Here is a 60948-nt window from a genome sequence, read left to right as displayed (position 1 = left end):
CTGATTGTGGGCATGATTGCAGAAGATCGGTTGTTTTAAGCGTCGCTCTCATTGCGAAAACTATATTCAGAGGTATGTGCGCGGGCGTTTTTTGCACGGTAAAAATGTAGCAGCCACGCCTAGGAATCGAACCCGCGACCTCCTGCTTAGCAGTTCAATGCCACAGCCGATAGGCCCACTGCGGCGCCTCGCGCACTGCTTTCATGCCAGCCACGTCACGCGAGTGAAAACTACTTCAGGGCTTATGAGGATGAGAAATATTAGTAACCGGTTGCTGCCATCGAGGGATAATTTAACTACTACCAGCTACACAAGTGCACACCGCCTTCAAAATTATTGTAATTGTGCTACAAGGTATGTATATATATATATATATATATATATATATATATATATATATATATATATATATATATATATATTCTTCCACTGCAGAACACCAACGCGCGCCTCTAAAAACGACGGCACACCGCACGCATGTTCACATCCAAAATTTCCACGAAGCTGTTTTTTCCCAGCAGTTGTAGTAAGAGTACTGGTAGCGTGTTCTAAAGAAGGTTTTTTCCCCTCTTCTCATGACTTTCAGGGTGCTGCTTCAGTGGTCTAGCTCGGGCTCGCCGCCGCGTCAGCGTTTCGAAGTTTGTGCTTATAGCACGTGGCATACCTGCTTTCCTATGCGACAATAAAATGCTGGTGCTGGGCTGTGGGGGGTCGCATGCCGAGTTCTGATAGTGGAAACATTGCAATCGTCCACAGCCTGAAGAGAGCGCTTGGAGTTGGCGTCTGCACCGCGAGCTGGCCACATGATATGGAGAAGGAGCATGTAAACGCGGGCTAGAAAAAAATGGCTCCAAAGCGTGCGCTCAGTGTTGAGGACACCCAGCCCCGAAAGAAGCGTCGCGCGGAACAGGACCATCTTTGCTACGCAGCGAAACGTGGTGCAGACCTCTAATGTATGTACACAATGTGTACATTCAATAAAAAAAAAACTATTGAGTTACGTACAGACCCATAATTCAATTGAAGTTTGGACGCCCATGTGCCACGGTGCATGTGCCATGTGAAGCAATGATAGTGCCCAACCCTCTCTTAGATTATGAACAATGACGCACAAGAAAACGCCTCAAGCAAGCACGTCTCCCTGTGGGTTCTGCGGACTATACGCAAACGACAACGTTGCACGCAAGGTAACGTTTAACGCCAACTCACCACGCTCGTGTTGTACTAAACGCTGAAGAAATTACATATTCACCACCAACATCACCGCTAATTATCGCCGGTCAAAGCAACCAGAGTACAAAGCTTCGGTTACAACGATTCCCACACTGCGCGAGATCCACATATTTTGATGTACCATTTTTATACGTTGCGGGAAGATAACAGTTCTGTTTCAAACAATACCAGCATATTATGCTTTTGAGTAGGAGTTAAGGAATTTTTGAAATGCCAGAAGTTGAGTAACGCAGATTTCCTTCACCTGATCATTGGCCACAGTGTTCTCTCCCCTTTCGCCTTCTTGCTTACTCTTAGTTTTCTTAGTTAGTTCTAACATAAGTAGTCTAAACACATAATCTCTTCGCGAAGTATAGGGTGGTAATTGAAGGCGTCGTCGCCACATGTAATTAATTTTGTACGCCTTTTCTTGAGTACCACGCCTCTTACCGTTGCAGACGATTCGCGTTTTGCCATTGTCAAATGGTAGCTAAATATTAGAGGTAAAATATTTTTCGCTTTATCGTCCCACTCAGTAAAGAGTGATCATGTGTTCTACAGTCAGGAATAACAGTTTTATGCAGGTTCGTTCCATAGCAGGGATGTTTATATTGGTTTTTGTAACACCAAGTATTGCAGGTATGCGTTTAGCTGTTTTTAGAAAGTAGTTGCCACAGGTTTAGATTGTCTTGCATTTTTGTTTTCCGCAACATGTCCCACCTTGCTGACATCAAAACGAGGTTCTCCGTTTGCTGAACTGTTTGCGGATGACTCGCCGCCAACACCACTCCGGTATTTTGCACGTAGCAGCAGAGTGGTAATATCCTTTAGGCCATGGTTTAAGGCAGCTCATCTTAAACGATTAAGTAAAGAATCGGTTTCGGGTTCCTAATCGAAGAATTGCGGAGACATTTGCAGGAGAGTATATATTTCAAGCAAATGCCGTGGTATCATTACGTAACTCATTCTGAGTGTTAGTACTCATGCAACAGCAACCATCAGTCTGCAAACAATTTTTACAAGGTGATACCTTGAATACGTTTCTAAGAGACCAGCGTGTCACGAGCGATTAGAAAAAATGCAATCGCCAATCTGGTCATAGCCCTTGTGGTACTACCGCGATCCACGCATTAAATAAGTGCAGCAAGCAGTCGATAACTGCAGCAAATGATTGGACCACAATATAATCCACTTCACTTCTAGCCTAAGAGTTTGAAAAAAATTTACTAGCAGTACTGGCATTCCATTTAAAGAACATAGTTGCTTGTGAATGATCAGAGCATCCAAAATAACTCACCCAGATACTTTTTTTTTTTGGAATCAGTCGTGTTTTCAAAATGTAGATACTTCATGACGTCATTAAACAATGGATCCATCCTTTCTTGCAGGCGCTGCCAGAACAAACGCGTGCTCACTTCTTATTTTGGAGAACAATGTCTTACCTAGCCTTACAGCTGAACAACGTCAGCGATGTTTTTTTAACCAAGTATTGTAGGGTCAAGATAATGTCACAGACGCCGGGTCCGCTACTTGGGGTGCAGCTTTAATATTAAACTGAAATATCTGATGCTTGTTTCCCAACGGATATTTTTGGTAGCTCTGATACCTTTACGTGGGAGGACCGTGTTAGATTATTTATATAGTTTTCTTTATAAGCGAGGTTGTACATTTCGAGTGTCAAAGCACAAAAGATTTTGCGCTGCGCACCTGGAAGAATGCGTCTTTTACTGGTGATTTCTGTTGCAATGTTATGGGGTAAGTGCTCTAACAGTTGTATTTATGTTCATGATCAAGAATTTCCTGGAGCTTGGAAAGTTAAACTTTATAAATATTGCAAGTTCCTGTACGCATAGATGTACTACCATCATAAGCGATGTGGGCTGTTGTGTTTGTGGTTGTTGTCCGCGGTTTGCGAAATTTAAGTTGAGGTAATATTTGTAGTTGCCTTTGTAGATGTGATGCAAGGTGCGAACATATATACGATCGTCAACGTACAAAGGCATATAGAAATAGCCAGAAGAAAAACATGCACACACACGCACACAAAAACGAAAAAAAAAGAAACAGAAAATAAATACGTATCGCGACCGCGGCATAATGTGGATTAAGCGATGCACAAGCAATGCTCGCTGTTTTCTGATGACAAAGATGCTTATTAGAATGAAATAAAAAGAAATTGGACATAGTATTGTGAAAATTGCTGTTATTTGTAATATATGCGGAGTCTTTGGAGAGTAAATACATCGGTACTATATAGAGTTAGCAAGAACGGTATTTATTATGTTGAGATTCATTTGAGACTACTGACTCTAGGCTTAAATCATGAAAAAGGACGGTTATTTACAGTCATTCAAGTTGGCATTTTGTACATTTTGTACATACATTGATAAATATATGGTTGATATTGCGAGTAGTGTACAAAAATGGTACAAACGGGAGCATGCTGGTTGGGTAAAGCACCCTATTTATATACGTGGAATTTAAACAAAAAGACGGCTGCTTTAGTGGTCGGTTTCACAGCTACATTGTGGGTTTTAGGTACGGCAGTGTTGAGATGATCCGAACGTGCTTTTTGACCTTTTTTGGTTTTACGTGTTAATTTTATTATTACTTCATATATAGGACTAGTTGGTTGCCCATTGGTTTTGTTAGAGTGTTCGATTTTTTTTAGTATTTTAAGACCGAAGGGGCAGCCGCCACAGCAACACTTTGTTGAAACCTGCCAGCAATAGTAGCGATGTTTTATGGAGTGGTCGTATAGGGCGAGTAATCGTGTGCCTACCCGCATCCCAAATGCACAAGCTGTGCTATCTTCCCTTGGCGCTGCGGTGTTTGGCTGTCACGCTGCCTCAGTTGTTCGCCACCTCCCCCACCCCTCCCCAAGGCAATGTACGATCGAAACTTATATAGAAAACAAGCGCAATAGCAAGAAGAAAGATTTTGCACGGGGCCGGCAGTTCTGTGTGTTAATTTACGCATTCCACATAAAGTCCGTCTGGAAGCGAAGGGGTCGAACAAAGTTTTTAGTGGTCGAGGCTGAAAGTAGCACTGCGGACGGGTGGGGCAAAGCATTGTTGCAAGAAGTGTGCGAAACAGGCAGACGCCCCTCCCGCCAATCGGTTAGAAAGCGGCAGAGATCACAGGGCAATGTTGTGATGCCCTTGGTGAGATTGCAATGGCGCGCTCGCTTGATGACGCAGCCTGAAGCTGACCAAGCCAGAGAAGCCAGTTGCCGTGCAAGGCGCCTCTTGTCTTTGGCACTGAGGGCGTGTGACGTCGTAGACGTCTGCTTGCTCCGTGTGACATATCTCAACAGTTAGAGTCGAGCACTCGAGGAACAGTGTCCGCTCGCTGGCCCGTGCCGAGGAAGAGACACGTGGAAACTAGTGGTGCTGAAGACGACCTGCACGGGAAAGCGGGCGGGGCGCAGAAGAGCGAAAGTCTGGGTGCACGTTAAACCGGTCGCCGCAGATTCGGGCTTCTTGGCGGGCTCAGGTGCAGGTACGACCCGAAGGACAGTTAGAGGCAGATGATACGGAATAGCGTCAGGACTCGTGTCTCGGTTTCACGCAGTCAGCCCAGTCATTGTGCATGTGTGGCTGATAGCTTATCCATAGTAGCCATTGAAAGCAGTCATTATGTCTGCGAAGGAAGCTTAGAAAGCGAGTTGACGACAGTGTGAGTTGAAACGCAAGACAATGTGCGGGCGTGTTTACCGATCTGGTGTCAGACCGTGGCGTGCTTGTAGCCTACCATTTTCGGCGGAAGCATTTTGTGTCTGAATGTCTTTCTCTTGGATGCTCGTACTGTCTTCGAAGAGAAGAGGTAAATGGCATGAAGCAGCTACAACGAATTTCATTTTCAAATAGATAGTGTCACTCAAACAATTTTACAACTGTGAATATTAAAACGCACCGAGCAAGAACTTCTTCAAAGTGTAGCCTAGTGAAGAGAACAAATAAAACATACTTTTGGTGATTAAGTACAATAATGGGAAAGCGTTGTATTCGCTCCGAAATTTAGGTGACCTGATTTCTAGCTTCTTTAGAGACGTTTCCAAGTCACGAGCACTCAGCCCGCCTTTTTTCACTGTAATTTTGATTTCGCAATCACGAATTGTTTGTGATCAAGCACAGTGAATATGTAGTGACACCGGTCGGCAAAATAATGCGGCAGTTAGAATTTGATGGCACAAATATGAGATATGTAAAGGTAAGGCAAATATAACGGATTTTGACCGGTCTACCATCAATGACTTTTCGGCAGGACGTCCAAATCATTGGATCATTAGCGCTGTAGTTTCAAAGAGGTTTATTACTTTGGCATAGGGTCCATTTAATACCACTTCTGAGTTTATTACTTGCGCTCTTTTCCTGTTTCCTCCAAAAGAAACCAGAAGCATGCGTCTTCAATAGCGATGCAAGAAATAAACATCTCAATTTAGCGACAACTATAGTGCTACGAAAGGGGCAGGTTACGGCAAATTTTTGTGCCCCTCAAGACAAAAACAACTTTAAGAAAAGGTGAAGGAACCTGCACCACCAATGGTATCACAGGTTTAAAGCCAATGCAAGGGAAATGAAAGGGGGAAGCAAACTCAGGAGGCCATTCACTAAAAAGGCAATTGTGTAAACTAACAAGTGCCGAGGAGTAGTCGTAATAGCAATAGAATTAGAGGTCAGCACACATAATTGATTACAAATGCGTAGGAAGTCTGCATTGAATGTTATGCAGCGTATCGACTACCCATCCGGTTGGTTTTTTCGCAGAATAAGAGGTGAAAAGGAGCTGTGAAACAAAAAGATAAGGAAAGAAAAGACAATGAATAAGAAAAAAAGAAACATTTCAAATCGCCCCTTCAGTGTGCCATGAACAGAGCCCGGCTGGTTGGGCATGGTGGGAAGTATGACTCTGTGCTCCAATGGAAGAACTGGAAATAGGGAACTCATTGGTGAAAGATGAATCTTGGGTCGAAATGACAGGCGAGAAAGATCAAGAAAAAGTCATGTGGGTGAAAGAGAGAAAACGAAAGCCCAGGGTAGTAAAAGTGAACTGACCCATGTAGGTGCTGACGAGCGAAATGAAGTTGAGAATAAGCAATAGTGAAATCAGACATTCCCTCTGCAGTGCCCTCAGAGGTGGGCTCCAAACTGGTTAACATAAACGGGGAGACTTCTAAACAAAAACTGAGAACTGCGCGAAATAAAAACAAGAAAAGAAGGGAAAAAATTGAAAACATGAGGATGAGAAACTCGTGCATGGTATGTGCATCGAATCAAGAGCTCGCAGGGAATGTGAATGGAGATATGACGCGCTAGCGATGACTTAAAGGTGCTCTGTTCCGTTTGTCTGTTTGAAGCGTTTTATAATGTGCAGGCATTGTAGTAATCGCGTAGTTGTAATTGAGCTGGCATGGTATCTGATAAATTAAAGGGCATTAATTAAAAAAGTGTTGCACGTCAGTGTATTTCGTACCGCACGCACAATTACTGTGTGGGGAGAGGTTGAAACGGATATAATAGAAGGATAACCTGGCGTGGGCCGTGACGAGCTGTGCGATGAGGTTTTGGGCGCGAGAAAGGGTGTGGTATACTGTGAACAGTCGGATTTTTCCGCGTCCAACCCACATTCCACTGAGCGTAGAATGTGGCGCGCATCCTTGTTTTTATCTAAGTCGAACTAGCAAGAATGAATCGTGAAACGTGTGATGCAGCGGAATTGGCGATGAGGTCAGCAAGCTCACTGCCGTCTACACGTCTATGCGTCGGCACAGGGAAAAGTGCCACCAGGCGCAGGGAAGAGATGGAGATGAGCAAGTTTTTGATTTCGTGTAGATATATATTGGTTTTTGTTAGATTAGCTAGCGCGCTAAGTAATGAGAACAGGTGCACATTGCGGCGACATTTGTCGATAGACTACAAAAACAGTCTGGTGACTCAGCTTGCCACCCCAGGTTTTTTCTCACTGCCCTTATCCATGTGGTAGCCATTGGTTTGTTTGTTAGGATTGCTGGACAAGGTTCAGCTCATTCAGTTGCTTACTATAAATCTTCGTTGTTGCGAGCGAGCTTACCAACTTTGGCAAGGACATAGTTCGGAAGATCTTGGTACTGATCTTTAGAAGCTCGCCTTGCGCCATCTCGTGTTTTAGTCTGGCAACGAGACGATCTCGCAAAGTATCAGGAAATAATGCCCTTACTCACATGATGCAGCCATTATTTTCAGCTCTAATGCAAACGCTGCAACCTGTTCGCTTTCTTGCTGTGGCTGACAGTTGAACGAGAATCGTTCTGCATGCGATCACCATGGGATTCGGTGAATAGTGCTCTTTCACAGCGGTGACAAGCTTGACGTACTGTATCGCTTCGGGCTTTGTTGAGGCCAACAATTACTTCAACATGTGGGAGGACTGTTTTTAAATTGCATTTACACCATACAGTTTTCGCCGACCTGCGTGGCATGGACGTAGTATCAAAAGCGTTCCACATTGCGCTGGAAGTATTTGTCTGCCTACTCCACTAACGGCGCGAAGCGGCTGAAGGAAAACATGTCGCAGGCTGCTGTTCCAAAAGGTGGTGAAGCTGGAACTGGAGCCTCCACCGTGCTCAGCCTATCGTTAGCTACGATTTTTCCATCTTCGCAGTCACTGTCGTAGTTTCAGGGTTGCGGTAGTGCACTTGCCGGAACACATAATAATTACATCTTCCAATACAATGAGATATTAACAAGACACTTGCGCGGTCGTTTTATGTAGTTATGCAGGTGGACTAATCAGTGACGTCAAAGTGCGACGCACATGCAGGTAGACCATTTCTCAGATGCTATGACACAAATATGCAAGTCCTCAGTGGCGTCAGAGAGCGACAAATACATGCGTGCTTTCTAGAGGTTGACGACAAAGCAATATTCATCATTGCATTTATTGCTCCCGAACTACTCAGACATTGTACTCAGAGAAGGTCGTCTCGACGCTGAGGAGAAGCTCCCACATCGCGCAGCCGTGGAGGCGAAAAAAAGGAAGCTAGTCTTGCTTTTTGTGGCCGAGATCAGGAGCGCAGCTATCATCAGCTTCGCCCGGCGTCTATACAATGGCAAATGTAATCAGCTGCGTTAATTAGGCCGGGATAGTTGTGTCGGTCGACTCCTGATTCTGAATAATTAATTTAGATTTAAACTGAATATCACCACGTATGAATTCTTTACAAATGTCGAACAAGATAAATTGTCGAATACATTTGTCTTGAATTTCACAATCAGGCGGGCACTAATGGCGTAATTAAAAAATCTCGGTAAAAGAAATTTGTTAATTATGGACATCACAAAAATTGCGTCCGCAAAAATACATAACCAAAGCGTGCATGTACCACTGATGCAGCCAGCTTTGGATTTTAATGATGGTGTTCATTAACTCCCTATATAGATGTCAACCGTTTGCAAGGAACCTAACGCGCGCGCGCGCGCACGCACGCACGCACGCACGCACGCACGCACGCACGCACGCACGCACGCCCGCACGCACGCACACACACACACACACACACACACACACACACACACACACACACACACACACACAAATATATATATATATATATATATATATATATATATAATATCTAACTCCCCGATCTTGTGCGTTTCAGCTACATGCTTTGCAGCGAAAACCCGTCGATTGCCTGAAGATTGTCGTCCGCCCAACGATTTGGAGGCTGATATCAAGAATTGTACAGCACTAGAGGACCGGTGGTATTTAAGTGAGAACTCAGGTCGGTGTAAGCCCCGCAAACATAGCAGTTGCAGTAAGGGCGATTATGGATTCCGCACTGAAGCTGCCTGCAAGAGAAAATGCGGTAAGTTGTATTTCTCTGGTACGTTACTACAATCATGAAACGTTAACTAAGAATACCAGACAAAGAGTTTCAAAAGCAAGATTCGAGCTGTTAGGTGCCAAATGAATGTTCCTTTGGCCGTAACGCTGAGAATCAACGGTAAAATAAAAAAAAAACCCAAATGGTTCCATGAAATGCATACCGCATTGAAGGCTTTCAATCCACAAATATTTCTTGAACACTTTATGTAAAATTACTTGGAATCTCAAATAATTTTATGGCAAAATTATAAGAGAGGCGTCCCGAAACTTGTGTTGGACACCGGACTCCTTGTGAATTAGAAATGCTACAATAATTGGCCGCATGTACCTGTACTTCCCTGGTGGGAAATACACCTAAAGTCGCTCTTGATGAACCTTTTCAAAATTTACACTTACTTAAATAAGCATGTGCTTTGTAGTTCTAAAAAGTGAGGAATAAGTGGTACAGTCAAACTATTGTGCAGAACAGGCAAGTAAAGGAACCCTCTGAATGCTAGAAAGAATCACCTGTACACTTCATATTACAATTTTGTTGTTGTGCATCTACCTATATGAGCACTCTACTGTATGCATGCTCTAATACAGAGAAATAAAAGAAAGCGCTTGATTGAAGAAAACGAAAGGCAAGTGAGGAAAGAATGACATCTAATCACTCTGGCACCACTTCATTTTGATGTGCAGAATAGCTGAGAACAACAGAGAAAACGTTGAATACCAGGAAGGTTCGAGCTTTGAAGTACGTTTGGGCTACAGATTTGCTCTGCTATAAGTTCTTCGTTTCAGTCAAATAGTGAGCAATTCTCGCTTCCAGTTAAGCTTGGACGCAAACATTCGCAGTGTTATTTCAATTTTTGGTAAACGTAATCGTTTTGTGAAAGCGTATAGGAAATAATTCTAGATATTTTAATAAATGTTTTCCAAGCCTCGGAGCGATTAAGCCCCTATTGCATGTATATAATAGACAAACGCGATTTAATGCGAGTCGTCTATGAATAGCAGGACGGGCCTGAATTGCTTTTTTTTTTCTTGCGGCAGCACTATTGCGATAGCATTCCGTACTTGCACTTAAGGCGCGCTGACGTCATCGTCTTCTCTTTGAGACAGTGTCGACGGCACATACGCGGCCAGCGCGCATATTGTCAGAAGGTCTCAAGAGATGCGAATGACGTGGGGTGCTTCTGAATGCAAAAAATGGCGGAAACCAGGCGGACGCACTGTCCCGCTCCGCTGCCGAGTTACAGTAGCATTTTGCCTACCATTGCTGGAAGGATAAGGTGCAGAGTCACATTAGCTTCATGCTGAGAAGCAGTCAGTATACCACATCGCGACGCATACGCTACTCTAAACAGAATGCACCGTAAACTACAAACTAGAACTATCTAATCATATCATTGGGTGCTGACTAATACTTGGCTACATACAAGGACCCTGGCAATACCGATGGTTTTTCGTCTGTCTCTTCTCTTGCACCACCAAACTAAATCGTGCCACGTAGTCATAATGAGAGGCGTACTTGTTTATATTGTTTGATGACCGTGTTTCCCCGGCCAACAAGCGTTGAGTGTTATCGCTCCACGCAAGATGCGCTTGCATGCATCAGAACCATCTCGATAGTTGTAGCTGATTTTACCTTTTGCTTATCTTGTCGCGGAGCTTCGTTTAAGCTGACTACTTGTGCGATGCGAGTAGTGGTGTACATTATAGAACTTACGCGAGCACCTATGATAACGCTCGATTGCTCATTGAACCATCTATTACATTCTCATTACATTACATTATCATTGAACCATGAATTCACTGAACCATGAATTATTTTTTAAATATTCGGGATATCTTAAACTTTGTTTCTTTTTGTTTTGGATCTACGTATCGTTTCCTGTGAGGCAATGCCCATGCATTGTACAGTAGGCCTACATTTGCTTTTGCCTTGGTTGGTGAGAAAATAGGGATATTACAGAATATTACTCATCTTTATGCTTTTGCTACATTCCCCGTGTTTATCTGAAACTGATTGCAGGACATTACTCACAAATGTTGAAAGAGATGTGCCACGCTGCTACATACTGCGTGGGAAGCAATTGAACTAAGCACGCGGTTGTATTTGTAGTCGTAGAAGTAAAGCATTATTGTCTGTTCATGCGCACCATTGCAATCCGAGTGCTCTACTTTGTAAACGAGCAGAGATTCGCAGTGTTAAAAAGTGTCCTGAACCACCTTTCTTTGAAGCATAAAGAATTCCGTCAGACGAGAATTGAGCCTCCCAGTAACATATAACTCAAATATATTTTTTCAAGAATACCTAGTGCATGCATACGCACTAAGAGGACCATATTTATCCTTCCTTTGCAAGGTCTTCAGAAAAAAATGACGCCGGTTGTGGGGCCCGATCTATGGTATTGTCACCTGGTTTCAATGCTGCATTTCTTTTTTCAATGAAAACTGGAAGCCACTGCTCGTAACGCACGGATATACTTCTGGTCATGATTACCATAGGCCGTTTTCATAGCCGATACTGTGGGCAGCGTCATGTTTTATCACGTGGTGGTGCGTCCACTCTTAGCCCTGACTGCTTCTGTTGCCCCCTTGTTAACAAAGGATGAGCTTCAGGCCGGAAAGAACTTATGTCGTCATTCAGCAATATAGATTTCTACATCATGGCATGTGGTAGTCGCTGGTATAAAGCTTCACTCGAAACGGGTGAAAAGAAGTCCTTTGTCTGAAAAGAGGTTGTTTGAAGAAAACAAAAGGAACTGCGCCCACCGTTGTGAACTCCGCGCGCCGCGTACGACTGGAAAGTTTGGCTGAAATGTTCACAACAACGTATGCTATTCGCTGAATGTGTTCACCCCCCCCCCCCAATCCTGACGGGTGGTTCAGAACACCTTCAAAGGCTAAATGTAACCTTTCTTTCCCCTTTTTGTAATCGGCAACGCAGAAAAGCAAAAAGACCTAAAGCCCCTATGCCATGACCAACCCCATCAAGAACGCTGCAGGGCTTCTTTTACACGGTTTTACTGGAACGTGCAAGAGGGCTGCAAGATGTACACAGGCTGCTACAGAGGGGGTTTCGCAACTTCGCAAGAGTGCAGGAAAAAATGCGGTAAGCGCTTTAGTTCCTTCTTGCCTAGAATATTTCTTGCGAACAGGACGCCTTGAGTCAACAGCCAGGAAATTAAGTTGATAAAACAATTTCACCTACGCGCAAGCATACCTGTAAAACAGATGAATGCGCACCTGGTCAGTTACAGCTTACAAAAGACGAACTCAAGTTTAAAAACAATGATTGGTAGTTAAAGAAACAAAGATGATTCAAAGAGGATAACGGGCAAAGCACTTGTCGCTCAAGGAAGCTCTGTGACTGAGTAGCACTATCACTGAGCTCCAGCATCTATTCTCAGGACGTGTAAGTGCTCCTGATGGCACTATAGCTGGATGTTTGCCATTTCCTTTACAGTACCAAAATAGTCTAGCTCCTATGATGTTTGAGTTCGCCAATTGTGAAACAACTTGGTTTGTTTTACAACGTACATAAACTATATGATAGAATGAATACCTAGCGTTGAAAACTCAAATATTGTTAGCTTGTTCTTAATGAAGTACTGGAATTCACTGCAAGTTATTTGGCCAATGTGACCCCGACATATGAAGCTTATGTTCGACATAGATGACTCTGACACTGATGTCATCATAGAACAAATAGTCGTAGGATATCACAACGCTACAGTGATGCATGCCATCAAGTTGCCATCTGTGCGCGCGTCGCTGCCCTTACGCATCGTTTTGATTAGCAGAGTGACTTAGGTACTATAGCGTTAACATGGCCCATTGAAATAAGAAGTGGTGAGAAATTCTGCGAATGCGAAATGAATTAATTCGTGAGCTGGAAATGTCATTTATTAACCTCAATAGTGCTCAAGAACCAAGTGGGCCAGCCAACAGTGAGAAACTATTCAGAAACAAAGGGTGCACTAAACGTGAGGGACTTGGTAAAATGAGCGACACAGTGCATTTTGTGGCTGTGATAAGCGACAAAGCTATTAGGGTAATTTCTGTTCGAAGTGGCGATCTTCAGCAACGTTGTTTGAATTAAGTTAGGAGCTTTGCTTCCCCTCTATCGTACGTCCTGGAGCGATATAGTGAAAAGTCAACAAAAAGCTGGGAGCACGGTCCATATCACTGTTCACAGTTTCCGGACAAGCCAGCTGCAAAGCTAAGGGACAGCGGTGAGAGAGAGTAAAGCATGCCAATTAACCGTTATGTGAACTGTAATTTCTCAGGCTCGAGATAAACCAAAGAGGTAGACGAGTTTAGTAAGCGTCAACCAGTGCTGGTTGAAGTTTACGTGTTCGTGTTATCAGCTAAACATTCGTCCTCAGGTACTTGTTTTTCCCATTTTCACAGCTACTATTCTATCGTTTCATTGCACAACGGCTAATTGTATTGTTGTAAGGACAATGGACTATATTAACGTTAGGTTTTTATTAGAGTTTGTCTTATGAAACGACACAGTTCAAACAAAGCAAGGATTACTTCCACGTACTAAGTATAGTGTGCTATACTATATGTAATAAGATTAATAATAATAATAAATATATTATTATATATTTAGTTCTTATATAGTTACAGTAATTGTTCATATAATTTTATGATTAAATATTCATAATAATAATGCAATAATATGTAATAATGCTATGTAATCGTATGCGTGTGACATAGGCGTGACATATGTAAGTGAAATATGCGTCGCATTTCGGCAGAGAAACGACTGACTTGCCTTTATAGACTGTCGTTTTGTGGAAGCCTGAGCTGCAAGGTTCGCCTTATTTGAAAATATTATGTGTACGTTCAAAGGCTCTATCATACGCTCTAGAGGTGCATTAGTAGAATGGGTAACGGCGCAAGCTGGTAAGAACAAATTAATGAAACTTTACTTACGCAGCAAAGACTACAAGCATTCCCCAAAGATGAGAGACGCTAAAGCCGCGCTGTTCCAGTGTATGTGTGTTAGTGTTTGCTTTTTTATGTTCTTTTATTTGTGAACCTTTATATAATCTGTAACACTGGTTCATATTAATTTTACAATTTTACCTGTAAAACCTTCGCGGTATTTTATGGAACAGCTTTTCTGAAGAGCTGAGGAACACAAGCACAAGAGTGCAGTATTTTACTGCCCGAGACACTTTATGCGTTGCTAATATTTATCTTTTGAAATACGGATAGACTTCTGGCACTTTGTGATGCTGCCTTTTTCTTAAACGCTAAAGTAGCAGTGTTATATAAACTGAACTTTGGAAAAAGCAACGCAAGCAGGCAGAACAGTTCTCGTAGCTGAGTAGCGTGAGCATTTGTCCTAGTTTGTTTCCGGTAATCCCTGGGTTTGAATGGTGGTAGCGCAAAATTACATCGAACAAAATAACTCATTTTAGATCACAATTCGCGCCAAAACCCGAGCTGATAAATGGTATTGATGAGTCCAGTGCTTAAACCCAGTGGGTAAGGCGCACGACTCTATCTTTGAAGCGGGTCGGTGTGGCATTTATAGAGAACCATTTATAGAGAACGAAGGCATGAGGCTGGAGAACCTACCACTGTTTGCAGAGGAAAATTAGGCCGGCGACTGTATTTACACGCTAAAATATATGCTATCGACGAAAAACATTTTTATGGCACTCGAAGTTGCAATAACCGCAATTGAGCCATCGCCATCTTCACAACAATGATGGCGTAACGCTGAGAGAAAAAGATGTTGGAAAAAGCAATCCCTGAGGTTGGCGGTAGCAGTTCAAGAGCTGCCTTCTCGATTTGTAAACTCGACAAGCTATCACATGTGTCCATTTCTGCGACCCTATCTTCTATCACTTCGACCGTTCTTCCTCTAATATTCATACTGACGCCAGCAGGATAGGCGTCGGAGCAGCATTCGTACAACGGCAGTCCTTGTCTCAGCAATTCTGTGTGAAATTAAGCTGTCACGTAGCAAGACTGTCTCGCGGCTGTTCTCGCTATTCAGAAATTTCGATGTTGCACTTACGGTCGCCGATTCAAATCACCTACGACCATTTTGTTTTTATGCTGGCTGGCAAGTCTGACCATCTGGCACGATGGGTTTTACGACTTCGAGAATACTACTTTTTGGTAACCAAACGGAGTGTTCGCAGTCAAGCTGTGACTATATATATATATATATATATATATATATATATATATATATATATACATACATATATTATCGCGTTTGTTGCCTACCAGTGCTAACGACACACTCCGATAAAAACACCTTTGATGACGGTCTGGTTGATATTGGTCTGGAATGTCCTGGATTTACCACTTTGCAACACGAACAGCGGGACGAATTAACCATGGAAACATTTGGTCGCGGCGCGCTTCTAAAGCAAGTGGTCCGCTTTCTAACCGTGACAGCCTGCTCAATAAAGCAAATTACTGGGCGAGTGCAACCCTGCTTGTTCTTCCGCCTTGTTGTGCCGGAAAGCTTTTCCAGTGAGATGATGCGTTCCATACAGGATTACGCTGGTCGTCTACATACAGATAACGTCGGGTCATCCGGGGTTCCCCAGCACGCTGCAGCGTGTCCAAGGGCGCTTTCACTTGCTGCAGATGCGCCACACAATAAAAAATATACGTGGTCAGCTGCGATCAATGCTAACGTTACAAGATACATACAAGTGCTCCATCAGGTCTTCTACACTGACTGATTGCTCCGCATCGACCCTTTGAACAAGTTGGTGTCGACCTCCTGGGCCCCTTTCTACGGTCATCGAACAGTAACCGAAGGGCCTTCGTCTGGGTTGACTATCTTGCTAGCTTTACAGAAACCGCTGCGGTACTCTAATCTACCGCAGGTTGCGTAACAGCTTTCTGCTTCCGTTTTGTTGTCCTACACCATGGCCTATCTCCCGTGACCATGAGTGACCATGAGTGACCAGTTCATTTCCGGTGCTGTAGAAGAGTTAGTATGGCTTTGTCGTGCATGATTCGGACACACAACGTAGTATCGCACACAGAACAACGGTCTTGTTCAACGGACAAACCCAACGCAGACAAACATACTAACCATGTACAGTCACCTGCAATATGACCTGTAATACCGGTGCCCTTGGTCGAGAGGGGCTCCAAGACTGTACGGCTGAGTAGACACAGGCTAAGTTCTATACCTAAGCTCAGCTTCGAGTAGTGGTATTTATTAAACCTCTATTTCGCATGTCAGAGCCGCCGCGCTGCCTTGGAGCTTCTTGGACCTCGACCAAGGGTGTTGCAAGTCATATTGCACGCGTCTGTACGTGTCCTACTAGCACAAGCACTGGGATGATGTGGTGACATTCATCACTCGTTCGTATAACACAGAAATCTTTTGGCGCTGCGGCATTTTGTCCATATATGCAGGAAGCTCATATGAAAAGAAAATTTAGAACACTGTCAAAAACAACGTGATTAATACAATATGAGTGGACACTGTGGCGGCAGCGAGCAGTTACGTTAAAGAAATTTGGCCAGCAGTTCATCATTTATTATCACTGGCTGACTTTGGTCATGTCACCAATGCCGGCGCATTTGCAAGTATTTCCGCGACGACAATTTTCACTGCAGCTCATAATGCGACCGCAGCTCTATCCTAAGGGGCAAAGCACCGGGGCCCGGAGCCTGAGAAGAAATGAGAAGAGGCGCAGACGTGTCTCTTTTGTGTCCGAAGGCGCAGCGGCAAATGGCAGCGTTAACAGTTGAGCCTCGGAAGGCGCAAAATTAAGATGAACGAGACAGCCACTTGAATTACCCATCATACTGCACCGTCAAATGGAAGGTGACATCTAGTTGGAACAGCACCAGCAAATTATTTTACAGGCATTCTCATTGGGCACAAATCCTTTTAAGGCTTTGACTGCCGGTAAAATAAATGGTGAGATAAAACCTAAAGCACTTGACAGGCAGCTTACGCTGGAACTAGTAACGAATTATGTTAGCGTATAACTGAAGGCCAACAAAAGAGATGGAAGCTGGGGACCACAACATTAACTAAGGCATATATACAAATTTCTAGGAAAGTTTTCTTTGGGTGACTGCTTGAATTACTAGGTGACTACAGCTAGACAATGAGTTTGAATTGCTGGAAATATTTCGTGATTTTAACAGAACTTTCACTGCCTATAATGTTTTTGATATAACTTCTTGGTCAGAGACCAGTGCGTTTTTTTTACATGCACGTGTCTTTGTCGGAATGAAAAGGAACCTGACAGGTCTCATCTATATTATGCTAAGCTGTCATTCCACTGGTCTCTGCACAAAAGATTGTGCGCTTGGGCGTCAGCATAAATCGAACTGTTTAGGTCACCATTATGCGAGTTTCTTGTATCACTCGAATATAAAGCTTTTCACTTTGCGTGATCTAAGAATGCACCTAAATATTACTGTTAATGGCAATAATGCCCACGGGACACAAATGAAGGTTGCCCTAAATTTGCACTGATGACACCACTGCTATCAGGTGCGTCCACATTTCACGAAACATGCAACTAACGTGTTCCCTAAGCTCGCCTCGCCGAAATATGTGTGTAAAATATAAAGAAAACTTTCGATGCAAACCAAACGTTTGCCAAGAGAAAAGGCCGGTTTGATACAGCTTCTCTGTTGAGAAAGCTATCGGCAGCATTTACGCGCGGTTCACTTTGGCGCATGCGAACGTTGCTAAAACGCACACATTTAAACCTAGCACCGCGACGACACATGGCACATATTGTAAATTTATATTTTCTTAAAATGCTTCGCATATAGAAGAACCCAAGCGTTCGAACGTGACACGGTCTGTGGGTGCTCACAACCACCACGACGTGTTGCAGCAGGTGGTACAGCTGACATGAAATAGCACATGACGAATGACAGCCATAACCATGCAAGAAAGCTTACTGTTACTGATCGTACTATTGTTTCCGAGACTGCCGTTCCACTATACAAACATACATGCACACTGCTTCCTGCTATGAGCAGAATGCAGAAAACGCACCCAAATCGCCTAGGCTGGGTGCGGCAACCGCCCACTTTTAATTTCCGCAGACAGTTGACTTGTATCACACTTAGAATGCACGTGTATGGGATGGCCTTCGCTTTTGTAATACACACACGAAAAACGGCGCAAATACACACGAAGTCGGCGGCTTAAGTGCTTCTGACACTCAGGAAAATACAACACACTGCCTGCATTCCGTCTGTGTGCGTTGGCGATCGCACGCACTGGAGAAGTCAGGAAAGGTACAAAGGTTTGCTGCGTTGTTAAAGAAATTTGGCCAGCAGTTCATCATCACGTTGTTTTGGCCCTAGGCTTCACGCTCCGCTTTGCTTCGAACAAGCGCCATATTTGCCGTGAAGACGTTACACGTCAGTCCTCTTGAATCAGCCAATGAGAGGGAAGAGGTGCGGGTGCCGCACTAGGCAAAAGTTCACGAACGCTTTTCATGACGTCAGCACAGCCATGAACGGCGCGCCAATCATGACCGAGTGCGTGCGGTGCGGTTCGTCCGTAAATCTGCCACGACGCGCGCAGCGCGTGCCGCCGTCAAAGCCGGGAGCACGGCCTGCAGCTTTCTTTCAATCTCTCACCCCCCGTGGGCTTTCCGGCTACGCGAGCCTGCTTGCCATGGTGACCTCTGCTGCTTCCTGTTTCTCTCGTCGCGCGCGACGTTGGTGGCATGCGGGGTTCTCTATTGCTCAGCATTATCGTCCAAATGAGCCCGGTCTACAGCCAAAGCAGTAACGTAGAAACTGTGCAAAAAAAAAGTCGCAGTTTTGCCCGAAATCCGGAGCATCCATTGCGATAGCGAATTGGTAGACAGCTACACGAAGTAAGGATAGTAGATTTATCGGCCGTATCAACTTGGAAACGTTCGCCTGCTCAGTGAATTAACAAGCATAGTGTCAGCGTGCACAAGCAAAGATGAACACATTTATTTATTTTGTTTATTTATTTGTACATAGCACAGCCTCAATGACGCTATTGCACAAGTGGGATGAACAACAAACATACGAAATTTATAAACAAGCTTGCGTGAATTGTTTCCGTGTTGGTCAACGGATATTGCCCGGTAATAATTTCCAGACTTCAATTGTTGATGGAAAAAAAATGTGTTTAAAGGAATCAGTTCAGGCAAAAAAGGCTGAGATATTTAGAGCATGTTGACTTCTCGTACATGAAGGTTTGGAGAAAGTCAAGTGGTTATCTAGAGAGGAGAGGCGAGGAGAATTGATTAAAGTGTGAAGCAATTTTAGGCATTAAAGTTTGCGACGGTCCGCAAGAGGAGTGAGACCAAGTAGGGGAAGAGAGTTAGACGGCAGAAATTCCTTCTCACAACTCCTACAAACAAAACGCACTGTCTTTGCACTGATTCGAGTTTTTTGACGTCACAGTGTTTTCAAGGGTTCCATACAACGCAGCCATATTCGAGGATGGGACGAATGAGGACTTTATATGTAAAAATTTTAGTTTCTTGAGGAGCGTACGATGTAAGTAACCTAGTCTTTTAAGGGCCTTGCTGCAGGTGACATCAATGTGTTTCGACCTTGACATTTCGTGCCTTAGCAGGATACCTAAATATTTGAATTCGAACACTCTATTTAAAGTGATATTATTAAAGGCATAGGCAAGGAAGGAAGGGCATGATTGTCGTGTAAAGAACATGGGGACCGTTATGGAAAGGCTTATATTCATTTGCCATGTTTTGGACCAGTTACAGAAGCCACCAAAATAATGACTAAGTGCAACATGATCAGTAGGAGATTCAATTGTATGATAAAGAACGCAATCATCTGCAAAAAAGCGTATGTTAAGTGAGGTGTGCACAGGGAGATCATTAATATAAAGCAGGAATAAAAGAGGGTCCAGTACTAAGCCTTGGTGAACCCCTGATGAAACTGGCATCACGGGTCAGTTAGCAGAGTTGAAACATATGTATTGCGAAATCTGGGAAAGAAAGTCAGATATCCAGCCAACCAAAGATGCATGTTTAGTATAGCGAACAGCGTGTGCATAAGTGTAGGGTGTGAGGCAGTGTCGAATGCTTTCGTAAATTCAATAAAAACAGCATTAATCTGGTCACCTATGCCTAAAGAGCTGCTGTCATGCACGAATTCTGTCAGTTGTGTTATAGTGCTAAGACCACGTATAAAACCATGCTGGAATGCGCATAAAAGTTTGTTAGTTTCAAGAAATTCTATAATATGTTTAAAGATAATGTGTTCGAGTAGTTTACATGAGTGTGTTCTTAATGATATTGGCCTATATTTAGATAACAATTGAACATTACCTGACTTAAGTAAGGGCAAAATTGAAGCAAGTTTCCAAGAGGGGGGAATGGTGGCGGTTGAGTGAGATTTTCTAAACATCATTGTTAGATATCTGCTCCACCAAAGTGGGCATCGAACGAGAAAAACAGTTGCGATACCGTCCGGACTACAGGACGTTTTGGTGTCTAAGTTTAGGATTAAGTTAAGTACACCCAAAGTAGGCAGTGATATATCGTCGATTGGAGGGTATGGTTCGGAATCAAAAACCAGGGTTACAGAGTTATCAGCCGCAAAGACAGAGTGGAAGTAGGTGTTAAAAGATGAAGCTATTGTCTGCAAATGAGAAACTGCAACACTGTTAGATAATAACGTGTCCGAGGATGACCCAGGTGGTAGGATAGCTTTCCAAAATTTTCGGGCATTAGCCAGCATTAACTTCGTTTGTTGAGTTTTGTTGAGTCATCACAGCGTCTCGATCGACGTAATCTGGCAACACGACGTGATAAATGCAAAAGATCCCTAGTCATCCAAGGAATTTCAGTGTTTATTTTCTTTGTTTTTAAAGGAACAGAAAGGTTGATACACTTACTGACAAGATTTTCGAAGAAACTTGTCAAGGTATTAGTATCCCTAGTGGTACTTATTAGTTCATACTCATGAAGCGAATCACATAGGCCGTCTGTTATAGCCAAATTATCAGCGCGGTGTAAGTTGGGAAATGTGCGGCAAATATAGCGGGATTTAGGGACGATGCCATAAACCGAAATTAAGACAGCATTGTCGTCAGATATTCCATCAATAACATCGCATTCGTGACCGGCATTAAAAAGAGATGTAGTAAGAACGACAAGATCAAGGACGGAAGTTTGCCGAGTGAAATCCTGAACGATCTGGTAGATGCTACAGGACAATGAAACGTGGACCAAATCCCGCCCGATAGCTACTTCGTGTCCGCTTACATTCGTAGAAGCCCAATCAGTACCAGGAGCATTGAAATCGGCTATGCAAATAACGTTGGATGAAGAAATATTATGACTATGCAAAACTTCACATAGATTGTGTAAATGCTCAATGAGCGCGGGCTCTCAAAACGTTGGTGTGAGCGAAACCGGCAGCTGCAGCGAGCGAAGTGACGCTAGCGTGGTCTATCGCTTCTACGCAAGAGCGGCGAGAACACAGCGCGCAAGAAGGTATGAGCCGTCTGCAGATACCTTTCAAGATACGGCACGCGCTTCCACGCGCGGCCATGCAAAATATGCACCTGTTGGAGGACTCAAAGCCACCCCAACTCCCTCTCGCGCTGCCTCTTCGCTTTCCTACATATACGGCGCGCGAGATTGAGCCACGATCGTCACTTCCCCACGCACCCGGTAGCAAAATGCGCAGTTCGTGCCGGAGCGTAACGCTGCCCCGCCTCCCTCCCTCCTATCCCTCCGCGACCTTCCGCGCGACGGAACACGGCTTGTTTGCTATCCTCTTTCTTCGTTCACGCGCGCCAGACTGAGCCGCGATCGTCGGCTTCCCTAGCCTGCTTTCACTTGGACATGCAGCATATGACGCACGACGACGGTGGTATTATCGCCCTTGGACTATGTGCGGAACATCATGGCGACGGCGACGGCAACGCTGACGTCGACTACGAAAGCTCGCTTGAAGTGGCCATATAACTGCTATCGCAATAAAGAAACGGCACCAATTTAATCACAAAACACGGTAACATACGCAGCAGCAAATCTCGTAAACAGTACTCGAAGCCGAAACCACGAAGGACCGCAAAGTGGCGTTCAATAAAACATTCATTCTATCGCATACTGAATGTATAAGTGCTTGAGTCTTCGTGTTTCTCGTTCTGTTTTTTCTTCCCATTTAAATAATTGGTTTATCAACGTCCGTTATTCATTCATCAGAAATATTGCCGAGGTCTGCTTAGTTTATAAATATTTCCTGCATTTCTAGGAGCAGAGTATTGCAGAATGACCTTGACAAATTATCTAATAGTGTAAACACTTACGCGGACTTCATCTTAATCTGTACAAAGCCATCATCAATCATCGGCTCGTGTTAATTTTTGCGTCGGCGCCATTTTTCTTTCTTGGAATAAAGCGTCGTCTCGACCATGGTATTTCAAGTGGCGGAGGCGCTTTAAGATCCCTTCGACCTCAATCCTGTTCCAGATCTCCCCTGGAGCTACATCCGAGACGCCGCTTACGCCAAGAGGCCGACATGTCGCAAGACCAGCCCGCAGCGTCCACCAGCTAGGTTCAAGCGCCAGCCAGCCCAACTCCTATACCTGCCAACAATCGGTATCGCGATCCGAATATCTTCTCTGGCTTGCCTGGTGAGGACGTTGAAGACTGGCTCGACAACTAAGATCGTGTCAGCGAGTGCAACAACTGGAACGAGACATCGGCGTTGAACAACCTATCATTTTACGTCTCTCAAGTAGCCAAGACATGGTTCCTGAATCACGACAGAGACTTCCGTGATTGGTAGTCTTTCAGGGAGCAGCTACGGCGCATTTTGGGCACACCCACGGTTCGTTCGGAAGTTGCGAAAAAGAGGCTGTCTGAGCGCGTCCAGTATTATGGTGAGTCGTATACTTCGTACATTTAGGACATCCTCGCGCTTTGCCGCTGTGTCGACAGTGACATGCCAGAAACTGACCGCGTGCGACACCTTCTTAAGGGTATAGGATCTACTGCCTTCAATGCACTCGCCGCTCAAAACCCTTCGGCGGTGTCGGACGTCGTCCCCATCTGTCAGCGCCTGGACACCCTACAATCAATTCGCTTGCAACCAAACTTTTCCGACCACCCCCTGGCAAACAGTATTGAGCTCCGGTCTATCAATCGAGCCATAATTCGTGAAAAATTGCAACGGCAGGGCTTACCCGCTTGCAGCAGCGTTCAAGTGCAACATGCTACTACTGACCTGCGCGGCATCATTAAGGAGGAATTGGCCTCCCTGCAGAACGCCAACTATACCAACGCTTCTCCTTGCCCGCAACCGACTTCTTACGCCCAGGTTGCTGCAATGCCAGCCGCGCCGTTTCCAATCACACCACCTGCGCCTGTTCCCGATCACCTGGCACCTTTCGTCACCCGAGCACCAAACCCGCCTTACTACTCTGCCTGGCGTTCGTCGAGGCCTATCTGCTATTACTGCGGCTTTCGAGGACATACCTCCCTGTTTTGCCTGACGCCGCCAGCAAGACGAACATCGTGGTTACGCTGCCATTGAACGCGATGAGCCACCTCCTCGCGTCTACCGCACTTATGACGGTAATCTTCGCGCTCGCCGATCTCCATCTCCGGCCGAATTCTCCAAAACCGCCCACAACACACGTGCCTCGAGACGCCGCTCCCCATCGCAGCTCCGACGTTCTGTTTCGCCACTTCGCCCTGTCTCCCAAGTTCATATCCTGCGACCGGAAAACTAAGCAGTTCAGTTTTTTGGAGGGAAAACTGCATCGCCACGAAGCGCTCCAAGTCCTCCTGAACATCCGTCGAAGATGTTATTGGTGTCTGTGGAGGGTGTGCGTTTGCTAGCTCTGATTGACACGGGAGCTACTATATCTGTTATGCGTGCGGACCTGTGCTCTCGTCTGTGGAAAGTGAAGACGTCTTATATTGGATCATCCTTAATTGGGGCTAACGGAGCAATCGTTCGGCCATCAGCCCAATGTACAGCATGCGTCTTCATTGATGGTATCCGTCATCACATTAAGTTCGCGATTTTATTCCCGTGCGCTCATGAACTAATTTTAGGTTGGGACTTCCTCTCGTAAGCATCCGCTTTAATCTCTTGCCGTCAAAGTGTAGTCCATATGACCGAGACAGTTCATTGGAGCGGGAGTGCCGATGAGCCACGACTGCGTTTTCTCACTGCTGCCGATTCTGTGCTGCCTCCCGGCCACGAACAAATCGTAGCTCTCTTTTCTACGGATATCACCAATGGCGACGTGTTCGTCACTCCTTACGGCCGCTGTCTTGCTCGTGGGATCGTCTTCGCTTCCTGCCTGGTGTGGTTCAAAGAAAGCTCTGCATTTTTCATCCCTTTAAACATGACCTCTAAGACAATCCTCCTACGTCAAGGCTTTGCAGTGACCTGTTACGTGGACACCCAACCAGTCTCCCTGCTTCCTCTTGCCGCCTCGCAAGCTCTTCCTCAACAGGGCAAATCTGCTTCATCTGCCTTTGCTTCCGTGATAAGTCCTGATCTTACTGCTGCTCAGAGTGAAGCGTTGCTAGGACGACGACGAAGTTTCCCTGCTGAGGTGGCTGCTCACCGCTCCTGTGAAAAATCTCGCCTTCCGCGTAAATACGTTCCATACATCAAGAGATTGGACCCCAAGACATCTGAGGACGCCCCGGATGTTCATGCGCAGTCCGGTTTTTTGACATTCAGCGAATGTCACTCCATCGGCCCTGCAGCTGAGTTGTACACTGGGAGTAGGCCTAGTGCCTCCGGTGACGCGCTGGCGGCGGTAGATTCGCCGGCGCCGCTCGTCACGACGGCGTTACCGGCCGCACAATTGACACCTGAGCCTGGATCCCAGCTCCTGGTTCCTGCTCCAAGTCCTTCGGCTACAGCCCACCCATCGCCTTCCCAAAATGCACATCAGACCGTGAGTGATCTGCCCTCAGGGCGGAGCCCGGCGATGGCTTCCCAGACACCGATCGGGAATGGGACTCCAGTTGTTGTGCATGATGAAACGAGTACTCCTATGGACTTGTCTTCTGCGCTACCATCTGTGCCGTCGGCCACCCGTGGTTCTCAGAAGCGTCCTTCGGAGCAATCTGTACCAGATTCGTGTTCGGCCAACAGCGGCTCCCAAGGCAAGCGTTCCTGTCTAACGACTGACCACCCAGTTGTGTCGACACCGGGCTCGGTTTGCTATAAAGCAATCATTAAAGCTCTGGCCCCCACAAGCCTCACGGAGATTCCGAACAGGATTATTCAGGCAACCTAGACGCTTGTCTTGGCACCACAGGCTTCCGCGGCTTCACGGCCCGGAAGAAGTCAAATACCATCGCTGTGTGGCTCCCGACATTGGCTGCTGTCGAGCGTTTGCAAACGCTTCAACGTCTCTCGATAACGAGCGAGGTCACCGTGCCGGTCCAGGTGTACCTGGTAGAGGACTCGGATCTACAGCGCTGTGTCGTTTACAACGTTGACGTTGGCGAGGACCAGACTGCTCTCCGGCGTGAGCTCTACTGTCCTACTCACCGTGTCATTCAAGCGCGTTACATGGGAAAGGGGCACTCTTGCATCGTCACGTTGAAGGGCCCACCAACTCCCCCAGCCCGCCTGTACTACTATGGCTGCATTCTACGACCTCGGCCACATAAACCCAGTGTCGTCTATTGTTACAAATGTTTCCGACCGGGCCACATGCGCCGATCCTGTCCATTTACAGCGCCAGATGAAGTTGTATTAGCTGGCGCAGTGTCTTATCGATGTGGACTCTGCAAGACCGACGACCACGAGATCACTTCTCCAACTTGTCCCACAAAGCAAAAGGCCACTCAGAAGGTTCGTCGCGGGATTCCTAAGCAATGGCCTCAGCATGCTGCAACACAACCAGTGCTGACATCCAACAGGTTTGCGGCACTCCAGTGGGATGACGACGACTGGCCAGAGCTTTCCGAGCCCGACCCGCCTGCACCCCATTCCCAACAGACTTACAGTGACAAAGTTCGCAAAGACCGCCGTCGCCCGCTGGTTATACAGAAGCAGAGCGGGCCGGAACATCCGCGTGATGATATGGCAGCAGTTGACAATCAAATTGCCCGCCTTTTAGCGAAGGTATCCAAGCTCCGACAACACCGTGAACTACTTGCGCGTCGGCGACGTGCAGTGGAATCTCACACCACTACAAGTATCGATTCCGCTGCATCATCGTCTCTGTCACGCCCTGCTGTATCGGTCGCAGAGTCTACCAGATCTTCAGCTCCGTTGCCGGATAACTCTACAACATCCCTTTTGCGGCTCATGGTCAGCCAGTTATCCAACCTGACATCTGTGATTTTGCAACGTCTGGACTCGTAATCAAAATGGCGGGCACAGGTGTTTATGGCGTGCTTCAATGGAACTGTAGAGGGCTCTCCACGAAAGTGGGGGAGCTTAAATCCCGTCTACGTATGAACAAGCTGCAGGTGTGGGCCCTGTTACTACAGGAGACCAACGCCTTGCCTGCCATTCCAGGCTTCAGTGGATACGTGTCTCCTTCGATGAGTGACCATCGCGTGCACACAGCTGCCCCTCCAGGAAAGGCGGCAGTGTATGTGGATACGCGCTATCCTCAGGTCTGCCTTTCTCTTGAAAACTGGTGTAACTCATATCAGGAGGTAGTGGCAGTAGCTGTGAAGTTACCCAAGGCAACTGTTGTGGTAGTGTCATACTACATAAGACCAGCCGGTGGCTCTTCTTCAAGAATTAATCTGGGCTGGTTAGTGAATGTCCGTCGCCAATACCCAGCGTGTCCTATTTTAGTTGGTGGTGATTTCAACGCCCCTCACCCAGATTGGGGGCACCCTACTTCTAGCCCTCGAGGTAGGCGTGTGCGGGACGCCTTCGCGGATGCGTTGTTTGTTCTACTCAACCATCCCGATTCAGCAACGCGAGCTGTGCCTCAAGCTCGACGTACAACATACGCACCGGATCTTACGTGGTGGTCGGGTCCCGGCACTCCCACTTGGCACCTAGAGCCTGACTGCTGGGGTAGTGACCACCACCCTATCATCATCGGCCTTCATCCGTCGCAGGCCCGCCGATTGCGCCGCAAGTGTTCTGTGGTCAACTGGGACAAATTTCGCACCGTTCTCCAAGATACCTCTGTGGACTCGTCACCACTACTTGTTGACCGCATACAAAGCGCGCTCAATGAAGCTACAACCATCAGCTGGGTAGACGTCGATCGACCGGCACCGGATATCGGCCTGCTCAACTTGTGGGCTGCTCAAAGACAAGCTGAGCTGGCAGCATCCCGAGACCCCACTACTGCACAAGCACGTACAAGCCTGAATTTCCTTACTGCTAAGGCCCGCAGATATGAACGCGACCTCTCGCGGAGGCACTGGCATACGTGGTGTGAGCGGATTTCATCCAAGACATCGAATGCTTCTCTCTGGCGAACCTTCCGTGCCGTGGAACACGGTGGCCGCCGTCCAGACGCGGCAGCCACAGCCTGCTTCGCTGCTGGCTTGTCGCCGGATGATTTCGCCAGAGAAGCAGCCCGGAAGTTTTTCCCGCAGTACGACGTGTTGCCTCACACAGCCAATGGTGCTCCCTTGGCAGGCATTCCGACACATATCGACAGGTTACCATCTACAGCAGACTCCGAGGGGATTGCAAGCTCTTTCACCATGCCTGAGTTGCTTGCAGCGATAGATGGTACCAGTCGCAAGACAGCACCAGGTCCAGACTCTATTACTTATGAGGCCTACAAGAACCTGAGTTCCGCTGTGCTGCCTCAACTCCTCGACACCATTAACAAGGTATGGCTAGATGGCGTTGTCCCTGCAGGCTGGAAGTCAGCTATTGTGATCCCGATTCCGAAACCAAGCAAGCCGCCGACTGACCTTGGCAACTTCCGACCCATTTCCCTAACGCCAACGTTGTGCAAGCTTGCTGAGAAAATGCTAGCCACACGAATGTCGGGGTGGCTAGAGCACCACGGTTTCTACCACCCTGCTCAAATTGGCTTCCGTCCATCCATAGGTACTGAAGATGGGCTGGCTGTCTTGGCATCCGCTGTTTTATCGTCAACTCGTAGCCACAGTGTCCGTACTGTCCTCGCTATGGACGTCGAAAAGGCGTATGATAACATCAGTCATGCTGCCATCTTGGCTTCAATTGACATGCTGCATTTTCCCCCTAGAGTACAGAATTTTGTCAAATCTTTCCTTGAAGACCGACATTTTGCAATTCGCCTCAGTGGTGACGCCGTCGGCTCATTTGTCCCTCTTCGTGGCGTACCCCAGGGATCTGTATTATCACCCACATTATTCAATATTGCTTTCATCCCGCTTGCATGGCGCTTGCACGATGTACCCGACATAAAGTTCTTGTTGTACGCTGATGACATCACGGTATGGAGCACTCATCACGACCTGCAGACTCAAGCCGCTGCCCTTCAATCAGCTTTAGATATCACGGCGGCTTACGCCTCTTCGGTCGGCCTTAGGCTTTCCGTCAGCAAATCTGCTTACATGTCAGTCGCCAATCGTTGGGGCCGGCGTAAACTCTCTGGAACACCCATTCGTCTTCATCTATCCGGAACCCCTCTTCAACAATGTTCAAATATAAAAATTCTGGGTCTGATGGTGCACGAGTCGGGAACCGGAACTGCTTGGCTCTCCAGCGCTAAAAAGCAGGCAATTCAGACGTTGGGTCTGATTAGGCGCATTGCTCCTAAAATGGGCGGCGCCCGCTCATATGTTGCGCGACAATTGGTGAAGGCGGTAGTGCAACCACGCCTTATTTATCAAGCCCAATTCCAGCATTTGATGAGGGCACAATGGGATCGCCTTGAGGCTGTTAATCGCGAGGCAATGAGGGTGATCACTTGCCTTCCCCGCATCACCCCGATCGTGGCTCTCCAAGAAAATGCACAGCTCAACACACTAGATGAGCTGGTGCAGCAGCGACGTGATGCTCGCAAGCTTAAGACCAGCCTTTCACACGCACCGTGTGCTCTCAGGGCTTACGCTTTCTCGAACTCGCTTCTACCACCACCATCGCCAGTTCTTCCTCCCTGGAGTTTTGTACAGCTGAGTGATAACAAGCCAACTGATATACATCGCCCGACATCAACTTACGCGGCGGCGTCGCTTCGTGACCGAATTGTAGCTCAAGATGCCCACCTGCCGCTTGGCTCCATCGTCCTTTACGTTGATGCAAGCATTAGGGGCTGTGAAACAACCACTGCAATTTATTGCCCATGCGCACCTGCCCTTAATAAGACGACCCGGTTTCAAGTCCAAGAACCTCCTTCCTCCTTTTGTGCTGAGCTCCTTGCTATCCGAGAAGCGTTGTGCTCTGTGGCCGCCTTTCCCATGGTCTCCACGGCCCGCATCGTCAGCCGCACTGATGCCCTCCAGGCGACGCGGCTTCTGCGACGCGTCAGTCGCAGCCCTGACATATGCCAGCAGATCCATCATCTGGCGGCACGCATCCCGCAGCCAATATCTGTCGAGTGGATCCCACGCGACCTTCTAAGCTTCCAAAGCCGTGCGGATTCTGCGACCCGTCTAGCGACCTCTCCATCGTCACTGCCTCAACTCTTTCACCTAGAGGATGCCACCCTCCTTTTGACAAGAAAGGAGCACCTCCGGCGCCGCACACGTGCTCTCATACCTCCGTGTGCGCTAAACCTCCCCCGGGGTCTTACCCGTGCAGAGGAGGTTGCGCTTCAGAGGATCCGGGTCGGGGTAGCCCTCACTCCTGCCGTGACTAGGAAGTGGCCGCACTTTCGCCCGCTATATCCTCGTCCTGAGTGTCCACTCTGCAAGTCGCGAAATGTTGAAGCCGACATCCACCACCTGCTGTGGGTTTGCCCTGCACTGAAACCGACGAGGCTCCGGCACCTCGCAGCAGCGGGACTCTCGCCGCATAATCTGAGCCATTACACTGCTTGGACGCAGGAACCGCATTATCGATCCCTCTTGGACTTCATTAAGTCAGCAAATCTTTTTTCATTCATTTAATCATCCTTATTCACCCCCATCACATACCCTTGTATGCCCTGAGGCATTTCTCTTCGCATTTAAAAAAAAAGCGTTGCTAAAATTGCTCACGAAGCTTCAGGCCTCCTTTGATATAGAAACTTCGTCACTCGGACAGACCGCCGTGGCCTCCCATTGTATCGAAACCGATGGCAAGACTATTGTACGCCGTCGTCCCTACCGAGTCTCTTTGGCCGAACGCAACATAATGGAGAAGAACGTCGCCGATATGCTGAAAAGAAATATCATACGTCCCTCCGCCAGTTCTCGGTCATAATCCGTGGTTTTAGTGCAGAAGAAGGTTGGATCGGCACGATTTTGTGTTGACTACCGCGCGCTAAACAAGATCACCCTTAAGGACGTATCTCCGACGTCACGTATCGATGACGCCCTAGATTCTTTGCAAGGGGCGCAATAATTTTCCAGCCTTGATGTTCGCTCCGGATATAGGCAAATTCAAATGCACGAAGCGGACAAAGAAAAGCCCGCCTTTTCTACTCGCATGGTCTTTACGAGTTTAACGTAATGCATTTCGGCCTATACGATGCTCCCGCCACATTTGAAAGAATGATCGACACTGTTCTTCGCTGGCTCAAGTGGAAAACTTGCCTATGTTACCTAGACGACATCGTCGTGTTTTCCTCGACATTCACTGACCATCTGCAACGCTTAGCTGAAGTCCTCACATGTATTTCTAATGCCGGACTTCAACTAAACACGAGGAAGTGCCGTTTCGCTAGCACAACGATTAAATTCCAGGGTCATCTAGTTAGCAAAGACGGCATCCAGCCCGATCCGGACAACGTTTCTGCAGTGCTCAACTTTCCACGCCCACTTCGTACAAAAGAACTACGCAGCTTCCTTCGACTCGCCTCATACTTTCGACGTTTTATCCGGCACTTCGCCAGCATTGCCTCGCCCCTCCACAAGCTCCTTGCTAGTTCCAGTTCCTTCGATTGGAATGATCAGTGTGAATCCGCGTTCCAAGAACTCACGTGCGCAGTAACATCCCCATTTGTTCTTTGTCATTTTGATGACAAGGCGCTTACATTACTGCGTACTGACGGTAGTGGTCACAGAATTGGTGCCGTACTGCTGCAGCACCACCACGAATTTTGCGAAAAAGTTCTTGCATATACAAACTACGTTCTGACTTCCGCGCAAGAGAAGTACTCGATAACCGAACAAGAGGGTTTGGTTGTTGTCCGTTCCATTCAGAAATTTCGTCCATACCTCCACGGTCGATATTTCATGGTTGTGACCGACCACTATGCCTTATGTTGGTTGTCGACAATCAAAAACTTGTCTAGACGCCTTGGCCGCTGGATACTCCGATTACAAGCATGTGATTTCGATGTCATATACAAGTCCCGAAGGAAGCACGAAGATGCCGATGCTCTTTCACGATGCCGATTTCCACCAACGTCGGAGCACATCACATCACCTTGTAAAATCGGCCACACGGAGGACACATCGTCTATTACAGCGATTTCATCCTTGACTCCATCAAACCGCACTTCAGTGCTTTCCACTCACCAGCGCGCCGATTCTTATTGCCATGTAGCACCAATCGCCTTAGCGGTGTTTCATCTCCACCCAATGCCAGACTACGGAAACAGCTCAAACTGTTCAAGTTAGAAGACGACGTGCTCTACCATTATATTTTTCACCCGGAAGGCCATCGATGGGTTGCCGTTCTACCACGTTCTCTTCGCGCTGCAGTTCTGCAGGCCTCAAACGATGACCCTAGGTCATGCCACTTGGGTTACCACAAAACATACGAGTGCATACGCAGCCGATTCTTTTGGCGAGATCATTCAACGAGCATCGCTAAATATGTTGCCTCGGGCACGCTTTGCCAACACTGTAAGCGACCTACTACTGCTCCGGTCGGCACCCTACAACCAAAACCTTGCCCAGCAGAACCATTCTCTGTCATCGTTGACCTTTTCGGGCCACTACCACCTACTCCAGACGGCAAGAGATGGATCGTCACTGCTGTTGGCCACTTGACCCGGTACAATGAAACAGCCTCAGTACGTTCAGGAGCTGCCTCAGAAGTAGCGACCTTCATTTTGCAGGTCATGGGGCGCTTCACGTTCTTTTGAGCGACCAAGGCAAGGTATTTCTTTCAAGCACTCTTAATCAAATTCTGCAAGCGTCCAACACCGTGCAGAAGACGTCTAGCTACCACCCTCAAACCAATAGCCTAACAGAACGATTTCATCGCGCGCTGTGTGACATGCTATCGATGTATACTCAACCGGACCATCGTAACTGGAATTTGATTCTCCCATTTATAACATTTGTATACAATACGTCTGTTCGACGGACCACCGGATATTCTCGGTTTTTTTTTAACATACGGCCGCCACCCAGCCTCATCACTCGAAGTTTCTTTCTTCTCTGGCCCCGTCAACGCTTCAGAATCAGAATCAGAATAAAAAAATTTATTATTAGAAGTTGGGTCACAATTACAAGTACTTATTATGCAGAAGGAGGTCCCATAGTCAAAGACTGTATCGGGACCTCCTGTACAAGAACAGTTATTGTAGTTAACATCTAAAATCAACAACAGCATATAATAAGGAAGTATACAAGCAACAAGAAAAGAACGGTTACAGAACAAAATACATGATTGATTACAAAAAATAACTAGGTTTAGCATACCTCATGGTAGCAGCAAAATTGTGCGCGAACAAAATATCAGCAGTTTATTTACAACAACAAAAGAAAAAATAGGAAAAAGAAAAAGAGAAGAAAAAAGCTAACAGTGACCGACTACAGTAATCCTTGTCGTTATTCTGTCAATAAAAATGCATTTTTAGTTCTCTTTTAAAATGTGATAAAGATCTTGTGTTTTTTATTGTGAAAGGAAGCGTGTTCCATATTGATATGGAAGAGAATTCTACAGTCTGTTTACCATAGTTAGTACGGATTCTTGGTAAAAGAAAATTGTTATTCAACGCAAATCTGGTGGTACTATGAATCATCAGGTTAGAAGGCGAAAATGGGATCGATAGTAGCTCATTATTCACAAATCTGTAGAAAAAAATACCTAGGTTCTATTTAGTGAGTCCAGATATGGTAAGAATGTTATTCTCGTGTAGTAGGGAAGTGGCATTAGAAAAGCGTGGGCTGTAAGTAATTATTCTTATGGCTCGGTTCTTAACTGTCTGGAGAGATGCAGTATGTGTATTATAGGTGTTACCCCAACATATTATGCCATAAAATGTGAGAATGGACAAAAGAGTGGTAAAGTGAGAGTAATGTGGCACGTGAGAAGTAAGGGCGTGTTTTAATTAAGATGCGTATACCATAAGCTATTTTCTTTTTTATGTGAGCAATATGATTGTGATATCTCAAATTACAATCAAGTAGAATGCCAAGAAAAGATGAACATGAGCTTGGAGGAAGGCGGTGAGAACCGAAAGTGATAGGTGGGATGGATGGTATGTTTCGCTGGTGAGAAGAGAATACAACAAATTTAGTCTTAGTTGCATTAATAGATAACATGTTAACATTACACCACCTTAGAATATTTTCTAAGTGAGCATTTAACTTATTAACGAGAGATGAGATATCTTCTTGAAATGTGAATATAGTGGTGTCATCTACGTACAGAATGCATCTTGTGGAAGAAAGACAGTTAGGTAAATCATTAATATAAACCAAGAATAGAAGTGGCCCCAGGATAGATCCCTGGGGCACACCAACGTTAGTGATTCGCTGTCTAGAATAAGCGTTGGAAATGGAAACAACTTGAACTCTGTTATATAAGTAGCTTTATAGTAGTGAGAGGGGAGGCCCACAAATGCCAATAGCTTCGAGCTTCGAAAAAAGGATATTATGATTTATGCTATCAAATGCTTGCGTTAGATCGATAAAAACTGAGGCAGCAAGAAATCCTTCGTCGATTAATTTTTTTAATTGATCAGTAAGATGAATAAGTGCCATCTCTGTGGAATATTCATGGCGAAAACCAAACTGGCATGAAGAGAGAATATTAAATTTAGAAAGGTATTTCGTTAGCCGTATTTCAATTAGTTTCTCAATAACTTTCCCAAAGAATGGTAGAATGCAAATAGGTCTGTAATTATTTAATAATGAGCTATCGCCTTTTTTAAAAACTGGGATGATTTTGCCACGCTTAAGTTCAGAAGAAAATAAACCATTCATCCATTCAAACCATTCACCATTCATTTGCGACCAGTTAGTGTCTTGTTTTGCCCAATGTCGTCGTCGCACCCGTATGAACACTGAAGCAAGCCAAGACGATCGCAAACACCGGTACGATGCCTCTCACCACGTCCTTTCCTACCGCCCTGGTGACGATCTGCTCCTATGGAAATCTGCGCGAACACCTGGTTTATGTAAGAAGCTTGAGTCGCGATATATTGGCCCCTACAAAGTCATAGAGCAGACCTCACTCTTGAACTATCGCGTTACACCTGTTGATGCCCCAACTGACTGACGCTGCCGCGGAAGAGAGATCGTGCATGTTTCCCGCCTTAAGCCCTTTCATTTCCGTTCCACTGTCTAACGTGCGGCCAGGCTGGCCGTTTCCGTCCACAGGGGAAATTAGTGTGAGCATTTGCGCGGACTTCATCTTCATCTGTAGAAAATCAACATCAATCATCGGCTGGTATCGGCAGAGATTGAATTTCGGCTGGTGCTGTTAACTATCAACTTGTGCAAAGCATTAAGGGCTCATCGACACGGCGTTTGTGATAACAGAGTGGTTTATAAATTTGGGAGGAAGCTTACAACTGTTCACAATATACAGATATCTGTATCCACATTACTCCTCTAATGTCACTATCACTAATTGTGCAAGTTTCCCGCTACCAAATGCTGAAAAAAGATTACGTGACGTAAAGAGTAGGCCCTCTGACGAAATATCGGTCTGAAAACTAATACATAACTTACACTGATCGGGTATGAAGTTAAGTATATGTCATGTTTATAGAATACAGGCTATCAGCATTATTTAATTACGCTCAGGTACCACGTTCCCTAAAACTGTTGGCATACAAAAGTTTAATTCGATCTGAATTTGACTATGCTTAATATCTATGGAATGCAGGCTATGATTATTAGTGACACATATTATTAACAAGTTACTATTAACAAGTTACCAGAACTATTGTGCTACTGTTCTTTTAAATAACTACAGTCGTAAACCGAGTTGATGAACTCAATCTTGAGCCAGCCTTTGCTTGTAGATATGTGAAACATTCAGTGGCTGCGCCTTTACAAGAATGAACAAAACTAACCGACTGCCGTAAACATCGAAGATGTAAGTTCTTTCCTTTTTTTTCAAAGCCATCCCCATAACATTTTATACTGCTGATAGATGTAAGTTTCTGTCCTTTTTTCCTCTCACCATGTAAGAAATGGACAGTCTGCATACATTTGTTGGTTTGATATTTTAGTTATGTTGAAGTTATGTGCAATTGAAAACAACTTGCTGCATAATTTTACATTTCTTTTGTGGTTTCATTTGCTTGTGGTGCTATCTTTTTGGGTGTTAAATATAATTATCTTTACTCTATCTTTACTCTTACGGTGGTAAGCTTTAGTACGCTCATATTATTCCAGCTTGCTTGTGCAAGACGTTGTTGGCCGCAAAAGTTATAAAATAAATAAATATAGAATATCTGATATCCCCTGCATTTTTCTTTTTTCAGGGAACGGCTCCAAGCGTTTTAGACCTGGCTCGGGAATCGGCCCTAAGCTTGGCGTCTAAAGAGGAAGAGTGCCACATGCAGTGACAGTCGACAGTAATAAATCGTAATAAGTCGATGTAATTCTTCTTGAAGCAGCAAAATGTTTGTGTTGATTAGGCAGTAACATCGTGATAGCACCACTCTTTCTACTGTGTGATAGTATCTCACTGTCACTAATTACGTCATGGATCTCTTGCCGATTAGCGTCGAAATTCTGGTCCCTTTGACGACACGGGCACAAGTTCTAGAAAAAGTTAAAGTGGACAAAGCACCTGTAAAATGTTTAATGTTCTAAAGCCTTTTAAGCGTCTACTGCTTCCGAAATTCTGTTCATCTCATCCTTACCTGAGAACGCGAAATTGACTAAGGACGTTGATACCACCTTAGCACATTTTTTTCAAAAGGGAACGGCACTAAAGGGTACTCTTACGTGCGTCATTCTTTTTTGGGCTGCTTTTTGAATTTTCTAAGCAACTCATTGCAACCAATGAAATAATATTCTGGGTGCTCACTTGATTTGATTGGTCCCGCTGTACGCACAAATTGAGCAAAAGTCTATATGGAAACGGATATATTGGGGTTGTAGCAACGATATTTCTTAATTAGCTTAGAATGACTAGACGGAATATCAAGAAAGGAATTTGTCGTTTTCAGCCCATATTACCTACAGACATGCTCACTCATAAAAGCTAGCCTAATATCTACTAATTGTAGCTATATTCATACAAACTGCAAACTTGAAGTTTAGGCGTGCCCTTCCTTACTTGACGAGCAGAACAACATCAACCACAAATTTGCTAATGCTGTGTTTGCCTACAAAAAAAAAAAAAACAGTCTTCCACGTATCTGAATATTTTTTTCAACGCAAGCTAAGAAGGTATTACTAAGCATGCGCGCTATATTGAAGCGTAAGCAGACGCGTGATTTTGGAACAAAACCATCGATTTCCTACCCAATCAGGGTGCGCAGTAAGTGGAAATTATGAAGATTCAAACAACATGAACTCACGGCTCTGCACCTTTCAACAAGAGCTAGTACGTCACTTTGATCCTGCATGCAGTCAGCTACAGTCTACCTAAGGACGTGCACGGGACATAGGATAGTGTAAGTCTTCCAGGTCATTACCGGTTCCCGCACACTTCCCCAGGGCTGTGTTCTTGCAGAACATTGTATCATACTCTGAACTGGGAACTAGAAGCGGGTCCTAAATGTTTAGCTTGTCCAACTGAGTATGCAAGAAACACGAAATTTCAAAAGCGATATATTCGGTGCCAACAAAATGGCCCTAAATGAATTTTCCCTCCTTTTCCGTCTTTGAACTAACAAGGCACACAGTGAGCGAATATTTCTTGTCTTAGCTTCACTAGAGATACGCGTAAAATTAAGCTTAATTATCAACGTGACAGCCTGAGATTTCATCTTTCCAAGATTTAATAGGTCGATGTATGATGAGCTTCATATGTAACACATTCTTTATTCATATACGACTTGAAAAAGCTGTCAGGCAGCTATAAAGGTAGCGATACGCTATGACGACGTACACAACAGCTTAATCACAAAGATCTTGTCTGCGTAGAGCTCATATTTAGGCTATCTGTAGAGCACTTCGCGGCGCAGTGCAATAACAGCAATATTTAGTGCCACTGTGACGTGCATGCCAGCTATGCGATTGTCCAAAGCACTTCACAGACCATCCCCCGTCATACCAACGCCAATGAACTAAAGCTTTACATTTATCATAAGAAACACGCTGCCAACATTTAAGAAAAAGAACCACTGAAATGACCAGACGACGTATATGTCAATGCGAAATATGAACAATTATTTCAATGTAGCAACTCATGTCAAGGATGCCGCATTGCTGAGTGTCACGGAAGCCCCAGAACATCTGATTCTCGAGTTGCACAGCTTGGAGGTTCTTCGCATTCATGGCACAAGCTCATTACACTCGCAATACATTGAGCATAAGTCCGTAATGCGGCATCCGTCACTGAGCCAGTGTGGGCGCCGGCGACTTACTTGCACGAATTAACATATGAGACGACGCTTTGTCGGAGCATGGGAACTTCAGTGATTGCCATATATATAAGTACGCAACGAAATAACTAACTCATTGCTACTTGGTACGAGAAAAAAATAGCCGTGCACCGTAAATTAATGACGCCAACATACTAGAGCAAGGACGACCGGAAGCATGGGTTACCAACACCGGTTCGCCTGCTTGGTAAGAAGAAACACTAAGATGGCGAATCAGCAAGCATATGCCCGTATTTTTGTTAGCCAAATTATGGCTGTAAATGCGAAGTAAACATATCCATTCTCAGCTATGGACCTTTCTTGGATCGGCCTGGCCTTATCTGTCAGTAGCTCCGCAGCACTGCGCTGCTGTCATTTGGAGAAGATGGCGGTTGTGCTCCATACGTCCACGGCGTACGAGCAACGAAGTCTGATGAATTTTCTATTGAGGGAGGGACAAACGCCCATTGACATTCACAAGGAAGTTCAGCCTAAGTATGTGGAAAGGTGTCTCGCTTTCAGAATAGTGATATGGTGGTGTTGTGAGTTCGCAAAAGGCCGGGAAGACATGCATGGCAAAGAGCGTTCGAGGAGGCCGCGTGCGTAGCTGGCTTGTGACATTCCGGCGTGGATTCAATTGTAAGAGCGGATCGGCATGTGTTCCTCAAGGATACCTCCGCGGAACTTGGCGTTTCGTGTGGGAGTGTTTACGATGTCATCACGGTGTCTTCGGGTACCGGAAGGTTCCGTGTTGGGGAGTGCCTAAGCTGATGGATAGCATGATGAATGGCAAGCGAATAATTTGCTTCACTGACACATCTGCAGCGGTATACCGAGGAGGGTGAAAGTTGCCTGGGCCGCATTGCTACTGATGATGAAACGTGGATACTGCATTTCACGTCGGAATCAATGCAGCAGAGCATGGTGTGAAAATATCCTGGTTCGCCTGTAACAAAAAAAGTCCGTTCAGAGGAGTCTGTTGGGAAGGTGATGTTAATGGTTTTCTGGAATCGCCGAGGGCTGCTCCTGCTGGATTTCATGCCACAAGGTGCAACCATCAACGCCGACAGTTATTGTTCCACACTGTCACGTCTCCTGGCTGCCGTCAGGCGAAAGCACCGAGGCATTCGCCGAGTCCACTTGTCGAAACGTTGGCTCCTGCATTCACCTTGTTCATGTTTTGCTCACAGTGTTGTGGCAGTTTCTCAAGAAAGGCTTCAGATCTGTGACAGGGACAGCAGCCGATGGAAAATTGGTTAGTGATGGGAGTGATGTGGCCATTTTGTCAGCTAGTACATTACCCTCGATGCGTACATGGCCAGGTAGCCAGCATATTACTACGTGTCTGTGTGATAGAGAAATATTGCATAAGAGCGAGTAAAGTTCAATGAAAACAAGATTTCTATGCTTTTGTAAAGAAATTAACGCTTTTACAAGACTTGACGAGTATGTAAATACTATTGCTCTGTCGAGTCTTAATTTATTTATATGTTTTACCGCAGATAGCACTGCATAGGCTTCTGCAGGGAGGATGCTTGTTAGCGGGTTCAATACGTGAGATTTAGAAAAAGAGGGACCAACAGCAGCATAAGATACACCAGCATGTGATTTTGACGCAGCTGTGTAGAATTCTGAGCACGAGTACTTCGATTGAAGTTCACGGAAATGCATAGCAATTTCGAGGTCCGGTGCGTGCTTTGTAACCTCTACAAAGGACACGTCACAGTCTATGACCTGCCCCCCCCCCCCACTGCGGTATTGGCTTGGCTCGAGGCATTCGGCGATGTTCGAGAACTGCGACATCCATTGATTCGCTAAGTTCTCTTGCACGGAGTGACAAAGGAAGTCTCATGAAGGGTCTATTACGAAAAAGTGTTTGCAGGTCAAGTCGTTTACAGTTGTGAAACACGGATGTTCTTTATTAAAGCGCACTTTGAGAAAATATGTGAAGCTGATGCACGTTCGATGAAAATGGAGTGACCACTCGTCTGACTCTACATATAGACTTTCGACAGGGCTTGTTCGATATACGCCAGTGGCCAGGCGGATACCCAGATGATGAACGGGGTCTAACATCTCTGGCGCGCTCGGTGCGGCAGAGTGATATACTATAGCGTCATAATCTATTCGTGATCGTACTAGGCTCTTGAAAAGATTTAAAAGGCACTTCCTGTCGCTACCCCATGTTGTGTGCGATCGGATTTTAAGTAAGTTCATTGTTTTTAGACACTTTGCTTTAAGACATTTTATCTGTGAAATGAAAGTAAGCCTGGGGTCAAGTATAACACCTAGATAGTTGTGTTTTTTGTTGACAGGAATTTGTTGTCCGCCTAGCTTTACACAAGGATCTGGGAGCAGGCCTCTCTTTCTTGTGAAGAGAACACAAGAACTTTTGGGGGGTTGATTTTAAAACTGTTTTGGTCTGCCCACTTGGATACCTTGTTTGAGCTCTACTGTGCCTGTCTCTCGCAAACTGTGAGGTCTCAGGATTTGAAACCTGTTTGGCCTAAAAATTGCCGGTGGTAATGAAGCACGAAGTGTTGTCATCTTTACAATTAAGAGTGTGCAGCTGAGCACGCCTCCCTGGGGTACACCAGTTTGCTGTATAAAAGGGCGTGACAGTACATTGCCAACTTTTACCCTGAAGGTACGATTGGACAAATAGCTTTCTATTAGATTTAGCATGTTGCCATGAATGCCCATTTCTGACAAGTCTCTCAAGGTTCCGTAGCGACACGTTGTGTCGTGCGCCTTCTCCATGTCGAGGAATATGAATAAGAAAAACTGTTTGTGTACAAATGCGTCAAGATGCATCAATACGTACAAGATGATCGGATCTGGACCGCCCTTCTCTGAAGCCACAGTGTTAGGGATCAAGCATTTAGCTCAGTTGAAGGAAATCGATGAGTCGCCGAATAATCATTTTATCAAATACCTTAAAAAGGCAACTTGTGAGGGCTATCGGGCGGTAACTTGCCACAGAGGTTGGGTTTTTGCCTTGTTTCAAAACAGGGATCACAATGGCTTCTTTCCATGCGGTAGGAAGGTATCTGACAGCCCAAATTGTGTTGAAAAGTGCGAGTAGTGTAACTTGCGTGTCATTGTGTAAGTTTTTGATCATTTCTTACATGGTTCTGTCAGATCCCGGTGCAGAGCTCTTGAATGCGGTCAAGGCAGCTCTCAACTCGGCAATACTAAAAGAACGGTTGTAAGGCTCATTCCCTCGACATTTTCTTATGAATGGCTTACGTTCTTCTATTTGTTTATATTTGAGAAAATATTGTGAATAATCAAAATGCTCCCCAAGTGAATCTGCCTGGTCTTGCAGGGTATCGCCTTGTGTGTTTACCAAAGGGAGTGAATATGTTTGTCGCCCTCTGATGAATGAATGAATGAATGAATATTTGATGTTTAATGGCGCTAGGGCCAGATGTGGCCAAAGAGCGCCATGCTAATGATTAATGAGTTCGCAGTGCCTGATGGGTTCTATGATCTTAATGCGCCGTGGCTGTAAAGGGGCCTAAAAGAGTTGATGCAAATTCCATAAAATGTACGAGTAATAAAATTATGGGAATGGCTATTGGCGTGTACTATGAGCATTAAAATGTATTGAGAAAGAATGATGGAATATATAAAATGTGTGATTGTCTAGATGTATAATATTGTCTAGAGCACTACTGCCTGACCGGGGCCCTTGAAACGCAAGGGCCTAGAGGCATGTGCTATACAGAGAATCTATCCTAGCGATATCCTCTGGAAAGAGGATGCGCTAAGGAATGAATGGGATTGTAACATGTAGTACAACATCTTTCAAGAAAGCGAGGACTGCCTTGGTCTCAAAAAGCGGTTCTACACCAAGAAACATGGCCGGATGCAGAGGGACGTGATGGCTGTATGCAAAAGGAAAATGTTTCCGCCTGGTCTCTTTCGGCTTCCTGGCACTCCAGGAAGACGTGGAGGACAGAAAGCCTGTAGCCTCATCTACCACAGGTTGGAGGCTCGTTACCAGTCACGAGAAAGTTATGAGTGCCGAGCGTGTGTCCTATTCTTAGTCTAGTGAACAGGACGTCTGTTCTTCGTGCTTTCGTTGTTGGGTGCCAGAAACCTAACTTGGGCCTAATTACGTGAAGCTTATTACTCATTTCTGCATCCCACAAGCATTGCCAGTGGCTTCGCAGTTTGTTCCTGAGGAAAGGCTTCATGTCTGTGATAGGGACTGCAGCAGAACGACTACCCTGCGATGCCATTGATTTGGCCATCTCGTCAGCAAGCACATTTCCCTGGATTCCTCTATGGCCAGGAACCCAGCATATTACTACATGTCTGTGTGATGAGTAGATGTTACATAAGTGTGTGTAGAGTTCATCGAAGACAGGATTTGTATGCTTTTGTAAAGAAATTAGTGCTTTTACAAGACTTAACGAGTCTGAATATTATTGCTCTGTCAAGTTTCAGTGTCTTTATATGTTTTATTGCAGACAGTACTGCATAGTCTCATGGAGGGTCTGTTACGGAAAAGTGTTTCGCACGTTAAGTCGTTTACTGTCGTGAAACAGTGATGTTCCTTGTTAGAGCGCACTTTAGGAAAGTAGGTGAAGCTGATGTATGTTCTCTGAAAATGTAGTGACCACTCGTCTGACTCTGCTTATAGACTTTCGACGGGGCTTGTTCTAAATGCGCCAGTGGCGAGGCGGATACCCAGATGATGAACGGGGTCTAACATCTTTAGCGCGCTCGGTGCGGCGGAGTGATAAACCACGGCACCATAGTCCAGTCGTGATCGAACTAGGCTCCTATAAAGATTCAATAAACACTTTCTGTCACTACCCCATGTTGTGTGGGATAAGATTTTAAGTAAATTCATTGTTTTAAGACATTTTGCTTTAATGCATTTTATGTGTGAGATGAATGTAAGCCTGGAGTCAAGTATAACACCTAGGAATTTGTGTTCCTTGTTTACGGGTATTCGTTGCCCATATATTTCAACAGTGGGATCTGCAGCAAGCCCTTTTTTCCTGGTGAAAAGAACTGAAGAACTTTCGTTGGGGTTCACTTTGATGTCGTTTTCGTCTGCCCACTTGGAGACTTTGTTTAAGCACTGTTGTACCTGTCTCTCACAGACTGTTAGGTTGCAGGATTTGAAACCTACTTGCATGTCGTCTACGTAGACGGAATAAAAAATAGATGGGGGTAATGTTTCACGAAGCGTGTTCATTTTAACTACAAAGAGCGTGCAGCTCAGTACGCCTCCCTGGGGTACCCCAGTTTCCTGTATGAATACACGCGACAGCGCATTACCTATTTTCACTCGGAATGTACGGTTTTGCAGGTAGCTTTGAATAATGTTTAACATAGTGCCGCGGATCCCCAGCGTCGATAGGTCACGCAGGATGCCATAGCGCCAAGTTGTATCGTACGCCTTTTCCATGTCGAGAAACACGGATAAGAAGCACTGTTTATGCACGAAGGCGTCGCGAATGTTTGCTTCCATGCGCACTAGATGGTCGGTTGTAGATCGTCCTACTCTAAAACCACACTGATGCGGATCAAGAAATTTATTTAATTCAAGGAATTGTAAAAGTCGACGGTTTATCATTTTTTCAAAAAGGTTGAATATACAACTTGTGAGGGCAATCGGGCGGTAACTTGTTACTAATGTGGGGTCTTTGCCCTGTTTAAGAATTGGAACGACCAGGGCTTCTTTCCATGCGGTAGGGAGGTGTGCCGCAGCCCATATTGCGTTAAAATGTGCTAGCAGAGTAATTTTAGTATCACTGGGGAGGTGTTTAATCATGTCGTACATGATCCTGTCGGGTCCAGGTGCGGAGCTCTGACATGCAGTCAGGGAGGCTCTCAACTCGGCAATGTTAAAAGGCGCGTTGAAGGGTTCGTTCTGTCTGCATTTGCGGTCGATAACCTTGTGTTCTGCTACTTGTTTGTGTTTTAGAAATGCCTTGGAGTAATGGTTAGAACTGGAAACGTGGTGGAAGTGTTCGCCAAGGGCGCCTGTTTGGTCTTTCAAGCGGTTTGCTTCACTGTTTAATAGGGGCAACGGATGGATTTCTTGCCCCTTAAGCCTTCTCAGCCCATCCCATACTTTTGATTCTTGAGTATACGAGTTAATAGCAGATAGAAACCTCTGCCAGCTTGCCCTCTTTGCCAGTCGTCGCGTCATTCTTCCCTGCGATTTAACCTGTTTAAATTCTATTAGATTTTCTGCTGTAGGACTTTCGCGTAGTTTGCTCCAAGCTTTATTTTGTCTCTTCCTCGCCTCTCTACAATCGTCATTCCACCAGGGGACCCGTCTTAAGGATGAAGTGCGTCTTGTTTGAGGAATGAACTTTTCAGCGGCGTCAATGATAAAAGCGGTGAAGTATGAAACAGCATGATCTATAGTAAAATTATCTATAAAATCCCGTGATATGTGGGTGGATTCTCTAAAACGTTCCCAGTCAGCTGAGGCCCGTTTCCAGCGAGGGAAGTGTGGATGCAAGTCATGTTTGTTTACGAAGTTCAGCGTTATTGGGAAGTGATCACTTCCGAATGGGTTTTTAATTACATGCCATTCTAAATCAGGAAAGATGGAAGCGGATCCGATCGCCAGGTCTATTGATGAGTACGAGTTATGATGAGGATAATAATACGTTGCTTCTTTCTTATTAAAGAGACACGCACTGGTGGTTAAAAGGAAATTTTCAATGAGTCGACCTCTCGCGTCACATCGCGAGTCTCCCCACATTGTGTTATGAGCGTTAAAATTTCCCACTATGATATAAGGCTCGGGAAACTGGTCAATGAGGTTATAAAAGTCTGTTTTTTCGAGACGCTGGTTTGGCGGTATACAAATGGAACACACAGTAACTATTTTATTAGAAAGAATGGCCTGAACAGACACTGCCTCAAGGGGCGTGTTAAGGGCGACGGGTCGCTAAGCTACCGCCCTGTCGGCTATTATTGCAACACCGCCGGAGGCATTAGCCTCCTCACGGTCTTTGCGGAAGATGGTGTAGTTTCGAAGAAGATTTCTATTGGTAGGTTTGAGGTGTGTCTCTTGAACACACAGCAGCTTCGGATTATGTTTGTGTATTATTTCTCTAAAGTCGTCGAGGTTATGTAGAAGTCCTCGTACATTCCACTGTAGTATTTGTGTTTCCATTTTGATAAATGTGTTTGGTGCTGTGTTTGAAAAACGAATTAGTTCACAGGCGCTTTGAGGGCGCCGTGACGGGAGTTTTATCTCTTTTGGAGCGATCGAGAGGGCCTCGCCGCTCCTTAGGCGCTGGTGGCGCCGTGTGGCTAGTGGTTGGGTCCATCGCCTCTTGCGAGGCGCTGGACAGGCGCTCTTCCGAGCGCTTTGTTTGGCGTGAAGGCCTCGGCACTTTGGACGAGGCCTTCGGGGTCACCTGCCCGGAGGTAGATGTCCCCGTCTGCTGGGTTGGCGTAGCAGCACTAGCTGCATCAGCCGGGGGGGGGGGGGGCGGATGGCGTCACTGCCGGCTCACTGGGTGTGGGTCTGACCGCCGCCGGAGACCGTTGTGGTGCTGCCCCCTGACGCGCCACATCGGCAAATGTGTTTTTGGGCAGGTAAGATAACCGCCTGCTTGCCTCCTTGAAAGATATGTTTTCTTTGATTTTGATTGTCACAATTTCTTTCTCTCTTTTCCAGGACGGGCACGACCGCGAGTATGCGGCGTGCTCCCCTTCACAGTTTACAGAATGGAGAGTGTTCACGCAAGCTTCAGAGGTATGTTCGTGGGCACTACACTTCGCACAGGTTTGACGGCCTCGGCAGCTTTGCGAACTGTGGCCGAAACGTTGGCATTTGAAACATCTGAGGGGATTTGGCACATATGGCCTAACACGGAGCTTGATGTACCCGGCCTCTACAGACTCGGGCAGAATACTTGAGCCGAAAGTCAATATAAGGTGTGTGGTCTTCATTTCTTTGCTGTCACGCCTGATCTTTATTCTTTTAACATTGATAACATTCTGGTCACTGAAGCCCTCCAAGAGTTCTTCCTCTGTGAGCTCCAGCAAGTCATCGTCCGAGACAACACCGCGGCTTGTGTTCATCGTACGGTGCGGGGTTACAATTACTTGGGTTTCCCCAAATGATACTAGTTTTGTCAATTTCTCATAATGTTTCTGATCGCGGAGTTTCAAGAGGAGATCACCGCTTACCATCCTCGACGCCTTATAACCTGGACCAAAGACTTCAGTCAATGTCTTAGAAACAAGGGATGGTGAGATTGTTCGAACTGTTTTAGCTGGTTTTTCAGAGTGGATCACGTGAAAACGAGGGAAGGATTCTTTTTGCCGACCAAAAAACTGGAATACATCATCGGTGCGCCCTCTTTTCTGAGGGCGATCAGGAAGCGGAGAGAAAGAGGTTGCCATAAAGGGATTGAATTTTCGGCAATAACGCCAGCCTCTCCCCGTGGAGTCCTACAAGGGGACGCTACAGGGACTGTAAGAACAGGTCCTGCAAACGCCAGCTGTACGTTATCACTATAACCAAATATGAAATAACCTAGGTTGGTTATTCACACAAGGTTAACTATTGCTGCCTGGAAAATTGGAAGTGAGCGGAAGCTAGGAGAAGACAGGAAAGATGGAAAGTAAGAGAAAGACGAAGGTTGGAGGCAGAGCGAGAGACAGGAAAAGGCAACTACCGATTTCCTCCGGGTGGGTCAGTCCGGGGGTGCCGTCTACGTGAAGCAGAGGCCAAAGAGGTGTGTTGCCTCCGCCGGGGGGCCTTAAAGGTCCTAACACCCGGCATCGGCTCAACCTCCAGGATCCCCCTTTCCCCGGACACGGCTGAGCCGCGCACGGCTACACGCGGGAGCGTCCAACCCTCGTGTGCTCGGGTACGTGGTGTCGCAACACACCAAACGCCTGCTTACGCAGACGCCCCTACGGGGGTCGCCCTCTGATCCTATTAACCCTGTTCCGGAATTTGGCCTCATCTGTATACATGATGATGCCCGATAAGAACTTCTGCCAACTCTCTCTCCTGGCCTGTCGGCGCGTTCTCCTTCCTTGGGACTTTACTTTCCTAAAGTTCTTAAGATTCTCCGCAGCGGGAAAGGCACGTAGCAACCCCCAGACTTTGTTCTGTTTCTTACGAGCGATCCCACATTCGTCGTTCCACCTCGCGACACGCCGTTTGCATGCCAAGCCATTTGCTTCTGATATGCATTTAAATGCGGCATCTATGAAGGCTGTAAAATACTTCACAGCATCATCAATTCCTAACGAGGACATGTCATTCCATGAGATACTAGTGAGAGTTCAGAATTCCTCCCAATCAGCTGTATCAAACTTCCATTTAGGAGCCTGTGGTGGATATTCGTTTTCTTTAGGTGTTCTTAGCAGTATGGGGAAGCAGTCACTTCTGTAAGGATTGTTGGTAACTTCCCGTTGAAGCTCAGACAGTATAGACGGGGAAACTAGGCTAAGATCAATTGAAGAAGAGGTTCTGTTTGCAAGACAGTAATATGTGGGTTCCTTCTTATTCAGCAGACATGCCCCAGATGAAAAAAGGAACTGTTCAACGAAACGACCTCGCGCATCTCTACGAGAGTCACCCCACAGACAGCTGTCTGCATTGAAATCGCCAAGAACAACATAAGGTTCTGGCAATTGATTTATAAAGGACTGAAATTCATGTTTATTTATTTGCCATGCGGGGGTATGTAAAGCGAGCAAATGGTGAGGAGTTTGTTTAGGGGAACAACACGAACCGCCACTGCTTCAAGGGGCGTTCGTAGCTGCAAACGTTGACACGCTATGCTTTTATGAATAACAATGGCAACGCCTCCCGATGATGCGACAGCATCATCGCGATCTTTGCGAAACGTAACATACTGCAGGTGGAAGTTTGTGTGTTTCAATTTAAGTGCGCTTCGTGTAAACACAGTACTTTTGGATTGTGTTTGTGGATAAGTTCTTGCACATCATCAAGATTTCTAAGAAGACCTCTGACATTCCATTGAATGATTTGTGTATCCATATTTAAAGTAAATTGGTGCTGTGTGTACGGAAACGGAAATGATGGTTTAGATTACAGAGCTCTTTCGAGGCCCTGTAACGGGGGTTTTGCCCTTTCTGGAGCGTTCGAGGGAGCCTCGCCGCTCCTTAGGCGCTTGGTGCGCCTTGAGGATAGGTGTAATGTCCATTGCCTCTTGTGAGGCACCGGACACGTACTCTTGCGAGCGAGAAGTTACCAGAGAGAGTCCTGCCTTGGAGGGCAAGACCCCTGCGCCCACCAGCCCAGAGGTCGATGGGGCTGCCTTTGGGATTGAGCTACGCCGGATGTTGCCAGCGCTGGAAGGGGCCGTGGAGGCTGAAGCAGCCTCGGCTGCGCCCACCTTCGGAGTCGATGGTTCCATCTGCTGGGTTGGCAGAGCAGCACTAGCTGCAACCACCGCGACGGCAGATGGCGTAACTGCCGACTCACTGCTTGTGGGTCGGACAGCCGCTGGAAGCCTGTGTGTCGCTGCCCCCTGACGCATCACATCGGCAAAGCTTTTCTTGTGCAGGTATGAAAGGCGCCTGCGTGCCTCCTTGAATGATATATTCTCTTTTACTTTAATTGTTACAATTTCTTTTTCTTTCTTCCAGGATGGGCACGACCGCGAGTACGCGGCGTGCTCCCCATCACAGTTTACAGAGTGGAGATAATTCTCACAAACTTCAGAAGTGTGTTCATGGGCACTGCATTTGGCACACGTCTGACGGCCTCGGCAGCTGTACGAACTGTGGGCGAAACGTTGGCACTTAAATCATCGGAGAGGATTTGGCACGTATGGCCTAACACGGAGCTTTATGTACCCGGCCTCGACTGACTCGGGCAGCACACTTGAACCAAAGGTGATTATTAGGTGCTTCGTTTGGATATATTTATCATCCCTTCTCATCTTAATTCTTCTGACATTGATGACATTCTGCTCACTGAAGCCGTCCAAGAGTTCAGCCTTTGTCAGCTGGAGCAAATCATCATCAGAGAGAACGCCGCGGGCGGTGTTCAGAGTACGGTGTGGAGTTACTGTCAATGGAACATCCCCAAATTACACTAGTCTGGCCAACTTTTCGTATTGTTTCTGATCATGCAACTCTAAGAGGAGATCACCACTTGCCATCCTTGATGCCTTATAGCCTGGGCCAAGGACATCAGTTAAAGTCTTGGAAACTACGAAAGGCGAGATTGTTCGTGCTTATCTGATTTTTCTGAGTGAATGACATAGTACCGTGGGAAGTTCGGCCTTTGACGTCCAAAAAACTGGAAAACATCTTCGGTGCGGCCTCTTTTCTGTGGAGGCGATCGGGAAGGCGAGGAAAGGAACTAGCCATAGACAAATCTAATTTTCGGCAATAACGCGGGCCACCCACCGTGGAGCCGTACAAGGGGACGCTACAGGGACTGAAAAAACAGGTCCTGCAAACACCAGCTGTACGTTGTCACTATAACGAAATATGAGATAACCTAGGTTGGGTATTGACACAAGGTTAACCCTTGCTGCCTGAAAATAATTGGAAGTAAACGGAAGCTACGAGAAGAAAGGAAAGATGAAAATTGAGGGATAGACGAAGGCTGGAGGGAGAGACAGGAAAAGGCAACTAGCGATTTCCCCCGGGTGTGTCAGTCCGGGGGTGCCGTCTACGTGATGCTGACGCCAAAAGGGTCTGTCGCCTTAAAGGTCCGAACACCCGGCATCGGCTCAACCCCCAGGATCCCGCTTTCCCCGGACACGGCTAAGCAGCCCACGGCTACACGCGGGAGGGTCCAACCCTCGTGTGCTCGGGTACGTGGTGTCGCAACACACCAAACGCCTGCCGACGCAGACGTCCCTGCGTGGAGCTCTCCTAAACTAAGGAACCACCGTGGCTTCAGGAAGCTCTTTCCCAAAGCGCAAGCACTGGCACATGGGCAGCAGTGTCTCGTAATAGTAGGGGATTTTGATGCCCCACACCAAGCATAGAGATACAACCACTCCCAGATAAAGGGAGGGAATTATGAGACGCCATGATACAGTGCAATTTAACGCTCCTCAACGATACGCTCGCGCCGACCAGGAAGGGGAACAGCGTATCATACGACACCAGCCCCGACCTGGCCCTGATCGTAGCAGACGTTGAGGCTACGTGGCACAACGCGAGAGAACGTAGGCAGTGATCACAGAATCATACAGATCGTTGTCCAAAATGGGGTCAAAATCAAACGTGAGAGGAAAACACTCAAATCCATCAAATGGCAATCCTTCCGTGACAACGGAGGGGGTTGCGGGGAGATCACCGACATAGTTGAATTGGCCAATAGCATCAAGCAGGCGTCAAAGAGGCTGAGGAGGTAATAGAATTAGATGAGGAACAAGACTGGGTTGATAGACACATGAGACAACTGTGGCAAAAGAAAAAAAGAAGCAGAAACCGAGCTCGCCCAAAAAAGTGGCAACAGTAACCTGAGAAGGAGAATAGCAGCTCTCTACAAGGAAATTGAGAGCCATGCTCAAATACTAAACAGACAACACTGAAACGACACCTTCGATAGACTAGACGAGCAATTAAGCGCCCTCACCACCTGGAAACTATTGAGACACCTCCTGGAGCCATACAACACCAAAGCGGAGACGAGGAGAAGAAAGCAAAGAGTAACGCACAATTTGCAGGGGTCGGAAGAGGATATGATCAACCAGATAAAAGAGAAATACATAGGGAAAACAAACACCGAAACCTTCCCCGACTATAGCGGCGAAAACAACGAGGAGGTAGACCAAGAAATCACCATAAGAAGGGCCCAAGCTGCCTTAAACAAGCTCAGGGGAAAAACTGGGCTGGCCCAGATGGGGTCAACAACAACATGCTTGGAAACCTCGCTGACAACTTCATGCAGCAACTAACGGCATTCATGCAAAAGTGTTCGGAGCGGGGGGAGATACCCGGGGAGTGGAAGAAAGCAAATCTAGTCCTCATTCCCAACCCAGGAAAAGAACTCAAACTAGAGAACCTTAGGCCAACCTCCTGTGTAGGCAAGGTCATGGAGCACGTCATACAGAACAGGCTCAACGGATACTTGGAAAGTAAGGAACTCTACCCGAAGAGCATGGTTGGATTCAGACAACAACTATCCACAAACGACGTCATGTTACAACTCAAAGAACAAGTATTGGAAACGAAGACTAGTGACTGGAGAGTTATAGTGGGACTGGACGTCAGCAAAGCGTTTGACAACGTCAAAAACCAAGCGATCATTTCACACCTCAATTATCTCAATGTAGGAGGCAAGCTGTACAACTATATCAAAAGCTTCCTCACGGACTGAACGGTAAGCACAGAAATTAGGGGCACAGTAAGAGAAAACATTAAGCAAGGTAACAAGGCAACACTGAAGAGATCGGTGATATCCCCTACCCTTTTTAACATTGCAATTATTCGGCTGCCAGAAAGACTCAGAAATCTAGAGGGCCTCTGCCACACTTTCTACGCTGACGACTTCACCCTTTGGGTCGACAGAGGCGGGAGCGATGGCCGAATAGAAGCCACCCTACAAAGGGCAGTAGTAGAGTTTGCGGAACAGAATAATATGCGGATAATGAATACCTTCTTCCGCAAGCGAGATAGCCGAAAGTGGACTAGAAATGAAATAGACTTCGTACTCTGCGCTAACCCTGGCATCATGCAAGATATGGACGTGCTCAGCAAGGTGCGCTGCAGTGATCACAGGATGGTGAGAACTCGAATTAACCTAGACCTGAGGAGGGAACGGAAGCAGCTGGTACATAAGAAGTCGATCAATGAGTTAGCGGTAAGAGGGAAAATAGAGGAATTCCAGATCAAGCTACAGAACAGGTATTCGGCTTTAACTCAGGAAGAGGACCTTAGTGTTGAATCAATGAACGAAAATCTTGTGGGCATCATTAAGGAGTGTGCAATAGGAGTCGGTGGTAACTCCGTTAGACAGGATACCAGTAAGCTATCGCAGGAGACGAAAGATCTGATCAAGAAATGCCAATGTATGAAAGCCTCTGGCCCTACAGCTATAATAGAACTTTCGAAGTTAATCAACAAGCGTAAGACAGCTGACATAAGGAAGTATAATATGGATAGAATTGAACATGCTCTCAGGAACGCAGGAAGCCTAAAAGCAGAGAAGAAGAAACTAGGAATTGGCAAGAATCAGATGTATGCGTTAAGAGACAAAGCCGGCAATATCATTGCTAATATGGATGAGATAGTTCAAGTGGCTGAGGAGTTCTATAGAGATCTATACAGTACCAGTGGCACCCATGACGATAATGGAAGAGAGAATAGCCTAGAGGAATTCGAAATCCCACAGGTAACGTCGGAAGAAGTAAAGAAAGCCTTGGGAGCTATGCGAAGGGGGAAGGCAGCTGGGGAGGATCAGGTAACGGCAGATTTGTTGAAGGATGATGGGCAGATTGTTCTAGAGAAACTGGCCACCCTGTATACGCAGTGCCTCATGACTTCGAGCGTACCCGAATCTTGGAAAAACGCTAACATAATCCTAATCCATAAGAAAGGGGACGCCAAAGACTTGAAAAATAATAGACGGATAAGTTTACTGTCCGTTGCCTACAAAGTATTTACTAAGGTAATTGCAAATATAATCAGGAGCACCTTAGACTTCCGTCAACCAAAGGACCAGGCAGGATTCCGTAAAGGCTACTCAACAATAGACCATATTCACACTATCAATCAGGTGATAGAAAAATGTGCGGAATATAACCAACCTTTATATATAGCTTGCATTGATTACGAGAAAGCGTTTGATTCAGTCGAAACCTCAGCAGTCATGGAGGCATTGCGGAATCAGGATGTAGACGAGCCGTATGTAAAAATACTGAAAAATGTCTATAGCGGCTCCACAGCCACCGTAGTCCTCCATAAAGAAGGCAACAAAATCCCAATAAAGAAAGGCGTCCGGCAGGGAGATACGATCTGTGTAATGCTATTCACAGCGTGTATAAAGGAGGTATTCAGAGACCTGGATTGGGAAGAATTGGGGATAAGAGTTAATGGAGAATACCTTAGTAACTTGCGATTCGCTGATGATATTGCCTTGATTAGTAACTCAGTGGACCAACTGCAATGCATGCTCACTGACCTGGAGAGGCAAAGCCGAAGGGTGGGTCTAAAAATTAATCTGCAGAAAACTAAAGTAACGTTTAACAGGCTCAGAAGAGAACATCAGTTTACTACAGGCAGTGAGGCACTGGAAGTGGTAAGGGAATACATCTACTTGGGACAGGTAGTGACTGCGGATCCGGATCATGAGACTGAAATAATCAGAAAAATAAGAATGGGCTGGGGTGCGTTTGGCAGGCATTCTCAGATCATGAACAGCAGGTTGCCATTATCACTCAAAAGAAAAGTTTATAACAGCTGTGTCTTACCAGTACTCACGTACGGGGCAGAAACCTGGAGGCTTACGAAAAGTGTTCTACTTAAATTGAGGACGACGCAACGAGCTATGGAAAGAAGAATGATAGGTGTAACGTTAAGGGATAAGAAAAGAGCAGATTGGGTGAGGGAACAAACGCGAGTTAATGATATCTTAGTTGAAATCAAGAAAAAGAAATGGGCATGGGCAGGACACGTAATGAGGAGGGAAGATGATGGTAGTTAAGAGTTATGGAATGGATTCCAATGGAAGGGAAGCATAGCAGAGGGCGGCAGAAAGTTAGGTGGGCGGACGAGATTAAGAATTTTGCAGGGACAACATGGCGACAATTAGTACATGACCGGGGTAGTTGGAGAAGTATGGGAGAGGCCTTTGCCCTGCAGTGGGCATAACCAGGCCTATGTTCATGATGATGATGATACAAAGGGCAATCTGGGAAACGGAAAGCTATCTGAGACCCATACGGCTAAAATGGTCGCCGGAAAAATCGGAGATGCTAATCATGAGCAAGCAGCAGAAAATGGGAGAAACACTGAAACGATAAACAGACTAGAAGCCACGACCAACCAAACTTGCAGGCTTCTCAGGAGCATAGCAAACAAAAAAGCGGGTTTGAAGGAGGCGAACCTACTTAGGCTTGTTCACTCTTTTATCATGAGCCGAATCACCTACTCTATCCCGTACTTAAAGACAACTAAAGCAGAGAGAGTCAACGTAGACATCCTCATCAGGAAAGGTGTCAAAACAGTCCGAGGTTTACCACCGTGCACATCAACCGAGACGATCCTCAACCTAGGAGTGTCAAATATCCTAGAGGAAATGTATGAGGCGAAACTGACGGCACACTATGTCAGACTCACTGGCAGCAAAACGGGCAGATCCATCCTTAGGACACTGGGATATCAGAGCCCAGAATCGCGAGAGGGGATAATCACCATTCCCAAACAAATTACCAACAGGGTAAGAATACCCCCATCCCAAGAAACATGCACCCCACACACAACGAGGAACAAAGGAAAAGCAGAGTTCAAAGACTCCAAAGCTTCCTCCTCCAAAAACAAGGCGTATGTACACCGATGCGGCAGAGTACCCAGAAGGGTACTACGCTGCAGTAGTAGTCAGCAACAAAGGCGAGTTAATCTCGAGCTGTAGCGTGAGACACTCTCACCAGAGGAGGCAGAGATGGCGGCGATCGCCCTGATAATCACAAACCCATCAACCCGAATAATTATCACCGATTCTAAAACTGCAATCAAAGCCTAGGACACCGGCAAGGTTTCCAATGAGGCCGACAAAATTTTGCAGGCAGGCAAGGAGAACGTACCCAACGACTTAATTAGAATAATATGGGCGCCCGCCCATGGTGGGCTCACAGGGAACGAGATCGCCAACGAGGCCGCTTGAGGACTCACACACCGGGCCCCAGCACAGGCAGTCTACTCCCTGTCCAAAAGTGAGACTTAACTACATACAGGGAAATTCTAGAACACTATAGAATGGGAGGCAGGCGAACCCTCCCTCCCTCCATAGATCTCTCACAAAGCAGGAAGAAGTAATTTGGCGAAAACTTTAGACGGGTACCTTCGCAAACCCGTATATCCTACACAAATCGCATCCTGAGGTGCACTCTACCAAATGCGAAAACTGTGAGGGCATAGTGATCCTAAATCACATGCTCTGGACTTGCTCAACGCTAAACGGTCTACATGGGGACAAAGACTCATCGGAATCCTCCACCCGTAGCCAGGAAGAACAAGCCCAAAAACAAGTCATCGTTAAAGCCCACGCAGCCTCCGGAAGCCATCTAATTCCGGCCGACGTCTAGGGGGGAGGTAGATGGTGAACGGGGGAACTGTGTCTCACCACGATCATCCATACTCTCTGACGGGTGCAAATAAAGTGCTTTCACTCTCTCTCTGTTCACGCAATCTTCGCTTTGTATCTATACCATGAAGTGCATTGCAACTGCACAAATTTTTATTGCATTTAGTTACTCTCTTCAAAATATTTCGCCTCTAATATATTCTAGAGTGAGCGTTAGACCTGTGTAATTTTTTTAAGTGTGCGTGTAAATACTCTGGCAAAAAACTGCTTGTAAAATTTAATTGATATCCTGCATCAGCCATGACCAGCTGAGTCAGAAGCATGTCCAGCGCTTCTTCACTTTCACGTTGTCGTATATTTACTGTCGAGTTGCCCTGTTTACTGGAACCGTGCTGGATGTTTTACGGCGTAGCAGGGTCTTCAATACCAACTGTCGTCGAGCTGCATTATTCTTACAATGGGAGAACGCGGCCACTATTGTTTGTTTCTCTCTTTGCTTGCCACAATGTAAGGTGTCGGCGAACAAAGAACGGTTGTTTCGTCTCTGTATAAAGCGCTAGGTGAATGCTTGTTCCGAACTCCTAAGCCTCCCCCCCCCCCCCCCTCCCCGACACCCACATTGCACATAATATGGAATTCAGTTCAGAGAAGACGAGACAGGAAGTTACGATATGATGTTTCGTCCTCGTTTGTCCCGGGACACAGCAAACTCTCTCCGAATTGGTGTGCGTTTTCTCGGCCACATTCTTTCACACTTTATTTCAGAAGTGCTGCTTTACTAGAAAGCGTGATCCTAAACTGATCGTAAACGTGAATAGGCAGAAATGTCAGGCAAGATCGGCCATATTACCAAGGTCATCACACAGACATGATAGAGTACTGCAGCCTGCAATTCTATAGAAGAGCTTAAATTGCCTAATCTGTCGGAACTGATCAGCACAGAAAAAAAGTCGAAATACAGAATCGTACTATTGTATGCATTGCGGGAGCAGTAAATGTGGAAGCGCGAAATGAGCAACCAGTCTTGAAATTGCAAGACGAGGCGGATGGTCTCAAAGATAAACTGGCCAGCGTCATCTACAAATTAGATAATACAACAAACGCAGTAGAAGACTACATTGCGCCATATTGTGCTGGCAGCAGCTACGCACACAAATAACTGTAGTTTCAAGTTAGAATTAGCATCACCAAACACAAAGGAGATGCATTCGTGAGGGCCGTGCAAAATCAAATGTTTCAGCGAACAGTTTCAATTACTTTTAATTACTTGTGACAAATAGCACTGTTCTAGTTCACGAGCTTGTGGGCTACTCAATGAGGTGGACATTGCATGCACAAAACGTTCAAATGGATATTCGACGAATGAAAAGCAAGTTTTTAACTAATAACCTAATGGCACATAATGCAATTTACAAATTCTACTCTTGGAGTTCAAAAGGCGGGTGCACATAGAATAAATTTTCAAGGCCAGTTTTGAGATATTTATTCCCATACTTTAGGAAGAAATGTACTGGCATTCCACTGACGTTTGTGCTTCAATGCATGAACGGACGTATTGTTACGAAAATAAGTGGAACGACAGTGCATTTTTACCGCAAGTTTCACGGCGCGTATCTCTTAAATGGTGTGATGCACACATTTTCTTCAAGTGCACATTCCTTGAAGGCTCATCCGCTACAAATTGTAAATTGCAATATGTTCCATAATATAAATAGATAAAAATTGAATTAGTGACTGTTAAGCAGTCGATTAGGCATTTATTTCTTGTGGAAGTAATGTTCGCCTCTTCGAGTAGACCATGCCATTGGCTAGAATTGTGCTGTTTGCCATAGTCAAGTTCAAAAAACTTTTTAATGTGTGCGCTCAAACACTCTCTATCTAGCTAATTGAAAAGGCTGGGTGTAATGTAAAATAAGAGTCTCTCTGATGAAATATCGTGCGGAGATTGTAATCGGAAAGTTTGCAAGCACTTAAAGTACTACCTCATAAATGATTATTACCAGAGATCTTGAAGTATGCGGACGCGATATCATTCCGGAAAATAGAATGTGTGAAAGAACTGAGTACTCATACAATCTTTAGCATGTTCTTTGTATTACTTCGAAATTGGCTAAAGTAATGCCAAATACAATCAGTGCAAAACTAGAGGGTGCTCTCAGCAATACCACCTGAATGCTCCGTCAATACATTAATACAATGGGGCACTAGATTGAATGAATTAGGTTTTATTGAATGACGTTTTATTATTAATAGAGAAGATACAGTACAAGGGAATAATATACAGGAGGAGGTCCCGAGGTCAAAGACTGTAATGGGACTTCCTGTACAGCGTATAAGTAAAAAAAAAGCAAACTGAGTATTGGTTTAGGTTTGGCAGTACTGATACAAATCAGCTGCAGACATGCTAGTAAAAATATAATAATTATTATTACATTCGATTAATTACAGAACTATAACGCCATTATGAAAGTAACTGAATAATGAGACATAACCAAATGAACTTTTATTTGTGTCGCGTAAGGAAATGTACATTTGGAATGAAGAAAAGAAACAAAGAAGACTTAACTAAGTGGTCCCAGATGATAAAATGTGGTCTTTTAGTTGTCGTTTAAACTGAAATGATTTACATGACTTAATAGTAGGAAGTAGTGTGTTCCAGAAGGAAACGAACGAAAAGTGGATACTCTGCTTACCATCATTTGTGCGTACCTTGGGAAGAATAAGGTTATTGTTTAGTGTAAGGCGCGTAAGATTAGTATTCATTAGCCAAGATTGAGGTATCAGGGTGTTGCGGTGAGCGTTATCTAGTTGTCGGTATAAAAACGCACCAAGACTAAAGTTAGTACGCTTTTCCACAGTAAGAATATTATAGTGATGTAATAACTGTTTGAAATTGAAATGGTTAGGACTAAATGTAATTATTATAACAGCCTGGTTCTGTGATACCTTTAATGATTGTATGTGGGCACGATACGTATTGCCCCAGCATGCAATGAAATGGTTTATATGGGAATGGATAAATGAGTAGTATAAAGAGAGTATTATATTAAACAGTATTTTACTCTTACGGTTCTGGGTAGAGTGCTTGAAGACATTGTACGGCGAGGCTTCCACGGCGTGTAACTGCTATTTCGTGCCTAGAAAGAAGACGTCCTACTCTGCATTTATATAGCTGCAGACCCATATATGACGATAAGCGAACTTGCGTCACTTAGCTTTGAACTATTTCGGAGACAATACTTCAGTTATGTTTGAGTATAAAGTTTGACGTTGCATGGAGTAGCGCCATTGTCGTTTCTCATGTCAGCACAGAACAATAAAATGGATATGGCGGGGTATGTTGAGGCACAATCAACATAGAAGTGCCTAACTGCTCGCACAAGATGACGACTTCTGCTCGGATGCAGGTGACGCTATGTTGTTGCGATAAATCTACTAAGTCGGGCTTCTTTTTAATGCCCTTAGCTTTAGGAGTTCCGATGTGTGTGTGTGCATGTGCGTGGGCATGTGTGTGTGTGTGCGTGCGCGTATGTCTGTGTGTGCGCGGGCGTGTGTGTGAGTGTGTATGCGTGTGTGTATGTGTGCGTGTGTGTGAGTGCGTGCGTCTGTGCGCGCGCGTGTGTGTGTGTGTGTGTGTGTGTGTGTGCGTGCGCGTATGTGTGTGTGTGCGTGCGGGCGTGTGTGTGAGTGTGTATGCGTGTGTGTGTGCGTGTGCGTGAGTGCGTGCGTCTGTGCGTGTGTGTGAGTGCGTGCGTCTGTGCGCGCGTGTGTGTGTGTGTGCGTGCGCGTATGTGTGTGTGTGTGTGTGTGCGGGCGTGTGTGTGAGTATGTATGCGTGTGCGTGAGTGCGTGCGTCTGTGCGTGTGTGTGTGTGTGTGCGTGTGCGTGTGCGTGTGTGTGTGTGTGTGTGTGTGTGTGTGTGTGTGTGTGTTTGTGCGTGTGTGTGCGTGATCTGCTTGAGATGGTGGTCTGCAGCAGGCCATTGTCCTTGGACTTTATATACAGGGTGTCCCAGCTAACTTTTGCGCCGAGTTTGAAATTAGGCGAGTGCCGCGTAGCTGGACCGAGCGATAGTAATCTTGTTTGCCACCACTTGGAGATACTCTATTTTCCATTCTACCTAAATATATAATTAGTCCTCATTGTTTGATTAACTTATCAATTATTATAATTAGATCAAAATCGTCAATGATAAAATTGTAGAGCAACATGAAGAACTCCTCATGGAGCTTTCTGTTGCTCGATATGTGCTACATAAAAGTGTCTTTCCAAGCGTAAAAGAATCCCTCGAATACACGCACAGTGCCTCGAGTGGCCAGTCGCACGGCTATTTGCGTGCATTTGCAGGCTCCTTTGCAGACACTTGTGTGGCTACTTAGTGGAAAAAAGATTAACGGCATCGTGAGAACATGAACGTAAGGACTATCCATTTTAGGGTCTGTGTACACAAATGCATGCGCCAAGATTGTACATCAACAGCAAAAGGATTGGTGAAAGTAACGACTTTTAAAACGTATCGAATACATTTTCAAACGCTTCTGATTGGAAATGTACTGGAAGTTTGAATAAACTATGCAATAATATTTTAGATAAACGAACTATACGAACACGTTTCCCTATTTTTTGCTATTGTATACAGCGGGTTCGCACTCGGTTGTGCCAAGCGTAATTTTCAAGTGGCTTCACAGGTGCTTTTCACTCTTATTAGTCATGAAATAGTTCACGTTGTAATATCGGGTGTTCTTGCATGAGTTGTCTCATAGTGTCCACATTCTGTAAACTCAACAAAACTCACTATAAAATTGAACATTCTTAATCTATTTTGTGGATGTAAGCTTTTCGTGTCATAGTTTTCAATCAACAGAATAATGGTATTTACCAGGAAGAGGGGGGCAGGGGGGCACGTCCCCCCCCCTCCGCTGTCATAAGTGGGGGGCAAAGTGTGTCATTTCCCACTCCCACTTTTGAAAGCGGGCACTTTGGCTGCACGCTGGAAAATCCAACAAAACTCCTGCTTAAGCCAAATTTACTTTGTAAATATACTAGCCACGCAAGTAATGCTTTTGTTTTTTACGTATCGTGTGTTTGGGCAGTGAGGCTTGTCTTTCGTGCTTCGCCGCGAAGAGCTGTAGCAGATGACGAATGGCGTGCGCCATGCACACTGGCATTGTAAGAAGGTTGCCGTCAAGCAGTTCCCGCCATAAAAAAATTCACCCTGCACTTTTTCCATCATGCCCAGTTTTTTTGCGACCGCTTCATCATATTTGAAAACATCAAGTTAGCTTATTAAGGCGAAAGCCTTGAGAGACTCGTCGCAATGGCTCACACCAGAAAAAGCGGCGTCTGGTCCAGTGATATAAAAATAGTCACCGAGTGGTACAAAAAAACATCAGCAGCAATGACTCATACATGAAAAAAACACAGCGTAATAAGGAATAGCGCATACCACTATAAGCAAAGAAAGACGCGATGGCTGAATATGATTGAAGAAACAAAGAACGAACGTAGGAACGAAAGGAACAACGAAAGAAAGAACGAAATAACCTTTAGATAGTGCATTAGGTGCTGGTATCTGTCGTTGAGGGGATCTACCTTACAACATATTACGTTTACTTCACACTGCAGCTCGTTACGTCTTTCAAGAAGTCTGACCTCGCCGATCGAGGAACTTAATGCAATACCACGTGTGCAGCGGGCTTTCGCCTTCACGTGTTCCAGAAGTGTATTACGCTGCCGATTTTTACATATTTACAATCAGTCGGGCCCAACGATGGCGTGCCTCGTGGTATGAATTTTGTTCGGTTATGCAATACCTGAAGTATACATATATATATATATATATATATATATATATATATATATA

The 60948-nt window shown here is 45.7% G+C and overlaps 1 protein-coding gene across 1 annotated transcript; it reads left to right on the top strand.

Annotated features, from left to right (window-relative positions):
* The first annotated feature begins 2713 nt into the window (after positions 1–2713).
* LOC129385735 (tissue factor pathway inhibitor 2-like) lies at positions 2714–35916 on the top strand. The gene is made up of 4 exons (XM_055072778.2): positions 2714–2967; positions 8855–9061; positions 12017–12181; positions 35786–35916. Exons 1-4 carry the CDS (start codon positions 2928–2930, stop codon positions 35842–35844), a joined length of 471 nt encoding a protein of 156 aa, XP_054928753.2. The 5' UTR covers positions 2714–2927; the 3' UTR covers positions 35845–35916.
* The last annotated feature ends 25032 nt before the right edge of the window (positions 35917–60948 follow it).

The sequence above is a fragment of the Dermacentor andersoni genome, chromosome 7 (assembly GCF_023375885.2).
Source record: "Dermacentor andersoni chromosome 7, qqDerAnde1_hic_scaffold, whole genome shotgun sequence".
Taxonomy (NCBI): Eukaryota; Metazoa; Arthropoda; class Arachnida; order Ixodida; family Ixodidae; genus Dermacentor; species Dermacentor andersoni.
This window is presented reverse-complemented; position numbering and strand designations above follow the sequence as displayed.

Bases quoted from the DNA above. Each gene is read 5' to 3' on its own strand.
- LOC129385735 (XM_055072778.2), top strand. From the start codon at position 2,928: ATGCGTCTTTTACTGGTGATTTCTGTTGCAATGTTATGGG. The intron at 2,968-8,854 runs GTAAGTGCTCTA...TGTGCGTTTCAG, and splicing joins TTCTGTTGCAATGTTATGGG to CTACATGCTTTGCAGCGAAA. The intron at 12,182-35,785 runs GTAAGCGCTTTA...TTCTTTTTTCAG, and splicing joins AGAGTGCAGGAAAAAATGCG to GGAACGGCTCCAAGCGTTTT.